Source organism: Mauremys mutica, chromosome 9, assembly GCF_020497125.1.
Source record: "Mauremys mutica isolate MM-2020 ecotype Southern chromosome 9, ASM2049712v1, whole genome shotgun sequence".
Taxonomy (NCBI): Eukaryota; Metazoa; Chordata; order Testudines; family Geoemydidae; genus Mauremys; species Mauremys mutica.
Window position 1 is genome coordinate 62,709,359 of NC_059080.1, and position 64,933 is coordinate 62,774,291.

The 64,933-nt window shown below is 44.0% G+C and overlaps 1 protein-coding gene and 1 long non-coding RNA gene across 2 annotated transcripts; one reads left to right on the forward strand and one right to left on the reverse strand.

Moving 5' to 3' along the window:
• Positions 1 to 12,690: 12,690 nt before the first annotated feature.
• LOC123377979 lies at positions 12,691 to 54,642 on the reverse strand. The gene is made up of 3 exons (XR_006582410.1): positions 54,529 to 54,642; positions 37,649 to 37,786; positions 12,691 to 12,871 (listed from the first exon to the last, which is right to left on the reverse strand). It is a non-coding gene; the product is annotated as an uncharacterized LOC123377979 (long non-coding RNA).
• LOC123377978 (transcription cofactor HES-6-like) lies at positions 35,855 to 37,944 on the forward strand. The gene is made up of 4 exons (XM_045031394.1): positions 35,855 to 35,917; positions 36,476 to 36,571; positions 36,692 to 36,770; positions 37,499 to 37,944. Exons 1-4 carry the CDS (start codon positions 35,855 to 35,857, stop codon positions 37,942 to 37,944), a joined length of 684 nt encoding a protein of 227 aa, XP_044887329.1.
• Positions 54,643 to 64,933: the final 10,291 nt, after the last annotated feature.

A 64,933-nucleotide genomic window follows, 5' to 3' on the forward strand; every position in this document is an offset into this window, starting at 1 on the left:
GGGGCAGCTGACCTCAGTCAGGCTGCTGACCAGACTGAACCCATGTCAGTGTGTTGCGGTCAGGATCCCCACTGACCGGCAGCGGTGAGGACCGCTGCCTAGGGCCCCGGGCCGGGACACAGTGGAGTGGGTGGGCCTGTGTCCCCCCCTGCCACCCCACTCACGGGTGGCAGTCGTCCCCCTCTACCTACTGGCTCAGCCTGCCGCAAAAGGCCTGAGCCCCTGTACTGTTTGTTACTGGCTCAGCCTGCCACAAGAGGCCTGAGCCCCTGTACTGTTTGCTACTGGCTCAGCCTGCCACAAAAGGCCTGAGCCCCTGTACTGTTGTTACTGGCTCAGCCTGCTACCCAAGGCCTGAGCCCCTGTACTGTTTGTTACTGGCTCAGCCTGCCACAAGAGGCCTGAGCCCCTGTACTGTTTGCTACTGGCTCAGCCTGCCACAGAAGGCCTGAGCCCCTGTACTGTTTGTTACTGGCTCAGCCTGCTACAAGAGGCCTGAGCCCCTGTACTGCTTGCTACTGGCTCAGCCTGCCACAAGAGGCCTGAGCCCCTGTACTGCTTGCTACTGGCTCAGCCTGCCACCAGAGGCCTGAGCCCCTGTACTGCTTGCTACTGGCTCAGCCTGCCACCAGAGGCCTGAGCCCCTGTACTGCTTGCTACTGGCTCAGCCTGCCACCAGAGGCCTGAGCCCCTGTACTGCTTGCTACTGGCTCAGCCTGCCACCAGAGGCCTGAGCCCCTGTACTGTTTGCTACTGGCTCAGCCTGCCACAAAAGGCCTGAGCCCCTGTACTGTTGTTACTGGCTCAGCCTGCCGCCCAAGGCCTGAGCCCCTGTACTGTTGTTACTGGCTCAGCCTGCTACCCAAGGCCTGAGCCCCTGTACTGTTTGTTACTGGCTCAGCCTGCCACAAAAGGCCTGAGCCCCTGTACTGTTGTTACTGGCTCAGCCTGCTGCCCAAGGCCTGAGCCCCTGTACTGTTTGTTACTGGCTCAGCCTGCTACCAAAGGCCTGAGACCTATTTAGACTGTTTGTCGCCCAGCCCCTGCACCAGGGGCCTGGGCCTGTCCTAGCCTTAAAGAGACAGGACAGAACCCCTGTGAGACAAGCGGGCCGGTGTGGCTCCCCTCCTCCCCTCAGAGGGTTGAGCCCCGGACCCACCTGTTACAGGCACTTATCTGTGAGGTGAGATTCCTCGAGGCACTTAGGAGAGGATCTCTTGTCGGCATCGGCTTGAGGCCGGCCGAGCATTATAAAACCCTGTGGACCGGGCATCGGACCCGGCACCGGGTGAGGGGAAGGGGATAAACCCCAAACCCCTGTGAAATAAATACACTATACTATACTACAAACAAATAAAGTTAACTACAACTATAAAAATCTGAACTATATACGATACTTAACGAGAGAAACTACGAGTAGCTAGGGAAGTGGAGGTCAGCTAAGCAGTGCTCCACTGTTCCAACGACCGACACGGGCGGTAAGAAGGAACTGAGGAGTGGGTGGGTCGGCTGGTGTATATATCCTGCGCCATGGTGGTGCCACTCCAGGGGGCGCCCAGCCGACCCACTGAGTTGCTAGGGTAAAAGTCTTCCGACGAACGTGCACGCGGCGCGCACACACCTACATGGAATGGATATGAGCAATCACTTGAAGAAGAACCAAAAGTTCTGAGACAAATCTATCCATTCATTGAATGGGTTCAGCGGAGCTACACTGTCTGACACCAGCTGAGGGTCTGATGAGCCATTGTGTTCTACTACATTCTACTCATGTTATATTTTCAGTTCTGTTTGCTATCACTTGTGTTGTAACTGTACCTCCACCTGTCTACCACCAACTCTATTATTTCACCGTCTGAGTTGTATCTTTTGAACCCTTAAATAGTTATTAATGCTCTGATCCCTTCATGCATTATTTATATACAATCTTTTCCTTTGACCATCTACCTCCATTCCTCATTCTCTTCATTGATTCCCAAAGTTAAATTTCCCTGGGTTTTATTGGTATGTGTTGAGAGAAATAGTAAAAGTATTCTTAACAATGGAAATTAACAACAAGGAGAACATTAATGTGGGTCAAGGAGCGGGAAAATAAAGATGAAGTAACTATTTCAACCTCCCTTAGGCTTTCTCAACAGCAGCAAGGGTGTTTCCTAGTAGTTAAGCTGATTAAGACAAGATATTTCTGACACTGGTTTTTGATGTTGAAAGATCTCATACAATATGTGTGAGGTGTTTGACAAAGCAGTCTTTTCCACGTGTTTCATCCTACTTGAGAATCAACCTGATTGAGGAGTCATGCATTCTGCCTCTGATTCAGGAAAACAGTTCAGATCATCCCTATTTAGGACTGCACTTTAGCACGTGCTTAATATTTTAATCCCATTTACTTTAAAGTTAAGCACATGCTTAAATACTCTCCTGGCTAGAGATGCTTTAATAAAGGTAATAATTGGAGTTATACCAATCTCCTAGAACTGGAAGGGACCTTGAAAGCTCATCTAGTCCAGCCCCCTGCCTTCACTAGCAGGACCAATTTTTGCCCCAGATCCCTAAGTGGCCTCCTCAAGGATTGAACTCCTGAGTTCCATTTCAAATGGAAGGGTCAGATCCTATCAGGTGCTGGGTGCCACCTGTGAAGTTGTTCCCTCTCACTTCAGTAGGTGCTGAGTATACTGGGCACCTCTCAGGACTGGGTCATCAGTGGTGAGTAGAGTATGACTGGTCATAGTGGTCATATCTGAAGAAGTGAGGTTTTTTACCCACGAAAGCTTATGCCCAAATAAATCTGTCTTTAAGGTGCCACCAGACTCCTTGTTGTTTTTGTGGATACAGACTAACACGGCTACCCCCTGATACTTGACATAGTGGAAATGAAGCTGGAGCATAGAGCAGAAAAGCATGTAATTCACTTTGGTTTTTCAGCTTCCGTACACAAAAGAATCCAACAAATGAGGCAAAGAGAAGCAGTACAGTGACATTGTGGGCCAGCATGGCTTCACTTTAGAGAGAGTCTGCAAAGCTTTTCCAGCCCCATATGTCACAGAACTAAAGCCGTGGCTCCATGCTAGCAGTCTGTATGCCCTACTTGTGAGATGGAAGTAATTGCTTTCAAAGCACAAGTGGTAAGGGTGTATATGTTTGATTTAAACTTGCTAGCTTATAATTATGCTAAAACGTTCAAGTTTAAGCAGATAATACACATAGTACTAAGAAGTAAATATTAGAGATAGGCACAAGGCAGGATAATTTACTTTTAGACCCTTATAATGGGAAATAAAGACACTGCTGCTTTATCAATGACCATTTAAAAAAATGAGAAGTATTGCATTACCTATGTCATTACAGTCATTGTGCATCATAGGTTTGGGTAGCCGAGTAGCCTGAGCACACTTTTTCCCCAAGCCCCTAGCATTAGAAATCAAATTCAACATACAAGAAACATCAAAGTACAGTGGAAACTCACTAATTCATACTGATGGCCAAGAGATCCATTGTGAATTACTTAATGTTTGCAAATTAGTAATTGAATAAAAATTATTTAAAAAACCCACAAGATACTGCACTGTAAAATGTATTTTGTTCAGTATTTTGGGCAATTGTTATTTAGTTGTAATTGTATTACAACTTTAATTGTAATTGAAGTGTATATACAGTAAATTGTATACTACTGAAGTGATAAATGTACAGGGGTTCATGTTATTAAAATAATTCAATCTTAGTAATGAGACATTGTTACAGCATCTGTCTTTAAATCTTTGCTGAGAGGTGGGGAAACATTACCAATTTTTTCTGCATTGGCTAGCCCTTTTACCTGGCGTAAAAAAGCCAGAACGGGGTGAGGATCTCACTCTAAAAGCTAGAGGGAGTCTAAAGATTTGCCTACATTAAGGAAATTCACAGCAGGGCATCTATATCAGTTCAAATGCCTAATGTAAACATGCTGCCCTAATGTAAATTTGGGTTTATACCAGTGTAACTTAATTCTGTATACTACCAATTTAAGCTACACTGGTTTACGCCCCATTTTTCACCTATGCAGCCTCTCTAAATTGGAGATTCGCACTAGCATAATTAACTTGATTTAACAATACCACTGCAAATGTTCTTAATGTAGAAAAGTCCTAAGTCGAGATGAAACAGACCCTTTCTTTGTGTTCCCTCTGAGTTTGATTTTTCATAACCTTGCATTTTGTTCAGTCACTTATGCTTGTGCATAGCTAGTATGAGTGGAGCAGTCTGATTTGGTAGCGTTTCACAGCACCACAGCCTTCATTTTACACAGGTGAAAATTTATCTTTTGTTTCATCCTGCTCTTGCGAATTGTTTAATTTAGTTATAATATGGGGTATAAATGAGGACTAAGGAGCCACAATTCTTTGATTCACCTCAGAATCATTCTGTGATTAAACACAGTGTTTTGACTCCATCCTGAACATCTACAAATTACGGGCCTGATTCAGACGTCCTTACTGAAGCAGAACTCCTGTTGCAATGATTATGGATGGATGGATTTTGTTCCCTGTCTACTAGGTGCTACACGCACATAAAGCCTAATTACTCTGATTTTATGCAGGTGACAGGAATGTCACCTCTTGGAACCTCTTAGCTTGATGCCATCTCCCCTTAGCACAATGCAAAATCAAATCCTAAATGAATTTATCATATGGCTCATTGGCTCACTACCCGGATTGGCGGGTAGTGATCGATCTATCAGGGATGGATTTATCGCATCTAGTGTAGATGCGATAAAATCAATCCCCGATCACTCTGCCGTCGACTCCGGAACTCCACCGTGGTGAGAAGCAGAAGCAGAGTCGATGGGGGAGTGGTAGCGGTCGACTCGACACCGTCCTCACAGCCAGGTAAATCAACCTAAGATACGCTGACTTCACCTACGCTATTCGCATGGCTGAAGTTGCATATCTTAGGTCGACCCCCCCTGCAGGCTGGGACTTTGAGACCCCTGCTTTGGAGGGTTCTATTACATTCTGTACCTCATGGGAACACCCTACACCCCCATGTTCATCCTTATCAGATAATTGTGTGGTATCCAATGCAAAGTTTGTCATGTTGGGGTGTCTTCAGAAGGCTCATGATGCACTGAGCATTGTTGTTATAGTGATGTTATAGTAATTGTTGTTACATTAATGCTATAGTAATGTTATAGGTTATAATTTCATGTATATAGTTATGATGCTAAAAATGTATCTTCATGGCTTAAAATAAGCCCAGGCAAAAACTCTCCAAGAGCAGAGGGGCAGTTCACACCTCATCAGGGCATGTATGGGACAAACCCAGCCCAGCCTCACAGGAACAAAAGACACTGGCCTAGGCAGAAACAAAAGGATCTGTTGGACCTTCAAGGAGTCACCCCTCTTCCCTTGGTCAGTTTGGGACTGCGATGAGCTAATGCTCACCTGACTCTGAAGTGGGGGGCAAAGCCAAGAGGGAAGACAGAACATGATAAAAGGGAGAGATGTTTGCCATGCTCTTCCTCTTTCTTCCCCCTACATCTACAGACACTACACCAAGCGACTGAAGTGCTGATCAAAGGGGAGAGCCTGGCTGAAGAGCAACCAGCCAGCCTGTGGTGAGAAGCATCTAAGGCTTTGGCTACACTTGCATTTCAAAGCGCTGCCGCGGCAGCGCTTTGAAGCGCTAAGTGTAGTCAAAGCGCCAGCGCTGGGAGAAAACTCTCCCAGCGCTGTCCGTACTCCACCTCCCTGTGGGGAATAACGGACAGCGCTGGGAGCGCGGCTCCCAGCGCTGGGGCTTTGACTACACTGGCGCTTTGTAGCGCCGCAATTTGCAGCGCTGCAGAGGGTGTGTTTTCACACCCTGCTGCAGCGCTGCAAATTTGTAAGTGTAGCCAAGCCCTAAGGGTTTGGCTACACTTGCAAGTGTGCAGCGCTGGGAGTTAAAGCTGTCTTCGTACAGCTGTGTAGGGAAAGCGCTGGAGTGTGGCCACACTGACAGCTACCAGCGCTGCAGTGTGGCCACATTTGCAGCATTTGCAGCGGTGTTGGGAGTGGTGCATTATGGGCAGCTATCCCACAGAGCACCTCGTCCCTTTTTAGCGCCGTGGGTTGTGGGAAGGGGGCGGAGAGTGCAGGTCATTCTGCTTCCTGTCCCAACGCCCCGTGATGCATCGCTTCACATCCCAGCAATCCCCTTTTCCGTCCACGTTTGGCGCCATCTTGACTCTCTCAACGGTTTCTGCGCAGCGCGATTTCTGTGGGAAATGGAGTGCGAACTGCTGAGGAGTATGCTGACGAGTCTCGCCAGCACATCAGGTTTGGCAGTTGATGTTGTGTATTTGGTTGTCATGGTTTTTGTTGCTATGGCAACTGAGTTAGATTATTATGGGTTAGCTCAGCCAGCTTCAGCCGGCTGAGTGAACTCTCTGTCTCTGTAAATAAAATGGTGGTTTTGTTAGCTGTCAGCTCTCTGGCCTCAACTGATTTCTTCCTAAACCGGCTCCCCCCCAAGGATATAACAAGTGGCGACGAGGGTGAGATTCCGGTGCTGCTCCAGTAACAGAAGGAAATAGAAGTCAAGGTAAAGAACAAACAAACAAAAAAGCTGCTTGTTTGCACTGACTGTGAAAGGGAAACTGAAATCATGGCTACTCTGACCAGGCCACTGGAACCTTTTGATGAGAATATAGAGCAGTGGCATGTGTATACTGAGCGTTTTGAGCTTTTTTTTATTGCAAATGACATTACAGAAGCGAAGAAGGTGCCAATATTCTTAAGTGTTGTAGGGGCTAAAACCTACTCCCTGCTACGCAGCTTACTACACCCTGTTAAGCCAGCAACTAAATCTTACAGTGACATTGTGGAAATCCTGGGGTCCCATTTTTCCCCAAAACCACTGGTAATTGCTGAAAGATATAGGTTCCACAAAAGAGACCAAAAGGAAGATGAAACAGTTGTACAATATGTAGCCATTTTAAAAAAGCTAGCAGAACACTGTGAATTTAAAGAAATGTTAAATGATGCCCTGCGTGACAGGTTAGTGTGTGGCCTCTACAGTGAAGCTATACGGAAGCGCCTACTGATAGAGGCTCAGCTTACCTTACAGAAGGCTGTTGATATTGTTGTCTCCATGGAACTGGCTACAAGGGAGGCGCAATACATCGGTGCATCCCCTAGGGTGCAAAAAGTGTCACAAGAACCGACCCACAAAACTGTGCAGAGTCAAGAATGTTACCGCTGTGGTAAGCCGGGTCACCAGGCATCAGAATGCTGGTGTAAGGACCTGGTGTGTCGACACTGTGGCAAAAAGGGACATATTGAGTGTGCCTGTAAACAAAAGAAAAAGAGGCCTGTGGTCTGGCCGACAAAAAGAGGAACCCTGCATACCCTAGAGCAGACCCAGGATGATCAAGGTGACACCTCATCGCAAGAGGAAGTGCTACTGCATGTTTTGTCTTTGGCAATGGGCTCACATGAATACTGGGTAACCCCGTTATTGGATGGCAAACCTATACGCATGGAACTGGACACCGGTGCAGCCGTCTCGCTGGTCTCCGAGACTGTGTATAAAGAAAAGCTACAGCATCTTCCGCTTAAGGCAACAAAAACTGTTCTGAAGACGTATACGGGAGAAGCTGTGCCCATGTTGGGCACTATTGATGTTAAGGTGGAGCTCAATGGACAGGGCTGCTAAATTGCCACTGTTTGTGGTGAGAGGTAACTACCCAGCCCTAATGGGTAGGTCTTGGCTTGGGAAGATTCAACTGAACTGGGCAGAAGTGCACCGGATGACTAAAGAAGAAACCAGTCTAACCCCTATACTAAGGAAACATGCTGCTGTTTTTGGAGATGATTTGGGAAGTATGAAGGGAATCACTGTGACATTGAACATTAAACCTGACAGTCCACCAAAATATCTGAAAGCCCGAACTGTGCCATATGCCATCAGGCCAAAAGTTGAAGCAGACCTGGAGCGCCTGGCCACCAATGGAGTCCTAATACCAGTTACCCATAGCTCATGGGCCACTCCTATCGTTCCAATCGTGAAGAAAGATGGCTCTCTCCGGATTTGCGGTGATTTTAAAGTCACTGTCAACCCAGTGTCGTGTGCAGAGCAATACCCGCTTCCCCGCATCGATGACCTCTTTGCAGGCCTGGCTGGGGGACAAAAGTTCAGTAAGATTGATCTGAGTCAAGCATATTTACAGATGCACGTCGATGAAAAGTCCCAAGAGCTGTTGACTATTGCGACTCATAAGGGGCTTTATCGATACTGTCGCCTACCCTTCGGAATAACATCTGCTCCCGCCCTGTTCCAGAGGGCTATGGACCAGATCTTGTGTGGCTTGTCAGGAGTTCAGTGCTATCTGGATGATATCCTGGTCACTGGAAGAAATGAAGAGGATCACTTAAAGAATTTAGAGGCTACCCTACAAAGACTGGAAGAGTATGGCCTACGAGTTCGCAAAGACAAGTGTGAATTCTTCAAGCCCTCTGTTGAATATTTGGGACACATCATTGATTCTGCAGGTCTTCATAAGGCCCCTGCAAAAGTTAAAGCTATTGTGGAGGCCTCCCCACCTCGAAATGTAAGCCAGCTGCGCTCGTGTCTAGGACTCCTGAACTATTATGGAAAGTTCATCTCACAGTTAGCCACACTGCTAAAACCACTTCATGAGCTCCTTGGGCAGAAAAAGGCCTGGAAGTGGACTGAAGCCTGTGATGTTGCATTTAACAAAGCTAAGGATGCATTGCTAAATTCTGAAGTTCTAACGCACTTTGATCCATCCTTACCACTGCAATTGGCCTGCGACGCCTCCCCTTATGGAGTGGGAGCAGTCGTGTCACATATTATGCCTTCAGGAGAAGAGAGACCTATTGCTTTTGCTTCACGCACTCTAAGCAAAGCAGAAACTAACTACGCCCAAATCGAACATGAGGCATTAGGAATTGTTTTTGGAATTCGGAAGTTTCATCAGTACCTGTTTGGGCGAAAGTTTACTCTTCTCACAGACCATCGACCTCTGACATCAATTTTTGGACCCTACACAGGCATTCCCCCATTAGCTGCTAGTCGTATGCAACGTTGGGCATTGTTACTTTCAGCACACACATATGAAATCAAATATCGGAAATCCACTCTGCACGGCAATGCAGATGGCCTCTCAAGGTTGCCTTTGCCGGTCAAACACCAAGATAGTGCCCAAAAGGAAATCTTCTACTTTGAACAAGTAGAGAATACACCCATCACTGCTACTCAGATAAAGAAGGCAACTCGCGTTGACCCAGTATTGTCCCAAGTTATGGACCTGGTGATGCATGGAAAATCTCGACAAACCTCTCCGGTCTCATCCGACCTTGTTCCCTACATGTCCAAGCGGATGGAGTTATCGGTCCAATCTGGTTGTTTGTTGTGGGGGAGATGTGTCATTATTCCACCACCACTGAGATCACAGCTGTTAGAACAGCTACATTCCGGTCACTGTGGAATAGTGCGCATGAAGGAAATTGCACGAAGCTATTTTTGGTGGCCTGGATTGGACAGCGCTATTGAAGAGAAGGCAAAAGCTTGTATGTCATGTCAGGGTGTGAGGAATGCACCCCAGTGGGCACCCCTACACCCATGGGACTGGCCTGAAAACCCGTGGCAACGTATTCACGTTGACTTTGCTGGCCTCCTTGAAGGAAGCATGTTCTTGGTGGCAGTAGATGCCCATTCTAAATGGCCAGAAGTCTCTATAATGCAGTCCACTTCTGCAGAGAGTACTATCCAAAAACTACGAGGACTCTTTAGTCGTTTTGGTCTGCCAGAACAACTTGTGAGCGACAATGGACCGCAGTTCGTTTCTCAGGAGTTTCAAAATTTTATGAAGGCAAATGGGATACACCACATCACGTCAGCACCATATCATCCGTCCACCAACGGATTAGCTGAAAGATTTGTGCAGACAATGAAAAACGCTTTGAAATCAGCAAGGGGATAACACTCCATTCAAAAGCGTCTGGATACCTTTTTACTTTCCTACAGAAACACACCTCATGCTACGACCCAGGCATCTCCGGCCTTTCTAATGATGGGACGACAGCTGCGCACTTGCTTTGATCTGCTGAAACCTTCTGAACCCCGACAAATTGTGCAACATCAGCAGCAATATCAAGTCATCAGACGGGCACCCAGAGCAAAAGACCCAACCTTTAGCCCGGGACAGCCAGTTTTGGCTCGGAATTATACTTCCAGAGCTAAATGGGTCCCGGCCACAATCATCACTCAAACAGGACCTGTTTCCTACACAGTCCGGACTGCAGAGAATCTTACCTGGCGGCGACATGTAGATCAGCTGTTGCCAGGTCATGCCAGTCCTCAGGACCCATCTGCAGTTGAGGGGTCTGACTTCACCTCTTCTGGTGAGGCACCGAATCACGAGTCACCTGTTCCTGACTGTTCTCCTCCATTACTGCCGGCGGCTGAGATACCCCTTTGCCCAGCACGAGCTGATACCACCTCCTCACCTGTTCGTGCTGCGGACCCTGAGCCCCTAGTGCTTTTGGGTGCAATAACACCAGAAGTTCGCCGTAATCCACCTAGAGACAGAAGGCCTCCTCATCGGCTGGATCTTTAGCTAGGGCGAACCCACGGTTATGGGGCAAAATAATCCCCAAGGTTTAGCCGGGAATGGAGGCAGTCTACCCTCCTTCTCTAGTCTAGTGTGTGTTTTATTTAGGGGATGTTCTTATTAGGGGGGGAGGAATATGTTGTGTATTTGGTTGTCATGGTTTTTGTTGCTATGGCAACTGAGTTAGATTATTATGGGTTAGCTCAGCCAGCTTCAGCCGGCTGAGTGAACTCTCTGTCTCTGTAAATAAAATGGTGGTTTTGTTAGCTGTCAGCTCTCTGGCCTCAACTGATTTCTTCCTAAACCGGCTCCCCCCCCAAGGATATAACAGTTGAGCTATTCCTTAAGATCCAAAGTGATGAGGAGTCCGACGATGATAGCGAGTCGCCTGACGCGTATGACACTAAATTGCTTCTGGCATTCACGGAAATGCTCAGCACCGTGGAACACCGCTTTTGGGCTCGGGAAACAAGCACTGAGTGGTGGGATCACATCGTCATGGAAGTCTGGGATGACGAGCAGTGGCTGCAGAACTTTCAGATGAGAAAAGGCACTTTCATGGGACTGTGTGAGGAGCTCGACCCCACCCTGCGGTGCAAGGACATGAGATTGAGAGCTGCCCTGCCAGTGGAGAAGCGGATGGCTATTGAAATCTGGAAGCTAGCAACTCCAGACAGCTACTGATCGGTCGGGAACCTGTTTGGAGTGGGAAAGTCGACCATTGGAATCGTGTTGATGCAAGTTTGCAGGGCCATTAATCACATCCTGCTAAGAAGAACCGTGACTCTGGGGAAAGTGTAGGACACTGTGGATGGTTTTGCACAAATGGGTTTCCCTAACTGTGGAGGGGCGATAGATGGGACGCATATTCCTATTCTGGCACCACCCCACCTAGCATCCGAGTACGTTAATCAGAAGGGATATTTCTCTATGGTTCTCCAGGCGCTTGTGGATCACTGTGGGCATTTCATTGACATTAACACAGGCTGGCCTGGAAAGGTGCATGATGCACACATCTTTCGGAACACTGGCCTGTTCAGGAAGCTGCAGGCAAGGACTTTTTTCCCAGACCGGAAGATCACAGTAGGGGACGTCGAAATGCCCATTGTGATCCTTGGAGACCCCGCTTACCCATTAATGCCTTGGCTCATGAAACCGTATACAGGGAAGCTTGACAGGAGCAAGGACCAGTTCAACTACAGGCTGAGCCGGTGCTGAATGACTGTGGATTGTGCTTTTGGCCATTTAAAGGGGCACTGGTTCTCTCTGTATGGGAAGCTAGACTTGGGGGAAAGCAGCATCCCCGTGGTTATATCCGCGTGCTGTACCCTCCATAATATTTGTGAAGGGAAGGGTGAAAGATTCAGTCAGGCATGGACCTCTGAGGTTCAATGCCTGGAGGCTGAATTTGCACAGCCAGAGAGCAGGGCTACTAGAGAGGCCCAGCACAGGGCTGCAAGAATTAGGGATGCCTTGAGGGAGGAATTTGAGGCTGAAAACCAACAGTAATGTTTGGTGCCTTGCACGGGAGTGAAGTGCAGTGGTTACAATGTTAGTAGGAATCTGTGTTTCCTAAGCTGATTTGCAGTGCCTGTTTCTTTCCTGGGCTAAGGTATCTTTGACTTTCTGCAATAATAAAGACTGTTTTCAAAGCCAAAAATTCATTTATTGAAAAGAAAATAACTTTATTGACAGACACACAACATTTTGGCAACCTAAAAGGGCAGAGGAGTGGGGTGGGGAACTGTACAGTCACAGGTTTGAATATGTCCTGTCTGGAGTGCTGTGCAATGACTGCTGCACTTCAGGATGCCTATACTGCATGGTGATGGGGGTTGAGTGCAGAGGGTAAGGGTCGTAGTTCTCAGGGCTGGTTGGTGAACGTACAGGTGTTGGAGGCAGCTGGTGGTGGTAAGAACCTGGATGCTGGGGAAGGGGGTTTTGAGCTGACATTGGGGCACAAGGGAAAGAGCTTTGGGACGTGGGTGGGGGGCCTGGCGTGGTAGTGCTCTGCCTGCATGGCTACGAGCACCTGGATAGAGTCCGCTTGGCGCGCCAAGATGCTTATCAGCTGCTTTGTGCTTTTCTTCCTGGCTGCTGCGTTTTTCTGGCGGATCCTGCTTTCCCTTTCCCTCCAGTCCTGCACTTTTTGATTCTCTGTGACAGAGTGATCCATAACTGCTTGCAGCAGGTCTTCTTTGCTTTTTCGCAGCTTCTTCAGGAGGTTTTGGAGTCTCTGAGTTGTTGATAACCTGGGAAGCCGAGATCTCAAGGTTGCTTGTGGAAAGGCAAAAAAGGCAACACTTAACAGAGGCAGCACTGTTTATATCAGACAGTTATTCCCACACAGTGAAGGAGTTTATAGTCTTCTCAATAGCATAATTTTCCAATACCAAAGAGAGCGCACATAACCCACAGGAGCCCCGAAATGGTGAGTAAGGGGGACTGATTACTTCAGGGCTGTACTGGGGTTTCTGTGCATTGGGGAAAGCAAACAGCTGCAGGGGGCACCTACACTGAACACTCTCCCAACATATTCCACAGGAGTTGATCCTGGAAGATATCTCGCTGCTGCGGGTCACCTGGGAAGAGCGGGAGGGTCTTCTACAGCAATGCGGATTCCGCCCTGGCCCCTATGCAGCTTGCCTGTGTCTTGCAATGGTCCCCCCACCCCTCGCGGCACAGTGGGGCGGACGCGTTAGCCTGACTGGGACAAGGACCACAGTGGCTTTCCCAATAAACTTGCGCAAGCGCATTGCCCACGCTCTGGCTGAAGAGATTACCGAGGCCGATTACCGCGACGTGATAGACCACATCAATGCGCTATTCTGCATCTAGGCATGCATGCATGCAGCCCTAACCCTCACTCCTCTCCTGAAAAATTTCCATCCTGAAAATAAAAGCCGCTTACTGGGAACCCGCTCCTCTGTTTGTCCTCCACCAAGTACCGGCTGCTGCAACTGGCTACCTTCCTCCTGGCTTGAGAAGAGCTCCTGGCTGCATGCCTCCAGGGACTCCAGGGTGTCTCCCCCCACCCCAGTACCCTCACTCTCGGTTTCCTCCTCCCTCTCCCCGCTCTGAAGTGTCCATCGTGGTCCTCGGATTGGTGGTGGGATCACCCCAAGTATCGCGTCCAGCTCTTTGTAAAAACGGCAGGTCATGGGAGCAGCGCCGGAGCAGCGGTTTCCCTTGTGGGCTTTGCAATAGGCACTCCGCAGCTCCTTCACTTTAACCCTGCACTGCGGCACGTCCCGGTCATGGCCCCTTTCCAGCATGGCCCTTGATATCTGCACATAGGTATCGTAATTCCTATGGCTGGAGCACAGCTGGGACTGCACAGCTTCCTCCCCACAAACACTGATGAGGTCCAGCAACTCGCCATTGCTCCATGCTGGGGCTCGTTTGGCGTGTGGAGGCATGGTCACCTGGAAAGATTCACTGATTGCACTCCACACCTGGCTGAGCAAACAGGAAGGGGATTTTTAAAATTCCCGGGGCATTTAAAGGGCGGGTCACCTGAGGCCAGGGCAGTAGAGTTCGAACTGATGAGCAGAATGGCTGAGCAGGCATTCTGGGATACCTCCGAATACCTCTGGAGGCCAATAACAGCACTTTTGGTGGCCACACTGGCGGAGCAGCGCTGCATCACCAGCGCTGCAGTCGTTGTACTCCACCTCGGCCTGGGAAATAACCAACGCTGTAGCCAGGGAGATACAGTGCTGTATGTGCCTTGCAAGTGTGGACGGTGAGTGAGTTGCAGCGCTGTAAAGCCACCACCAGCGCTGCAACTCTCCAGTGTAGCCAAGGCCTAAGTTTGTAAGAGCATTGAAAGGATTAAGATCAACTTAGAATGCATTTTGCTTTTATTTCATTTGATCAAATTTGACTTGTTATGCTTTGACTTATAATCACTAAAAATTTTTCTTTGTAGTTAATAAATCTGTTTGTTTATGCTACCTGAAGCAGTGCATTTGGTTTGAAGCATGTCAGAGACTTCCCTTGGGATACAAGCCGGGTACATATCAATTTATTTGTTAAATTGATGAACTCATATAAGCTTGCAGTGTCCAGCGGACATAACTGGACACTTCAAGACGGAGGTTCGTAGGGTTGTGTCTGGAACCAGAGATATTGGCTAGTGTCATTCACTTGCACAATCCAAGGAGCAGCTTACATGCCAGAGGCTGTGCATGAACAGCATGAACAGTGGGGGTTCTCACAGCAGAGCAGGGTAAGGCTGGCTCCCAGAGTCAAGGATTGGGGTGACCTAGCAGATCACCGGTCCAGATAACACCAGAGGGGAACATCACAGGTTCAGACATGTGTTGGGAGCTCTCTCAGCTCTTAATAGAAAGGGCATCCTCCAATTATCCATAGAATCCAGGCAGACAGTATCAGAATTTCTTATGTTAAAAATAAGCAGGGGGAAAATCTTTTAAATTAAGGGTTTTAAATAACTTCTTTATAATGAAGCTTTAATAAAAATAAATAAAAAAACTAGCTCAATCTTTTTCCAGATGGTCTTTGAAAAGTTCGTGCAAACTGTCCATTAGCCTGAGACCATCTCATCACCACTTTATGCCACCCTAAGAAGTTATGTATAATTCTCTCAGGTCAGCTTCATGATGCCTTGAAGGTTTGGGACTTCATTAAACTCTGTTCTGTAAGTATCAGTAGATAATTTAGCAATGTTAATTCTCCCTCTTCCCCCCATGCAATGTGATGACAGGTCTTGTAGATACATTTGGGAGAAGTGAGAAAATTTTAAAAAAACAAACAAACTGGAAGCATATTGGGAGACACGAAGAGAGAGAAGTAGCTAGAAGCCAGACATTATTTGTATAACACAACAAAAGCAGATGGGTATGAAATTCCAGTATGTCAAGCTTTGTAGTTTTGCCCGTCTTCCATCCATAAAATATGGACATAAACTACTTTGAAGAGCAGACTGTGAACCTATTGTTGAGATTCTTTTATGTACAATCCATTCTGTATCTGGATTTCAAAGGTTACCTTGTTTCTTTCCAGGAAAGACATTGGGCTAACTTCATTCCTGGTGTAATTCCACTGAAGTTAATTGTGAGAAAATGAGCTTAAGTGCTTCTATTTCTTTAGTTTTTCTGGGGCCCCACCATTCTAAGCTCTATAGAAGAGAAACAAGAAGAGTCTAATTCGTGCTATTTCTAAACATATTGCACTGGTGGCCCCCTTCTACACACAGCTGATGAATCCTCTGTAGAGAGGCTGAGGACAGGGCCTTCATCTGTATGCAGAAAAGTAAAGCACAGAATTCATGATGACCAGTGCACAGCATATTTCATGCAGACAACATATTCTATTTCTGGGATCAGACACTGCACCAACACACACAAATGTTTAAAAAAGGAAAACAGTACTGGCATGTGCCCAAGCCAGGATACATTTGTCTCATACAACATATAATTTGTAGAGTGTCTTACTCACACAATTTAAAAGGCATCATTCATCCTCCAAAACTATTTTCCCAAGACATTGAGAAACCAAGAATGAATTGGAAGTTTAGCATGTGCCCAAGGCCTTAGGAATGTTGATTACATTCTCCTGGTTGCACTGATGAAGGTAGAGTCATAGGACAGGTGCATAGGACTCACTGGGAAAGGGAAGCTAAATGTATAAAACCATAAGTATTAGTTGCAGGATGTGTGAGGCACATTACTAGATGGCACCTGGCAATAGTGCACACATGGGACACGTGAGAAGGTTTAGAGCTGCCAAGTTAGGATAAGTAAATGCTGTGAGACCTTGTGAAGAAACATCCAAGAAATGCTTTAAATACTCTCCCTAAACCTCCAATATACCATATTCTCTTATTGTGTGTGCTTAGCACACAAGGGTCTCTTCAGCTCACTCAACCACTTCACTTGGCCTTTCCCTCTACCCCCTGACTGGGAAAACACACCATGACTCCATTTTAAAAGCATTTACTTTAACTCAGTCACCAGACCCCATGTTGCAACCATTATCTTTCTGGGTGAGGAGGACTGGATGGGAATTCCTCTAGGGCCTGTGAGCTTTGCCATACAACTGGCTAGACAGGTCACTGTTGAGCAATGTCAGCAAAGACAGATGTTCCTCAACCCAAAGGGCTGAGGGTAGTAGGTGTGTGATTCTCTCTCGCTCGCTCGCTCTCTCACACACACACAACAAAGTACTTCAGGATTTTTAAAAGCTGAAAATTACACTATAAATGTATAGGTATTACAATTATTTTTAACTGGAGTCCATTCCTGAAACTGGTGTAACCAACTGATGCTAAGTGGCTTTGGATCCAGAGAATAGAAGAAATTGAAGTATCTGCAGCTACCTTCCATCAAACAGTGCAATATAGGTGTGCTGAGCTATTAGTCTGTCTAGCCTCATCTCCAGGGAATTGCATTTCCAGGAGTATCATAGTAGGAGACTTTCTGATGCTTTTCTTTCTTAATGTTGAAAGTACTGCTCCTAGGAATGGCATGAGGTTCCTTTTCTTCAGTAGTCAGAGCCCCCAGTTATGAATTGTGATACTCTGACTTGGTTTAGTTGCATCTTATTCCACAAATGCCTCACTAATTTCAATGAGACTATTCATGGAGTACAGTACTGTTCAGTGCAAGTGAAGCTATCACAATCTGGCCCCAGGTTAGGGTACACATTTTAAAATTGCACTTTGTTCTACTGGAGTATGAACAGCCGTCCCAAAACATACACTGGGTCACATCCTCAGAGGCCATAAACCAGCACCGCTACAATTATGCTGATTACGCCAGCTGAAAATCTGACCCACGGTTGCTAACCAGAACTGCTCTGCTTTTGGACACACACTGCCAAGTGCCTGTGTGTGGAGGGATCTTTATAGCTTATTGAACATTATTGGTTATCGCTTGTGAACATACAATAGCTTCAGAAATACATCAAACACCACTCTGCAGAGCTTCTGGGAGTTAGCCACATAGACACAACCCATGAGTGTTTGTGAATTCCCCCATACCCAGTTTGGAGCACTATTCATGAGCCCCTCAACCCTATCTCTGTTCCCAACACTGTCACAACTGTGCTTCTCGCTGAAGATGCAGCAATATGCAACTCCAAGTCACCTTCTCTTCTAATTTGTGACAAGTTTTAGTGCCTTGCTTGGTGCAGTTGGTACCTTTACCTTTTCTTTTTCATAGACAATGTTAGACTAGGGTGTGACAGAGATGGCATTTTCCTGGACAAACCTTTTTGAATTAAGTTACACCTTATTGACTGTATGTATCATTGTGGGCCATGGATTGTATGTAATTCCATGGGGGAGAGGGATCACATCCTTCCAGGAACTAAGAGCAGTGTCGGGGGGGTGGGGTGGAAGGGAAGGAGTGTAGGCAAACTCAGTCAGGTTGTAACACCACCAGAGAGCTACCCACCCCCTGGAGACAGGCCCACATATACTGAGTCAAACTGGATTCTCCAAGAACTAACAGTCAAAGAAAGGATGCTGTTTAAACAGTCCAAGTTAAATCTGACTCAGGGCCTTCTTTCTGATCCAGCAAACAGAAAGGTCCTTCTGTCTAAGGGAAGGGGCGGAAGGACATGGCCCAGTCTGTGTTCTGGTTCTGAGCAAAAGGAGTTATGAAAAACCCTTGGATAGGCCTTGAAGGACTGTTCACTGGCTGGAGCCCCAGTTGGAGTCAAGGGGACCATCTCTAGTAAGCTTGTTAGAATATGTGTAGGGTGGGTTTTTTTTTATTGTTTTTAAGGTTTTCTCTGTAACGCTTTTACTGTAAGAATAAATGTGCTTGCTTAGAAAGAGCTGTGTGGTAGCTTAACTGTGACAATTACACCGTTATCCATCTCTGAGGATGTAGGGAGGAAGCTGTGCAGCCTGGAAATACCACAGTCAGGAGGGAAAGAATGTTGGCGTCACCACCCAAGCGCGATGACAGCTGAGGAACCAGGAGCGTAGAGCTGGTATACTTGGTGGACCATGGAGTGGGAACTACAGGTGCAGTGGCCCTGACCTGTGACAAAGGGAAGCCACATTTTTAAACTTGGATGCTAATAAGACACACAGTTCTGCATTTTGGTGCTCTGATCAGCACATGGGCACCTGATAGGATATTTGGATACATAAGTGACCATTTGAACATCCAACTGCAGATATGGGTGTCCTAAATTAGGCTCACACATTTGAAAACTAGGATCTCGGTACCTGTCTCCTACATTGACATACCTACAGATGTGGAATACTAGCTAAAAATACCATACGTGCATCTCTCTGTTTTGGAAAAAATCCTGCTTAAAAATAAAGTTACAAAATGCCAGTTTGCAAGTAACAAATACAGTGGCATAGGTAGCAAATGACTCACTCTCTGTGTAAACCATTGGACTGCCCGGTTTCTTGTGTAATACTACACATTTTAGAAGTGGAACACGCTCTACAGCTCTTTTTAAGATATAGATCTTCTACTGTAGGCATCAATTATGTTAATTGTAACAGATGCAGCTCTCTCCTGCCCTCTCCCTTCCTCAGTCTTTCCATTTACATAGTTCCTTAAAAAAAACACTCAAAGGATTTAAATAAAACAAATGAAAATTGTGGTCCTAGCATGATGTTTGCAACCCATCACTCTGCTAGTATGTTCTCTCTCTTTCTCCTACCCTTTGTTTGTCTTGTCTATAAGTTACCAGGGGTAGGGCAAGACTGTCTCTTATTCTATGTTTTTACGGTGGCTAGCACAATGAGGCCCCATTCTCAAGCTGGCTGCAGGTACCACCATTATAAACATTATTAATAATAATATTTTTGTTAATAACAGACTCCAAATCTAATTATTTTCACCAAGTATACTTAGACCATCCCTGACAAGTGATTATCTAACCTGTTCTTAAACACCCCCAGAGACAGGGATTCCACAACCTCCGTTAGAAGCATATTCCATGGCTAATAGCTAGGAAGTTTTTCCTAATATCTAACTTAAATCTCCCTTGCTGTCATAGGCAGCGACTCTGTGGGTGCTCTGGGGCTGGAGCACACACAGGAAAAAATTAGTGGGTGCTCAGCACCCACCAGCAGCCAAGCTCCCGGCCCCGCTCCATCCCACCCCACCTCTTCCTCCGCTTCCTCCCCTGAGCACACTGCGTCCCCACTCCTCCACCTCCCTTCCAGCGCTTGCCACTGCCAAACAGCTGTAACAAGCTCTGGGGTGAAGGGAGGGAGGAGCGGCAACGTGGCACGCTCAGGGGAGGAGGCAGGGCTGGGGCAGGAATTTGGGGAAGGAGTCTGAATAGGGGCAGGAAGGGGGTAGAGACTTTGGGGAAGGGGTTGGAATGGGGGCAGGAGGGGGCAGGGTAGGGATGAAGTTGGGGCAGGGCTGGGGGCAGAAAGGGGTCGGCACCTAAGCTTGCTGTAGATTAAGCCAATTACTTCCTGTCCTACCTTTACTGGACATGAGGAACAACTGATCACCATCCTCTTTATAACAGCCCTTAACACATTTGAAAGCTTATCAGGTCCCTCCTCAGTCTTCTTTTTTCAAGACTAAACAGGCCCAGTTTTTTTTTAACCTTTCCTCATAGATCAGGTTTGCTAAACCTTTCATAATTTTTGTTGCTCTCCTATGAACCTTCCAATTTGTCCACATCTTTCTTAAAGTGTGGCACCCAGAAATGGACACAGTACTCCAGCTGAGGCTTCATCAGTGCTGTGTAGAGCAGGGCAATTACCTCCTGCGTCTTGTATAACACACTCCTCTTGACATACCCCAGAATGATATTAGCCTTTTTACCAACTGCTTCCCATTGTTGACTCACATTCAATTTATGATCTACCATAACCCTCAGATCTTCTTCAGAAGTACTACTGTCTGGCCAGTTATTCCTCATTTTGTATTTGTCCATTTGATTTGTTTATTCTTATGTGTAGTGCTTTGTACTTGTATTTATTGAATTTCATCTTGTTGGTTTCAGACCAATTTTCCAATTTGTCTAGATTGTTTTGAATTCCAGTCCTGTTCTCCTAAGTGCTTGCAACTCCTCCCGGTTTGGTGTCATCCACCAACTTTATAAGCATACTCTCCTTGCCATTATCTAAGTCATTAATGAAAATATTGACTATTACTGGACCGAGGACAGACCGATGCAAGACAACACTAGATACATCCTCCTTGCCCCTCCCCACCCAGTAGGGCTGTATCAAAAGCCTTACTAAAATAAAGATTTATCACATCTACTACTTACCCCCATCCACTAGGTCAGTAACCCTGTCAAAGAAGGAAATTATGTTGGTTTGGCACGCTTTGTTCTTGACAAATTCATGCTCGCTATTCCTTATACCCCTATTAAACTCTACGTGCTTACAAATTGATTAATAATTTGTTCCAGTATATTTCCAGGTATGAAAGTTAGGCTGACTGGTCTATAATTCCTTGGATCCTCTTTATTAACCTTTTTAAAAAATAGGTACTATGTTTGCCCTTCTCCAGTCCACTGTGACCAGACCCCTCCTCCAGAGTTCTCAAAGATAATCACTAGCAGTTCAGAGATCGTTTCAACTAGTTTCTAGGTACCTAGGGTGCCTTTCATTGGGACCTGCCACCTGAAGACATCTAACGTATTCTGTCTAATTATTCTTTAACTTGTTCTTTCCCTATTTTGGCTTGTGTTTCTTTCCCTTGTTGTTAATATTAATTATGTTAAGTATGTGGTCACAATTTACCTTTTTAGGGAAAACTGAAGCAGAATACGCATTGAACACCTCAGCCTTCTTCATGTCAACTTTTATTAACTCCCTTCCCTGCTAAGTAGAGGACCTACACTTTTCATCATCTTTCTGTTGCTCCTAACATAGTTATAGAACCTCTTCTTATAGCCTTTTATGCCCCTTGCTAGGTGTTAGTCATTTCATGCCTTAGCCTTCCTGATTTTGTCCCTACATGTTTGTGCTATTCTTTTGTACTCATCCCTAGCAATTTGTCCATTTTTCTATTTTTGTAGGATTTCTTTTTGATTTTCAAATAATTAAAGAGCTCCTGATGGAGCCATATTGACCTCTTACTACTCTTCCTACCTTTCTTTCTGTGACGTTTTGGGGAACACTGTGACCAGAAAGAGGTTCCGTCACTGCCTGCCTTGTAACCGTGGGTGCTTTAATGCTACGCTGCTATGGGTCACCCTGGCATCCACTCACTTAGCTACTCCTTGCAGGGTGACCCCAATATCCCTTCTGTCTCCCCAATCCAATGCCAAAATTCTCAACTACCAGACACGCAGACTTTTTCCTCTGGTTCGCCATCCCCACAGGAGTAAAACCTGCTCCCCATTATCAGTTCACTTGGGGTCACACACTCCATCCAGTTTGCACAAAAAAGACCTGCTAAGGGTAAAAGTAAGAAGTTGATTTAATAGAAAAAAATCACAGATTCAGAGGTGAAATAATAAGAAAAAACAAGTTACACAGAAAATAAATATAAAGATGCAACCTCTGGCTCTACACTTCTATATTAGCTAAATTCCCTTTTCTAATACAACTATTGGCTTTGAATAGTTTCCCAGTGTGCCACCTGTCATAGAAGAGATCCAGTGCTGTACAGACAGCACCCCGCTTAGACGCTGACTCTCCATTTCCGGATTGCTTTCACTTCAACCTGTGCCCTTTTAACAGGCTTTGCAGTATTTTTTTCCTCTCTCTCCGAGTTGGTCTACACTGAAGAGTTACACTGGCATAGCTAGGTTTCTCAGGCCTGGTCTACACTGGGGGGTGGGGGCAAGCTAAGTCGGTCTAAGTTACGCAACTTCAGGTACGAAAATAGCATAGCTGAAGTTGACGTACTTAGAGCTACTTACCATGGTGTCTTCGCTGCGGTAGGTCAACTGTTGACACTCTCCTGTCGACTCTGGCTACGCTTCTCGCTCCGGTGGAGTACCGGAGTTGACGGGAGAGCGCTCGGCGGTCAATTTATTGCATCTTTACTAGACACAATAAATCGACCCCTGCTGGATCGATTGCTCTGGAGGTAAGTGTAGACATGCCCTCAGGGGTGTGAAAAATCCACATGCTTGAGAGACATAGTTAAATCAACCTATAGACAGTGGTAGGTCAACAGAAGAATTCTTCTGTCAATCTAGCTACCACCTCTTGGAAAGCTGGAGTACCTACGCAAATGGGAGACGCCCTCCTGTTACTGCAGTAAGTGTCTACACTGAAGAGCTCCAGTGGTGCAGCTGTAGCAGCGCCCCTGTAGCGTTTTGCATGGCCATCTTGCCACCACAAAATTACATCTACCTAACTTATGCCAGCACACAGCCAGTGCAGTTATTAAATTGCTTGTGTGTGTGCACATTTGGCTCCTTGTGCTGGCAGTGTGCATGCTCACAAGGAGCTGTTGTGTTGATTGTATTGTCAGTGGGTGGCACTGTGGGACAGCTCCTGAAATCCAGTAACAGTCGACGTAAGCAATGCAGTGTCTACACTGACACTTCATCAACCTAATTACATCAACCCTGGGTCTACACTGCCCAGGGAAGTGGTGTTACTAAATCGGTGTAAAGAGGTAGTTACATCGGCGAGAGCCAAATTTAAGTGAAGACACTTCCGCAGGTAGGTCAACACAGGGCAGCTTACATCGCCCTAACCATGCAGTATAGACAAGGCTTTACACTATGATAATTCATGATTACAAAGCGTGGGGAAATGTCCTTCTCCCTTAGCTTTCCAATTACTGGGGTTTTCTTTTCAATTTCAATGTCTTTCCATAAACTTTATTTAATGGTCCACCATTGTCTTTCCCTGGACATAGTTAAGCTGACCTAACCTACAGCGTAGACAGTGATAGGTCAACAGAAGGATTCTTCTGTCAACCTAGCTACCACCTCTTGGGGAGGAGGAGTACCTACACCAATGGGAGATGCTAGGTGCTTGGAGTTAGTTTCATGTGAACAACTGTCTTGCGAGGTGCCCCTCCCTGCCTGATTGTTTCCCTACGCTGCTGGTAGGTGACGCTGTAGTTGCACCCTAGTTACAATTACAATGTTCTACACATATACACAAGCATAAGTTGGTAACCAGAACCAGAACCTCTATACATATCTCCTAATGACCATTGAGTTCAAAACGTTACATGCTTTCATAAAAGATCTTACTTGACATATACACAATCAGTGGATTCAACTGCTTATTTGGGGTTCAGATGACTTATTCTCCCTTGGAGATGTCTGCACCCTGATTGCCACACCTTCGTATCAGGACAGTTTGCTGTTGCACTTTTAATATTGTCTCTCTGAGAAAGTGCCAGCGCTCCTGGAACCCTAGCTATAATAGTCATAACTTGCAATTCTACATCTGTTGTCTTGTTTTCTTTAATGATAATGTGAATGATAACAGCCTAGTATGGAGAACATAGTCCATCATGTGTGCAAGGGATACAGTTTACAAATGAGGCAGCCGGGTGTCATTTTACAAGGCAATTTCCTCCACTAGAGGAAATCAGCAGAGACGATCATAGCATTCTTCTACAGATATGTAGTATCAATGTAAGCCCACAAGAGGGCACGCTCCACATATGTCAAGTATTGGGAGTAAGATTTCCCTACAGAGTAACTCTGGAATGAGTTACTCACATAGGTTTGTGCAGCCTAGAAGAGAAGCAAATCACATGGAGTGGCCCAAATGCATCAGAACAAAGGCTGGATGAAATACAAATACAAAAAAAAACCAGAAGAGTTTTCGTTGGTCCTTTTTTCTTAGTCTGTTTGTGGCTGAATTTCCTGTTCATGGAAATGAGGGACAGCATGGTGCCCTTTCCCATCCGGTGCTTCCAATCCTCAGGCTCTGTCCCTTTCCTGAGGCTCTATCGCATAGAAACTGGCAGCCATGTTGAATTCTAGCCCACTGCCTCCTATTTTCAGAATCTGGACAAATGGTGAATAGGATAAGGCCACCCAGCTCATTTGAATTTGAGATGTACAGGCCTGATCGAACACCCACTGAAGTCAGAGAATCTGTGGAGCTTGGGAGCTTCACACACTGCTATGTCTGTGAGGGTACAGAAGAGGGCCAAACCCCACTCAGCAGAGGAGGCTGGAGGAAACTCCATGAGAAAAAACCTTGCAGGGTCCCCCCGCCCACAGGTATAATCATAGAAGGGTATGATTTGACCCATACATTTTCCCTACAGCCTTAGATACACATGTACTATCTTTCTTGTTCACCCTAATTTCACAGTGATAAATAATCCAGTTCATCTTTATTGACCAGACTATTTATATACATTCACTTCTTTGAGGGGTCAACAAGCATGTGGACAAGAGTGATCCAGTGGACAGCGTGTACTTGGATTTTCAGAAAGCCTTTGACAAGGTCTCACACCAAAGGCTCTTAAGCAAAGTAAGCTGCCATGGGATAAGAGGGAAGGTCCTCTCACAGATCAGTAACTGACTGAAAAATAGGGGGGAAAGGTAGGTATTAATGGCCCGTTTTCACAATGGGGAGAGGTGAATAGCAGGGTCCCCCAAAGATCTGTCCTAGGACCAATGCTGCTCAACATATTCAAAAATGATCTGAAAAAGAGGGTGAACAGTATAGTGACAAAACGTGCAGATGATACAAAGTTATTCAAGATAGTTATGTCCAAAGCAGACTGCAAGGAGTTACTGAGGGATTTTGCAAAACTGGGTGACTGGGCAACAAAATGGCAGATGAAATTCAGCATTGATAAGTGCAAAGTAATGCACGTTGGAAAAAATAACTTCAACTATGTATATACAATGATTGGGTCTAGCTTAGCTGTTACCACTCAAGAAAGTGATTTTGGAGTCACCATGGATAGTTCTGTGAAATTTCTGCTCAGTGCACAGCAGTGGTAAAAAAATTATCATAAGAGAAGAAACTAAAAAGATTAGAGCTATTCATCTTAGAAAAGAGATGGCTAAGGGAGGATATAAAAGAGGTCTATATAATCATGAAAGGTGTGGTAAAAGTGAATAAAGAAGTGTTATTTGCCCTTTTCCACAGTACAAAAACCAGTGCTCACTCAATGAAATTAGTAGCAGCAGATTCAATACAAACAAAAGGAAGTACTTTTTGACACAACACACAACTAATCTGTGGAACTCCTTGCCACAGGATGTTATGAAGGTCAAAACTATAACTGGATTCAAAAAGATAAGTTAATGGAGGATTGGGCCATCAATGGCTATTAGACAAGATGATCAGGGATGCAACCTTATGCTCGGGGCTACTCTAAACCTCTTACTACCAGAAGCTGGGAGTAGAAGACAGGTTTGGACCCTTCCATAATTGTCCTGTTCTATACACTCCCCCTGAAACTTTGGTACAGGCCAGACAGGATACTGGGCTAGCTGGACAATAGTCTGACCCAGTATGGCAGCTCTTATGTTCTTTCTAAGAGAAACATTTTAAATAATTTTGTCAGCACTCACGTATTATACTCACAACACATAACAGGTCGGAGTTTGGTCGAAGAGAGATACATCTCTGAACCGTATTTCAGGTCTTGTCTACACAGGGAGGTTAGTGTGTGAATGTAATTAGGGTGTGAATGTAACTACTCCGCCCTAACTCCCTGTTTGGACACTTACTGTGCACTGAGAATGCCCTCAGCCAGTTTAGCTAAATATACTTCCAAAGTGCATTAAACTAATTCATACAAAAGCACTTTCAGTGCACAGTAGGCGTGTCCACACAGGGAGTTAGTGCAGAGTAGCTAGTGCATACCAGCTACTGCGGGCTTTTTCCACAAGCCTCTAGTGGGTATTGTGAATCACAAGTACAGTAGATTCATAAACAAACCTATGGGACAGACCCTCGTGTGCACTGAAGCAGCTCTCTGAACTGGGGTGGAGGGCAAAGGAGGCTTTATGCCATCTTCTGCTCCCAGACTCAATTAAGTGAAACTCAGAGCAGCCTCAAAGCTGTCTTGGAATGGTCTGGAGCGTATGCCCTCCCCCACCCAGACACAACCTCTATGCTGATGGGCAAACAGAAAGGGGTGGATTATTTTTGGGTGGGAATGGGGAGGTTTCAGCTTCATCTATCACAGCTCTAATCTGTTGCAGAACCCGAGGTGAGCAAAGAGTGAATCTGGGTGTTGACATATCTCCCCTCTCAGTGCACTTGGCAAAATGAAACACGCGCACACAAACACACACACTCCAAAACTGCGGGAAAAGGACAAATGAGGGCAAGGGCAGCATCACTTTCCCAATGCCCGCAGGCAGATAATGGCATGTTCTGACAGGGAGTTTGCACATAGGCAGTGGCACAAGGACACATTCTGATGAAGACAACGAGGAGTCCAGGGGCACTTTAAATACTAACAGATTTATTTGGGCATAAGCTTTCGTGGGTAAAAAACTTCTTCAGAAGTGGGGTTTTTACCCATAAAAGCTTATGCCCAAATAAATCTGTTAATCTTTAAGGTGCCACTGGACTCCTTGTTGTTTTTTTAGATACAGACTAACATGGCTACCCTTCAGATTCTGATGAAGGGCACGCTTTGACAAAACACTGGCTTTACATCACTTTGGGCTTCCTCTACATAGGGGGATTTCTCAGCTGCCTACTTAAGGCAGCTGAAACGGGCCCTGTGTTCTGAGCGTGTGATCCACAAAGCTGGGGTAAAATACCAAGTATTTTTTTCAGGGAATTTTCTTCCCATTTTCATCTAAGTTTCCCACTTTTTTTTTTCATATTTTCAACAACAAAAAATCCAAACCCAAAACATTCTCAGTTATTTGGCAAAAGAGTAATAATTGCGGAGGAACAAGCAGTCTCCTCTTGGAACAAGCAGTCTCCTCTTGGTTCCTGAGCTGTGCCCAGCACCAGTGCAAGAATAAATCCTTCAGGTAAGGCCTCGTCTTCACTAGGCTTTTACCACGTGTTGGTTAGCACATGTTAGCTACCACAAGGTCAAAGCATGCCCTTTTTTCCTCCAGTGGGGAGATATTCTGAGAAGTAGTAGGAGGAAGAACTCTTCAAACTTCCAGTTGCTCAAACCACACTTTCTCTCCTCTCTAAAGGCTCATAGCTTAGGAAAGATCCTCTTATTACTTCTCTTCTCACATGATTTTGCTTTGAGGGGGCCTAGTGTTCTTGTTTGTCCTGATGTTATCATACCCCTATAGCTCAGAGCCTCCTGCTCTGCCTGCTTGATCACCCTTTAAATCTGCTTAGTGCTGCACAGAAGCCCTTTCACTTTGTGCAAACACATCCTCGGAGGATCCACTGAGAAGTACTGTGCTAGGGCTCTGTTAAGAATTTTGATTTACGGGTGTGTTTACTACCCTGACAGATTCCATTCCTTGAAACAGAATAAGCCTTGTGCAAAGACAGCCTGCCACCTGCCTCAGTCCCCATCAGCTTCCCAGGGTTTAACCCTTCACTGCTTTGTAGCAAGGCATGGCAGTTCAAGCTAGCTTATGGATGCACATTGGAACAGTGAGATACCTGCTAAAACAGACTAGTTTTGAATCTCTCGTCTCCTCCCAAAAGGGTTAAATAAAATGTAACACATCATGACACCAGTCCCAGTTGAGTCTGTTAGTATGTTTGGGAAACTAATTAGTTAAGCATGATGATACTAAGATTGTAAGATCTATTCCTATGGAAGAAGTCTGTACTAAATGAAACTTCTCAGTAATCATGCCTGCTCTAATTAATACAACATAATTTATCAATGTTATCTATGCAAATCTCTCTTTGAATACGGTAGGCGCTACACTGAGATGGGCACAAGTGTAACTTCAAATACAGAAAGAGAAAAGGAGTGCACAGAGAAAGTAATTGAGTCTAACTCAAAGCCCTTAATAGCTGGATATGTTTGAGAATTTCATTCATGCTCAGAAATAAGAGGGAACTGGATCAATCACTTTTGAAATAGATGTACATTGGTATGTTTTAATAATACTTAGCACTTAAACACGATCCCTTATATCTCTCCTGTTAATTATCCTCATTTTACAGATGGGAATACAGAGACTGAAAACATTGGCCTTAATTTCACAAACTTGTCTAAAATTAGTCTCCTAAATTCATATTTAGATACCGAAATAAGCAGCCTGATTTTTCAGACAAGAAGTGGTAGATGACTAGCACCAGTGGAAATAAGGCCTCTTTGCTTAGGTAACTTGCTTCGGAACCTGAGATTGAAAATGTTGGCCTATCTGATTTGTCCAAGGCCATAGTGAGAGTCTTGTGTCAGAGCCAGAATTAGAGCTCACACCTTCCTGTTTCCAACTGGAGTGCTCAGATCACTGGATCATGTCCCTCTAGGGTTGTCAAATGCAAAGAAACTCCATTCCTTTCACTTTATAAATGCTATAAGGAGATCACTGGGTCTCATACTGTTTGACAACTGTTTCCCTCCACCTCGCCCGCTGCTAAGAGTCACCGGCAGATCTTTGGGGGAAATTACCAGCCTGCGCCCAGTCCATCTTCAGACTTCCATTGAAATTACTTTGCTCAGGTATCAACAAGTCTGGTGCCAGGAGTGTCCCATACACCACAGAACTGATTCAGGCTGAAACACCCTGAGACTCTGCAAACAAATTCTGGGGAACATAGGAGGAGTGGCTGAAGGTGTGGTGACATGGATCAGACATGTACAGAATTGTATAGTGTCTGTGATTACTTTGACAAGCAAAATGTCATGTCTGTATGAGACATCAGATGTGGAATAGTGTCTCTATTGAGTAGCAGAAATACAGTACTCTGTGACTACACACCCCCATGCTGCAGTTTTGCACAGTGCTTTCCTTAAAATAAACATCGTCACTGGGGTGCACTATGCTCCAGAGATTGCTGCAAAGGGCTGTGAATGAGTAGGGTTCAAATCCACACTAAACCAACCACCATATCGCCTTGGGTAAGTCATACAACCCAGCTAAGTAGAGAAAAGCTTACCTAAACAGCTGATATGACATTCAAATAGAACTATTCTGGAGAAATAAAAGTTCTTCGTCACCAATATCTTCACCTCAAACACCACACTATGAAAAGCAAGCCCTCCGCAGTGACCTCTTTTGAACGAGCTGTTGTACTAACAGGAAACTAAGACTATTGCTCAAGTATAACCACCAGGCTTCACCATCTGGACACTGACATCATTGATTATGGCACATCTAGCGACCTAAGGAAGCAACAAGAATGCTTGGATTTCCTCATGGCTTGGACTCCTCCAGCAAACCCTGCAATCTGATAGGTGGGTGGCCCAGGCAGCCTATTGGACACAATGATCACAAGGTATTTAATTTACACTTACAGCCTCTCACAAATCAGTGCATCATAAAGGGAAACACACTCTTTCCTGAGACCTGTCCCTGCTCATGTCTGTGTATCTACAGTTTTAATCACAATCTAAACTCACTCTGTGAAATGTCTTCTAGAAGACAACTTCTTGCTCAGCACCAAGTTCTCAATAGCTGGTGATAACTGAGAACATGGACCAGCAGAGAGTCATATAGGGCAGCTGAATGATACCTGAAATGGAAGAGAAAGAAAGGACACCTTACTGAGCCATGGTTCTCTCATTTGGCTACACATTACAACATCTCACATCATGCAAGGGAGCTGTCGCTGGAATTCATTTCTCAGTTAGTACCTGATCCATAGACCATAGAAGTCAGTGGGAGTCTTTCCGCGGATTTCAATGAGCTTTGGATCAGGCCCTTGTTTTACCCCAGGAAGGTAGAAAGGGTTAAAAACCTTCCCCTTGTGCCATTATAGGCTTGCTGTCCATTTCTCTGCTGCTTATTAGATTGTTCATGGCTATTAGGTTTGTTTGAATAAGCTCTTTTGTTCTATAGAGTTTTCCCACGTCCCTTCATTCACTAGGCAGTCGCGTGTCCTAAGTCAAAGAGGGGCTGTGACCATGAATTCTTAAAGAAACTTTTTTCAGAGCAAGACATCTGCCTTGGAGGGAACCTGCCAACATCTGCCACACTTTTTCCATTTTCAAGACCCTTTCTTTCTGTCTTAAAAAGTGCGGGAACAGATGTTAAAAGTTGTTTTCTTGCGAAAGAGTGTGAAATGTAGACAAATAGCAAAAAAAAGAGCAGTCAAAGCTGAGCTGCCCCTTGCTTTTTGGGAAAGTGAGGTGGAAAGGCAGGCTTTGCCTAATCTGGAGAATCTACCTTTTCAGTCAGATCTGGCAGCGTGCAATGTAAAAGTAAAAAAGCAAATTGCAAAATACTTTCTTTAATACTATAGCATTTGCATTTACCCGCATATTTCCCAGACAATCCCAAGCACAGATGTCCCTGAATGAAGGGTTACTTCTTAGCCATCACAGCTCTTTGATTCTAAAATAAAGGCTTGAGCTCTGAATGAGAAATGCCAAAGAACTGTTTACAGCTAAAACTGCCCTCATGGACATTTTGGATGCTGTCCTACAAACCAATTTTGAAATGCTCCTACCAAAAACATAAGTCATTTGCAAATGCTGTGGTATATGAGATGAAAATATTAGATCTCACTCTTCAGAGCACACTGCACAAAACAATGGGCCAAACTCACTCCAACAGAAAAACATAAACATCATAGGAGTTACAAGAGGAACAGATATGGCCCCAAATGGTCAGATAACATTCTGGGTGACCTTTTCCATGGGCCTCATTTACTGCATCTGCTGTATGTGTGGGCTAATCCATTTCCATGTTCAAAACCCACCATTTGGATCTAAAAGCAGCCTGGTAAAACTCACATGGACTTCAACAGGAGCAGAGTCAGGCCAGTGCTAAGTGTTGTTGAAAATCCCACATTAGTCTCTGACCCAAGCTTGGGTACAAGCGCGTGATTAAGCATGTTTTACCTTTGGATAGCACCTGATTATATGTGTTGCCTATAATAGTATAACTGTCCTTTTACAAGCATCTCTTTCCTGCTTGCAAGGGAGCAGTATATCAGTTTTCCAGACTTTGCCTTCCTGGCTGGTACCACTGTTGGAAAGATTTTCAAATTGAAGGAAGAGATAGATTGAAATATAGCTAGTGACGATAGCAATATACAGAAACATGTAGGTAAATAGCTATATTTGAATGTGAAAATATTCATATTTTCATGCCCTGTTGTGGCTACAGCTGCAAAAATTATGGCACCATTAAAAGTTAAGAGATGATATTTTCCTGGGACAGTCCCAGTTTTTCATATGATGTCCCATATCCAAGGAAGTTTCTTTAGGATGCCTGAAATGTCCCCACCCCCCGTTTGTTCCAGACTTATTGCTATAACGAATAGTAAGCATTTCTTGCATCTGTTTCACTCCCATCACGTAAAATGTGTGCGTTTCGCATCAGCCATTATTTGAAGTCAAAATTTGGCATAATATGCCAGGCAATAACATTATACAAGGAGTCTGATCAGTCCATAACCCACCTAGTCAACACAACTCCATACTCTGACCCCTCAGGAATAGGAGGAAAAATACAGGGAGCTGGTGGGGCACAGGAGACTGTGGGGAGGTTGTAAGGGGCACATAAACCTGTGCAGGACAGGCAGTGGGATGAGATAGTGCTACGAGGGAGGGGGATGGAGCTGGATACAATAGCAACTCTCCAGGGGACAGGAGAGGGTGAGGGAATCCCCTCCAAGCAGCCAGCAGGGTGGCCTGCATTTCTGTGTGTGCATTTGAGATCTAGCTCAGAGCCTGAAATGATTCAGGAGGGGGGACACTTCCCTCTAAAGGCTCCAATATCAAAAGGCAGGTGAAAAACAAGGAGACTGATCATTGTTAGGCCAATCTCGGGATTTTGTGGCGTCTGACCCCAGAGGTTTGAATGCCAGGGGTTAACAGTATTGGGTATGATCACCCATGCCATGGAGAAGAGGGCAGCAAGGGGCAGGGGTGAGAAGGGAGAAGAGGCAGAGTTCAGCCTCTCTTGGATCTGTTTTGTCACTGTCCGTAAGTACTCTGTAACCGTGCTGTGACAGGATGAGGTTTTGATTTTGAAAATAAATTGCTTCCTTGGGAGATTTGGTCCTGGGGATGTAATTAAAGGCCACAGAAACTAGTAGATTCAGAGTGACAGCATTGAAAGCACAGGTGCAATCACAGTGGGTGTGGGATATTGGAGGGGAACAGGGGACAGACCTGTCCTACAGTTTTTCACCCTCCTGTTAATGTGTCACATGAGGCAACTTCAGGACTCATGCATCCTCCTTCCTGATCCTCCTCACTGAGCCTGGATCCCTACAGGAAATCTCTGGGAAGATCCTCTTCTAGTTTCCCCCTTGTTGTGCCACAGGGCCCCTCCTCAAACCTGACAGGTCACAGGAGATGCATGGGAGGCCAGGGCTGTTTGTACCAGAGCCCTGTACTTCTGCACTAGCTCTGGCATGAAAGTGACGGGGGAAGGATGAGGGAATTGATGATGCACTGTCAGCAACTGGAAGTGTGTTTATGATTAGAAAGGCACTCAAATTGCAAGAGCCAGAAACAGATCTGGATTGGGGACACCTCCGAGTTCTGGGGGTTTGGATCCAGCACAGGAGGACAACACTGGAAAGGGGTGGAGCAAGGAATGAGTCTGATGGTCAGACAGGGAAAAGACTTTAAGGGACCACATGGCCAAAGATCAATGGAGCTCATTTAAATCACCAAATAAATGGAGCTCATCCAGGAAAAGATGACCAAAGCCCCACTGGATTGCACAGAACCCCTCCAAAGGCAGTCAGGTTGAGGACAGGGGAGAGGCAGCAGCCCTCTCTCATCCTCCCAGTCTGGTTATATCTTTAATAAAAATTTCAGGAAAGTCTAGTCCCTTCTGCTCTCCTTGAGGGAATCAGGTAAGGCAGTACAGGGTGAGGTCAGTGTTAACTCCCACTCCCTGCAACGGTGAGGGGGTTGGAATAGGAACTGAGCAGCCTGATGTCCTTCAACTTCATTTACACGAGTTCCCCACCTCCCCCCGCCCTGAGCAGTTCTGCAATGCCTCCCCAACCAGCACAGGAGTGGGGATGGGGAAAAGAGAGAGGGAGGGAGGGAGGGTAGATCCCTTCTCTTCCCCAGACACTGGGCAAGCCTTTCCTAGGAGAAATACACTCTGTTGCAGAAAGGTACATGACCTTCTGGGGCTTAATCATATTACAAAACTGTAACTGATGGTCAAGAATGAACCTTATAGCTGCTATCCAAGTAGCTCCTCCACCAGACTCCAGTGCTGACAGCCCTTGGGGTTTTATTGCAAGTTTCATGACACATGTTGTTGTTCTTAAAGCCCCAGCCCCTGGGGTTATATGGTTATGTCAGAATCTCAGCTTTTTTTTTTAAAGGTAAGTTTCTAGTTCTCCTGACCATGGAGAAAAGCTTGGAAATGTGAGCCCTGAAAACTCTCAAACCAGGGACCCATCCTCATAGTTTGGAGGACCTGGCTCATGATTTTGAATACTTGGGGATGGCAGTACTGAGGACCTAACAGGAGTATTTCATCAAGGGGCAGTGTAACACCCTTTTCTTTTCTGTTGATAGGGATTACCTGGTATAATCCACCTTTCACTGCTATCCTCGCAGAGTTAGGTGGTCATCCTTATTTGGTATTAAAAATGCATCCTGGTGCCCATCTCAACACACACCCTCTCTTGTATATCAGAGAAAAATGCATAACAATGTCCCGTTTTCCCACAGAGTGATGTCACCACAGTCCTTTATTAAGCAGGGCACTCCTTTCATCAAGAAATAATCTGACAGCCTCGCTGAGTTTTGATAAACTGAGAGCCTCCACGGGTAGTACAACACTTTTGTAGATACAGCTCCAATGCATGCACATGCACAAAGCAGAGCTGTAAATAGAGTATCTAGATACACTGTATAGTGTGTATATGTACATATATAAAATCATACACACATGTATTGCTTATAAGAGAGAGAAGACGCGTGTATTTTGTTCTCACGGGTCTGTGACACCCTCCTCCCCCTTTGGGGGAGCCTGGCACTTAGTGACATCATTGCGTAGTTGTGCGGTTGGGGAAGTATGGGAAGACCTTACAGTGGAAGGAGGAGAAGCTTTTAGTTCTTCTGAAGCTACCCAAGACTTTCCTGTCTGCTAAAATAAAGTGATACATTCAACACCTATTTAAAAGAGATAATCTATCAGACTCGACAGGATACTAGCAAATCCTGCTTATTAGCAAAACAATCAGAAAAGAAGAGCTTGTTCATGAAACCCCCAAGATTTTCCTTTAAAAAAAAAAGTATAAAGGTAAAATATAAACATATAGTGAGGAGATATGTCTAAGTGTTCCCTAAACAGCCACATGCTTTTGCATTAGTATTTCAGAGGATGAAAAAAAAAAACATTTTCAATAGTGTAGTCAGAAAAGATACCCTTATGGAAAAGTCCTGTGGAATTTAATAGGCATGAAACCCAAACAGTTCTGTAGAAAAGGTCTATAGATAGTTGAAATATTAAATTCTATAGGATGATTAAAAAAATAGAAAGGGTTATTTTCTGTTCTATAAACTTTTTAGAATACTTTTATACAGCTGGATTAGACTTCTCTTGAATGTCATTGGTTTCACCCATATTAAATAATGCAGGACTATTCCATGAGGGATTTTCATATATGTAAATGCATAGTTTCCATAACAGTCTATTGTCAGTGGACTTTAAGGTAATGATGCCTTGTTATGATATTTGTGAGAGACATAAAATAACCACTCGCATTATTATTATTTCTAACAGTGGAGACTGTTTTGTGTTTCAAAGCCTTCGTTTGGATTTAAAGTAGGAGAGGTTCATCTCTCAAGTAAAAAGTGGAATCAGTTCAATATGATAATAAAATTTATCTAAAAAGCCCAGAAACTTAGAAGAAATTCTCCCAGGTGTAACTCAACCAGTTACAGCCTATTGTTGCTCCCTGGGAATCTGTGTAAATTGAGCAAGGAGCCATGTGATCTGCTCAGTACTCCCATTTTGAGTCTCTTCTTCTTAACAAAAGCTTTGTGCAAAGCAAAGCTTTGTAGGCAGGACATCTGTCGCTGTTTGGGGGGGCAAGTTGGCCATTGAAAAGAAGCAGTGACCTGTCAGCCTTGATTGATGGCCACAAGCCTCTGGTCTCGACCCCTCATGTGGGAAAAGAGGTCCAGCCAAGGAATGCCCTCATTCACATGTTAATTCTGGGCTATAAATACAGGCAGCCTTACAGAGGAGAGCAAGAGAAGCAAAGAACCCTTCTGAAAAAGGAACAGCCGGTTACCCAAGTGCTTTCTTTCCCCCTTGCTTCCCAGCATTTAGGGGCAGACAAGCTGGATTATAATGACTGCCACGGCTATGGCCAGCAATGTGCAGAAACTTTCCAACACCAAAGAGGAAAGGAAGGTAGGTCATTTTATTTACAGATTTACACCGACCCTGACATGTGTGGGGAATGGATACTGCACATAAGTGTGTGGACTATTATTTAGACAACACTCACTGTAGATGGTGCTTCACAATTGCAAAAATGATAGACCAAAAATAATTCCTTTCATTATAAATGAGTTTACAGGGCGTTTTTAACACTCTGAGCTGCATTTTCCTCTCACTTTACACCAGTGTATCTCTGCTGACTTCTGTTAAATTACTTCTAATGTACACCAGTTTAAGGAGAACAGACTCAAGCTTAATATGTGTAAGAAAGCGCTACACTGGCAGAGTGGTAATGAGATTATAGAGCATACAATGTTTCCTACTTTGTACCACATCACCCTTGGATCCTCTGATGCCACATACAGAATGTGGCTCTTAAGGATTAAAACTGAGGGGCCCAAGCTGTCCCTGACGCTGTCCACAATGGGAGTTCTGCCAGTGAGTGCAGTGGGAGCAGATTGTATTGTGATAAAACCTTGACATTCCGCCTCGTAAATCCTATTTTCTTTTTTAATATCTTCCTTTCAGTTAAGAAAGCCTCTAATTGAGCGAAAGCGAAGGGAAAGGATTAACAACTGCTTGGAGCAACTGAAGGAAGCAGTCGTTGGTGCATTTTGTTTGGACGTAAGTGTTGAGTTTTTCTTGTGTCCGCCCCCACCCCTTTTATTTTCTAAAAAAAACAAGCCCAGCATCATACAAAATATTTCTTCTTTACTGAACTACTTACCTTTTTTTAAAAAATAGCAATCTAAACTTGAAAAAGCAGATATCCTTGAAATGACAGTAAAGCATCTCCAGAATATCCAAAACAACAAGATCATGGGTGAGTTCTTGTTTTTGCATTTTTCTTTCATTCACTGCATCTTTCAGATGTGGAATTTATTTCTAATCTTGGGGGGTGGGGTGGGAGAGAGCTGCATTTTTAATCAAATAATGTTTTTTGCAAAAACTTCTTTAAAACCTGATGTCACCTACGTCTATTACCGGCATATCTTCTAGTTTCTACTCTTTGCCACTAGAGGGGGATCTAAAGCCAATGTCTTTCAGTAGACGGGTTAAGCATTCCCCAACAATGTTCTCTTTCGTTTTAGCCTTGTGCCACAATTTATAACAGCAATGAAATCAGAATTGAGGTATCCTCCTTTATTAAATGATGTTGTGACAAACTTTTTATTGCTTGATGTTATTTTTTCAACCATAATGATCCTTATGGAAAAGCCCTAAAGAATTGATTAGGGATTTAATCAATAGGGCTTTATAGCAATTCAATTTAAAACCTATAGAATTCAAGAGAGATTCTTTCTGTAGAATTTTTAAACCATCCTATAGAATCCAGACTAGAATGCTAACCCTGTTATGGAATCACACAGGATGTTTTCAAGCCCTAGCTGTTATATAGTGACCAAGGCTATCATTCTAAGTTAAGTTCTATAGGACTTTTCCAGAAGAGGCAATATATTATGAACTTTGTGAATGCTTGTTCAGTCAAACATAATGTACTGCTAGCCCTGTGCACTTAAATGACTTGAATTATCTCCTGTTCTAATACAGCAGATTCCAAAGTGGGTCTCGAAGCTCAGCAGAGGTACAGCACTGGATATATTCAGTGTATGCATGAGGTTCACAACCTTCTCCTGACCTGTGAATGGATGGACAAGACTCTTGGGGCACGATTATTAAATCATCTCCTGAAATCCTTACCCAGATCCAGCGAGGAGACCTGCAAAGCAGCCTTAAGGTCCTCGCCTCCTGCTCACCAGTCCCACACAGTGCAGAAATCCCCTATCTGCAATAAGGGGAATACCTCAGGGTCAAGTCCAGCTCAGGACCAGTTCTATCCTGTGGAGGAAAAACAAGCTTTGAACAATTCATTTCAACCACAACCATTATCTCTCTTTAGTCAGCCTGATGTGCCACCTTCCAGCCAGATCTTGCGGGCAAATTTTTCTCATAATAACCCTAGTATGGGATCATTAGATATGTGGAGACCATGGTAAAATGTATTTTATATTTCCCCTTCTAATCTTAGACACTTCTATATGTATCTTATAGATATGCCTCTTTAAAACACCTGTGGAGCAAATCTGTTCCTGTAGGTGTACTAAAGACCAGGGTACTTCAAGCCGAAGTAAACCTATATGTAGCCTGCATTCTAGAAGGCTGCTATTATTTTGTATTTATTTAATACATATAAATTATTGTATAGAACCTCTCTTGGGCTTTTAGTGTACATTAATTATATAACTTTCTTATTTTCTTATGTTATTAAAAGAATTAACATCTAATTAATAAAAACAGAACTGAGGAAATACTGTTTTTTGCATTTTGGTTTTTGCCGACATTTCTTTCAGATCTCACTTAAGCTACTGAGATCATGTCCTTGAAGTAAAGAGGACAGGGTACACTCATTACTCCCGTGCAGTGGAAGTAACAGAAAGGAGAATTCAGCTCTAGCCTTCTGGAAATGCTACATTCATTCTAAAAACTTGGTTTTGAAATTTTTAATATTAATATACATTTAATCAGTGTTCTCTGTATTACCTGTTAAAACTAAGCTATAACATGCCCACTTAGTGTTTTATAAAGAGCCAAGTAGACAATGGCTTCTGTTTAACAACAAAAATATGTTGTCTGGTGCTTTGTGTCTACATATTTTTTTTAAAAAGTATAAATAAGTATTTGAAAGTTCAACACTGAAGTTTCCCTGTCTACTTTTCTTCTCTCCATTGGGCATGCACAATGATCTGTTCTTATAAGGTTGTTCCTAGGTGCTTGGCTGTTAGTTATTGTTGTTCTTTTTGTTTTAAAGAAAAAGCAGCTAGCTGCACGCCCACGCAAATCTGAAGAATTAAATGACTCTTGTTAACATATGAGATTATAAAAAGATCAGATGTTGGGCCCATCAACCTTGATAACTTCTTTAGGTTATACTAGTGAGCAAATTCCAGACAGGATATAAATACTAGAAGGTAAGATTCCTTGCAAATCCTACCAATAAGTCTGGGAGGAATCTGCTAAACTTGTAGACAACATTTGGTCACAGTTTTTCAAGTCAAAGGCAGTTAAAACTTCTTTACAGTTAAAAGAGCAAGGGATCTCTTAAACAAACACTCTGCATACTAACTAATGACAGCCCCTCCCCAACAGGGGACTAATTATGCAGACTGATCTGTTTGATGATGTGTCGAAAGAGTGAAAGTCATCACCTTGGGTTTTAGCATCTCTGTGAAGCTCTCCCCTTTTATCCAGCCCTCTTGAAAAGCCATTAGAAATGGTAGCACAGGGATGGCAGGAGTAACAACTGGCTTACATGAAAAGAGGGCCCATTATAGAATGCAGGCACAATGCTGAAACTGTGGTTTCTGAAGCAACTCCTTTAGAAACACTGAATTGTACAAATCTACCAGTGGCCTAAATTTATGACTTGTCATTGCTTCTCCATTCTGGAACAAGCCTTCCAGACAAAAGAGAACCTCACCAATGGCTAGGAATATAGATAACATGGCCCAGTCCACCTCCCACTGAAGTCAATGGAAAGACTCCGACTGAGTAGAATGGGAATTAGAGCAGGTCCATTCACCCAGCAGAGACAATATCAATCTAAAATTCACATAGGCAATAAAAATCCCTCAATACCAGCCCAAGTTATTAGAAGTGAGAGAATATTAAGCATCTGTACAGCTTATTATTTATATTTGTACATTTCAGAACATTTGGACTAAGGCCCCAGTCCTGCATCGAGATCCACTACTGCAGTCCCTTGGTGCCAAGTCCCAGGGTCTCCATGTGGTGTAGGCGTCCCTGCTAGCAGATGGGATACAGGATCGGGGTCAAAGCTGGTCAGTTTCCCTTTTGTTTCTAGTCAGTTTCACTTTCTGATATCACAGGGGGATATTTAACTAAAATATTATTTAAACTATTCTAATGTCATGAAAATATTGATAATAGGTTTAGATACTATCAAAAAAATCACACTTCTATCTGAAAACTGTATATCTACTACTGTTCTGAGTAACACCTAAGGTTATTGTAACTGAAAAAGATTAGCAACAGGAGAGAGAAACATTATTTTTTTTTAAAATAGGAAGTAGGAGTGGAAAACTTGGCAGACTGAAACCCAGTGAGAACTAGAGCTAGAAGAATCTCTTGCAGGATACTCATTTGGAATAAAAAGGATGTTCCTTAAAGGAAGACAAATGATTTGCAATAGTTTGTCCACATAAAGGTGTATATTATTTGTGTATAGCAAAATGATTCTATATTTATTTTAAATAATTTAATTTTATCAAGCTTAATATATTACAACAAGAGTATTAATCACCTACTTTGTACATATCTAGCCCTTTCAGCTGAGGATCCCAAAGTGTATTGCATACTCTTATCTCCATTTTACACATGGGGAACTAAGGCTCAGAGAGGTTAAGTGACTTGTTCAAAATCACACAGTGGGTGCCTATGCTAGAAAAATTAGTGCTCATATTACAGCAGCAGCCAGCAACAGTGCAGCTCCAGTATCAATGTTTCCATCTACCTCATATTTCGATGGAGATGCCCTAATTTTGACACATATATCCCACATCCTGTAAAACACTGATTAAGCTTGTCAGATAAAGTACAGTCAGAAGCTGATTTAGGTTAATAAAGAATCCCCTGAGTGCATTGCAGAGTTCTGATGGCATGTCATGGATTTATGCTGCTTGCTGTGCCCCAACATGGTGCTATTTCATTACAGCAAGAGTGAGGTTACATTGCAATGTTGTGTTTTGAGATGAGACTGAGCCACAGTTTGGATCCAGATTTTCCTAAAGTTTGGGAGTTTTCAGAGCCAAGGTTTTAGTTTGGCTCATTTTAGGCCTAAATTCAGGACAGCACTAAGACATGTGCTTAACTTTAGGCATGAGCTTATGTCCCATTGATGTAAATGAGATCTAAGCATGTGCTGAAGTGCTGTCCTGAATAGGAGGGCTTTTGTGAACTGCACCTTAAAGATAGGCACCAGCTGCTAAGTTTGGGTCTGGATTCAGACTTTCCTATGCAGCTGTTCCTGTGGGTGTTTGGAGCTGGGGTTTGGTCCAGACCCATCTAGCTGTAAGGCAATGTCACCACATATTTATGCAATGCTTTGGGTGCAGCAGGACAAATCCAAACAGGTAGCAATCCTATGCGTAGGACTGTGACAGGTTGATCCACTCTTCACAGGGATGGCACATCCTCCTGGCCACATTATCTGGATCTGTGGACCCTTCAGCTAAGTCATTATTGTGGTTTCCCCTTCTGAGGGAGAGAGTCTCATCTCCCAGACAGTCTTCCTATTCACTGCCCCATCGGTGCCACTTCCCCAGTGGCTGGTTGGGGAACCCGGGCCCACCCTGTTCTCCGGATTCTGGCTCACAGACCCTCTAATCAGCAGCCAAGGCCTGTTCCACCCTTGCTGCATGTCCCTGAGCCCTTTCCTAGCCTTCTGGCTCTGCCAGCTTCACCGCTCCTTCCTCCCAAGGAGTGCCTGCAGCCTCTCCAGCAGCCCCCTCTTTTGTCAGCTTCCTGGCTTATATAGCCCCCGCCTGTTCCTGCACAGGTGAGCTTTTTCTAATTAAGACTTCTTTCACAGGCTTAATTCCCCCCAGCTTGCTGCCTAATAGGTTAATCAGCCCCTCTGGTCTGCCTTAACCCTTTCCCATCAAAATGATCCATGGGACCAGTCCAGCTTGCACTGAAGTCAATGGAATTGCCTTCAAAGGGAACAAGATCAGATCCTTTAACAATTACCCAGGAGGTACATGTATAGCACTGAATCCTGTCTAGTCCCAAAACATACACATACTCAACCCTCTAGGAGGCCTGACGATCCCTATATTTTCTTTCACTTCATACTCTCAAGGCTTCACATGGGAACAGCCATCTTTCTGGCCAGGAATGGCCAGATGGTATGGCCAGTACAACCAGTCCAAGCTCCACTTTAATGGGCTGGAACAGGTGAGGCTGAAAGACACAACAAGATTCTATCTCCTGCTGGGCTCTGCTTTGGCCAAAAACATAAAATGAACAAACTAGTTAAATTTTCATCCTCCATATTTTGCACCCAGAATTTTGCATATGCAAATTCTCGCAAAGAATAGAACATAGACACACACCAACCTGACATCTAAATCCATCACAAGAGATTGGACTTGTAAAACAATAACTACTGATGCACAAATGAAGGGGCTGATTTTGAACTTTTAACCATCGTGCCTAATTTGGGGGAAAGAGGCTAACATTTAAAAAATATTTTTTGTTCACTGTATAGCTGCACACACACACATATCTCCCATTATATGTTCATAGTCATTTCATTTTTAGTCTTTTGGCTTAATAGAAACAACGCTGATTTGGGACATAAACCAAAGTCTGTTCCTGCATTCTGAGCTATCCCATAACCACTGATAATATACGAGCATAAGCTAGTCCTGCATCTGTACACTCTCCACATTTCACTTACGTTGTCAGTCTACCCATGGTGAGAGCCAGGCTTAACCTTAAACCATCTCCTAGTGAAACACGACATTTTGTCTGTGAAATTTGGTCATGGACGTATCAGAACATGACTATTCATCATGATGTAATGTCTCCAGTGGTTTGTGTGAGGCCTGGAGTTGGGTATAATGAATCCCAGTGTATATCCTGTAGTGTGAAAAAAATGTCTGGGACAATTAGAATGGCTTAGCCAGATGTGTCATGACAAACATGACCCAACAAAATGCCCTGCACTGGAATTCCACCATGACCAGGTGGCCATGCTTTATAGCCCACAGCAACAGAGCCACAGAAATTTGAGTGTCTGAAAATGTTGTGGGAACTTGGGGTGACCTTACAAGATTGGGGAACTTTCCTGGTCTATACTTGATGAACTGCCCAAATACCTGTAAGAGACGTTTGAGGGCAGTGCCTATTGTGCCTGTTCCTCTCTCCTCTTGGTAGTCTGTGGAATGGAACCCTCCACACCGGGAATCAGAGCGCCATGATTCTGGGGACTCGACATGCTAGCGAGCAGCTGTTACCAATATCATGCTCCCCTCACTGCCAAGTGGATGCCCGTACAGGAGCTATTCCTAGCAACGACTCCCATGTGATGTGGGGAGCAAGTGACAGCCCAGTTCTTAATGGAGAGATGTTGTGCGGGGGACGGGCAGTACCAAGGAAGAGCAACCCTACTGCACAGTTAGCATTGCCTTTCCCAGTGGATTCCTGAGAGCCATGCATTTTGGAGGCCATACCCTCCACTTCCTTGAGTCCCCTCATCCCTGAGATGAGCATTAGTCAGAAAGAACTCTGAGGGGACCCACCTCAGAGATCTGCACTTGGTATTTTAATAGAAGCATAATTTTACTTTTCCTATGGTTTGTCATGACAGCACTCTGTTTTACCATCCCCATTCCACATGTGTGCGTTATAAAATTCTTTACAGTGGGGGAACTCCAGGAACTCAGCTTGTTACCTCTTCACAAATGCTATAAAATGGCATTTTAGTGACTTAGTAGCAGCCTAATAAAGTGCTAACCTTTTCCCTTTTATTATTCATTTATACAGACTTTCACAGCAGTCTCACAAGCGCTCCATACCCTATACATATTTAAAAGTATAGAATTTAGTAGATTACATTAAATAAAGCTTTAAACAAGCCTTCTCAGACCCTGGGAAAGCCAAAGCACTTTGCAGCATTTAAAGGAATCAAACCTGGGTTCTGGTGAACAAAAGCAGGAAGAAAGTTCCAGAACCATGGACCCCTCACAGAAATCATGGTGCCATCTGCCCCCTAAATTTTATTAGGGGGTCTTACAGTGGCGGATTAACAAATTTGCCACCCCTAGGCCCCCCGCCGCCAGCTCACCTCCGCTCCCCCGCGGCAAACCTGGGAGGGAGGAGGGAGAAGGGGAGTTGCGGCGCACTCGGGAGATGGCAGCGGTGGAGTGGAGGTGAGCTGGGGTGGGGAGTGGTTCCCGGCCTCCTCGGGTCACTCCCTGCTCCCACGGGCCCCAGCTCACCTCTGCTCTGCCTCCTCCAATCACGCCGCTTCTCCTTCCCTCCCAGCGCTTTCGCGCGGCAAGCCTGGGAGGAAGGAGGGAAGCGCGGCGCGCCTGGGGGAGAAGGCAGGCTGGGGATTTGGGGAAGGGGCAGAGTTGGGCAGGGGGCGTGAGCAAATTCGCCACCCCTGCAAATTTGATGCCATAGGCCTAAGTCTTGTTGGCCTAGGCGATAATACGCCGCTGGGGTCTTAGCTCATGTACCTCAAATGGCTGCGAGTGTCACAGTATCCACAAAGATAGGGACAGTCTCTCAGGCAGGTGGAACTCAAATCATTTAGGGCTCCAGGGCTGCTCATGGGAATGAAGTGTGGCCTGCTGAAAGCAACTGCACCTGGGTTCCCTAGCAAGCTGCTATAGGGGAAGGTGGTTTTCACCTGAAAGATGGCAAAACTGAAGTAAGCCCCACAGAAGCCAAGAAATACAAGACAAAAAGCACTGAAGGTCATAGAATCATAGAATCTCAGGGTTGGAAGGGACCTCAGGAGGTCATCTAGTCCAACCCCCTGCTCAAAGCAGGACCAAACCCAACTAAATCATCCCAGCCAGGGCTTTGTCAAGCCTGACCTTAAAAACCTCTAAGGAAGGAGATTCCACTACCTCCCTAGGTAACCCATTCCAGTTCTTCACCACCCTACTAGTGAAAAAGTTTTTCCTAATATCCAGCCTAAACCTCCCCCTCTGCAACTTGAGACCATTACTCCTTGTTCTGTCATCTTCTACCACTGAGAACAGTCTAGATCCATCCTCTTTGGAACCCCCTTTCAGGTAGTTGAAAGCAGCTATCAAATCCCCCTCATTCTTCTCTTCTGCAGACTAAACAATCCCAGTTCCCTCAGCCTCTCCTCATAAGTCATGTGCTCCAGCCCCCTAATCATTTTTGTTGCCCTCCGCTGGACTCTCTCCAATTTATCCATATCCTTCTTGTAGTGTGGGGCCCAAAACTGGACACAGTACTCCAAATGAGGCCTCACCAGTGCTGAGTAGAGGGGAATGATCACATCCCTTGATCTGCTGGAAATGCCCCTACTTATACAACCCAAAATGCCATTAGCCTTCTTGGCAACAAGGGCACACTGTTGACTCATATTCAGCTTTTCGTCCACCGTAACCCCTAGGTCCTTTTCTGCAGAACAGCTGCCCAGCCATTCGGTCCCTAGTCTGTAGCAGTGCATGGGATTCTTCCGTCCTAAGTGCAGGACTCTGCACTTGTCCTTGTTGAACCTCATCATATTTCTTTTGGCCCAATCCTCTAATTTGTCTAGGTCCCTCTGTATCCTATCCCTACCCTCCAGCGTATCAACCACTCCTCCCAGTTTAGTGTCATCTGCAAACTTGCTAAGGGTGCAGTCCACACCATCCTCCAGATCGTTAATGAAGATATTGAATAAAACCGGCCCCAGCACCGACCCTTGGGGCACTCCACTTGATACCGGCTGCCAACTAGACATGGAACCATTGATCACTACCCGTTGAGCCCGACCATCTAGCCAGTTTTCTATCCACCTTACCGTCCATTCATCCAGCCCATACTTCTTTAACTTGCTGGCAAGAATACTGTGGGAGACTGTATCAAAAGCTTTGCTAAAGTCCAGAAATAGTACATCCACTGCTTTCCCCTCATCCACAGAGCCGGTTATCTCGTCATAGAAGGCAATTAGGTTAGTCAGGCATGACTTGCCCTTGGTGAATCCATGCTGACTGTTCCTGATCACTTTCCCCTCCTTTAAGTGGTTCAGGATTGATTCCTTGAGGACCTGGTCCATGATTTTTCCAGGGACTGAGGTGAGACTGACTGGCCTGTAGTTCCCTGGATCTTCCTTCTTCCCTTTTTTAAAGATGGGCACTACATTAGCTTTTTTCCAGTCATCCGGGACCTCCCCCGATCGCCATGATTTTTCAAAGATAATGGCCAATGGCTCTGCAATCTCATCGGCCAACTCCTTTAGCACCCTCGGATGCAGCGCATCTGGCCCCATGGACTTGTGCTCGTCCAGCTTTCCTAAATAGCCCCGAACTACTTCTTTCTCCACAGAGAGCTGGTCACCTCCTCCCCATACCGTGCTGCAGAGTGCAGCTGTCTGGGAGCTGACCTTGTCTGTGAAGACAGAGGCAAAAAAAGCATTGAGTACACTAGCTTTCTCCACATCCTCTGTCACTAGGTTCCCTCCCTCATTCAGCAAGGGGCACACACTTTCCTTGACTTTCTTCCTGTTGCTAACATACCTAAAGAAACCCTTCTTGTTACTCCTAACATCTCCGGCTAGCTGCAACTCCAAGTGTGATTTGGTCTTCCTGATTTCACACCTGCATGCCTGAACAATACTTTTATACTCCTCCCTGGTTATTTGTCCAATCTTCCACTTCTTGTAAGCTGTTCTTTTGTGTTTAAGATGAGCAAGGATTTCACTGTTAAGCCAAGCTGGTCGCCTGCCATATTTACTTTTCTTCCTACACATCGGGATGGTTTGTTCCTGCAACCTCAATAAGGTTTCTTTGAAATACAGCCAGCTTTCCTCGACTCCTTTCCCCGTCATGTTAGTCCACTAAAGCTCATCCCCTTTTCTTCCCAGGAATTTGGTTGGCTAGAATACAAAGCCATGGCCTCAAAAATGCCTCTGAGGCAGTAACCCTTCCTAGAATGACTATACTCACAACTGGCACTGGGCAAAAAATTTTGGACAACTCATCTATTCATCAAAAAATGCAGTTTCAGGTTAACAAACTTTGTGAATTTGGGTTGAATTTGGCAAATAGTTCCAGCCAAAAAATAATATATATTTTTTAAGTTAAAACATTTATGTTGACATTTTTAAAATAAAATGTTTCAGCTTTTCACATTGAAACACTTTGTTTCAAAATTTAGCTAGATTTCTTTTAAACCAACAAAAAGATTACAACACACCAAAAAAACAACAAAAACTGGTTTTGGATCAACCTGAAACTTTTTTTTATTATTTTTAATTTTTCTGTTCTGCCATGGAATAAAAAAAAACAACCCAAACCAATTTTGCTCAGCTCTACTCACAACTGCATGCAGAAATCAGTTCTTTGGCTTAGCCTTCCCTCAACAGACACATAACACAGCCAGTTACACACACACCCTAAACTAATCAAGCTATTTCTTGCACTGGAAAAGAAGGAGAGAAACTTGTTTCTATTTTTAAATACTTGGGAGGTGCTCAGATATTTCAGGGATGGGAGATATATAAGCACCTAAAACAGACAGGCAGAATATACCCCTTCCAAAATGCCATGAGGGAAAGTGGAAAAACACTTTTTAATTTAACAATCAGTTCAGCTCTGTGCAAGTGAGCATAAAACACTATGGTTACATTTATGAGATCCCCATAACAATCCAAATAATTGCCTTCGATCCTTGAACTTCAGCAACATGGATTTATTTGGGGCAGAGAATTGCAAATGCCAGGAAATTGTTCCTCAGTATATTTAACTCACATCTTTCCTATAGGTGCTTAGTTTAAACAACGCTATCCCCTAATCATTGTACTCCACGATAGGTACTTATACAGTTCAAAGACTCCCAACCATAGAATTCAGTTTTATTTTCTATAGGGTCTTTCATGAACAATACATCCACTATCATTTGGCCTTACTATACATAAGACATTACAGAATTAAATCACATGGCAGCAGATGGAGACAGAATTAAAGGGGCATAGATAATAGTGGAACAGAAAACGTGAAATCATACATGAGGTGGAGAATTGATGAGGCAGAAAGAGGAAAACGGATCTAGACTGAAGGCATAGCAGAGAGGGCTCTTACAGCACCAATGGTAAATATTCATGGAGCCACTTAGAGGAAGCCATTGCTAGAGGAGAAAAGGGGGAGTAGAGATGATTCAGAGTAGGCTAAAGCCTGTCAATGAAGATTTTTTAAGACCTAACTAACCCCTTTCTTTAGTCCTATCTATATTAATAATACTTTGCACTTGTCTAGTTTCATCTGTAGATTTCAAAGATGAATAAAACCATCATCCTCATCTCACAGACAGGGAAATTGAGGCACAGAGCAAGGTAATGATTCACCCAAAGTCTTCTGGAAAGTCAGGGATAGAATTAGGACCAGAACTAGGTCTCGTGTCTCTCAGTGCTCCTAACTACTAGACCACACTACTTCCCCACAGACACATCAGCTCTGCAAACGATGTAAATGTTATGTGCCACCAACTCTTGAGAAGATGGAGGGACACGAGATACACCATGAAAATCCGGGCTTTTGGGTGAGACACGATGTGAGAACCAAGACAGCAACAGGCTCGGAATCTAAACAGCACAGGAACTACCTCAGCTAAATAAAAATTGAAACCCGATCAACAGTTTAACAGAGAGTGTTTGATCACAAACCAGAAAAAGCTCTCAGGGTATGGAGTGTAGGTCCTTCAGCCCACAGCCAGCAGACCAGAAAGGATGGAAGTTTCAGGGGAGCTGTTGCTGCTTCTCCACTGTGAAAGTTCAGTGCCATGATGGACCTGTCATGCAATCCCTATGGGCCTGGCTTCTCTGAATAGTTCCACACTCCATGAGAAGGGGGGCGGCCCCACAAGCATGAATATGCAGAGGTCACTCGGAAGAACCATCTTCACTTCACAGCACCTTTGATAGATGTGTGCTCTTGTGCCATGTGTTGAAAGACTGGCTTAGCCCAGACATTTTTTTCACCTCCCAGAGCTGCACTGCATTTGATTTATGGTAAATTCCCAGCACACCTCCCATTGCCAATTTGTCCAGGGGCTCATGAGGTGCAACCCATATCAGAGCACCATGTTTTGTTGCACACAAGTGCTCTCTTCCCCATTTCCTTCTCCCTCCCCCCTCCCCGCCGAACTTGCTGCTGCTTCAGCCCAGGATATTAATCACTTAACTCTTAATATAGCCTTTTCCAGCAAGCACCCACAGTATACAGGTCTCTGCCGTAAAGTGGTGACTTTCTGTTGCCTTTTCACTATTGCCATCTTGGGTTATAGCGATTAAAAATGTTGCTCAATTCTGTGAAGCTTGCGAAGGTGACTAGAAAGCAGGAAGACGGCCTCCTGGGAATTAAACCCAAACAGGAGGCTGGGGTGGGAGGAAGATTTGCTCTCATTTGATATTGGGTTGGTTTTTTGTTTGCTGTTCCACCCTTGACAGCTGCAGCAAGGCTGTTAGAACTTTGAATCCTGCCTCCCTGGGGCTTAAGCTACTATCTTATGGGAAATTAGTGTATCAAAACTAATGTCACCCAGCAAGTGAGACAGACACACAAAACTGCTTTCACCATGTTGTGTGATCTCAGAGCTGAAAAATGACCCTCATTCACAAACAAGCCCTATACAGAAAAGGGAGCTCTTTGGATAGACAAGACTTATTTAGTTGCTGGCGGAGGCTTGGGATGGGCTGGGGCAAGCCCCCCCTTGTGCTAGATGTATGGTATAAAGTGTGACCAAGATCCATGTCTCAGTGTCTCTGATGACTGTATAATCTCTACCACATATTCCTCACTGTTGGGCTCTGCTCACTGACAAAGGGCTCAGGGTCAGAGAGACACACTGGCTTCAGTGGAAAATACAGGCACTCAGCCCCTCTCAGGATCAAGCATAGACCTTCTGCTTCACAGCCATGGAGCTTTAACCTCAATCCCTCCGGGAGAAATTAACACGTCTCGCACCTTCCATCCAGCACAGAGTCTGGAACTGCGCCCAGCTCCTGGCAGGCATAATAGGGGGGTCTCACTCAGCCAGTTCCCCAGAATTCCTAACGTGGGACAGACATTTCTCCAGACAGCTGATAGGTCCATTTAGCCCATAGTACCAGAGGGTATCTAGAAGCAAGTCTCAAATACAGTGCCACATGCACACACCTCGTAGTAGGGTTGCTATTTGAAAAATATACATTTCTGTCACAGTAGCACCCAGAGCTGGGTGCAACACTGCACAAGATGCTCTACAAACAACGAGGAAGGGACTCTTTCTACTCTGAAGAGCTTACAATTTGCAAGCTTTTTGGAAAATAGAGTGCATGGGCTGGCTGAATCCTGCTCTCTGTGCTGCTATGTAAGGCGGGGAGAGGGCCTAGGGAACCTGTGACTGAATACAGGATAGTCTAGAAAGCCAACTACTTTCTAGTCAGAAGAGGGACGGGTGCTAAGAATCTGGAGAAGCGCTACATCTAGTCCCTAAAAACTGGATTATAACGTGGGCTGCTTGTTTTCTGGGTATTACAAACTTGCTGTTGTTGCTCTCTCTTGTTGTAATCAATGCATCTCAAGAATAAAGCCCATCAGTGAGCAAAGGACTGCTTGTCTGGTGCAACTGCTTCTTCTCCAAAGCACCAGTCCATACTGCTGCATGAGTCAGCCAACCATGTGCTGCCGCTTTCCTACAGGGTCACATCTAGCCCTCCATCTGGTTCTCAGTAAATACTAGCCAAGCTTGCACTTTGCTCCTGCTCAGAGGTGCTGCAAAGTACATTACATATGTGTTCCTGCTGGCCACGATGCAGGAAACCTGCCCTGGTCAGGAGGGCAGCTTTTGCAGAGGACACTCGGGGCTCTGGTTGTGCAGTCAGAAGCCCATACCATGACAGCCGAGTGCAAGCCAGGACATAGGGGGACCCTGTGTGGGGACGGCAAGCAGCACGGGCTGTGTCATTCAGTTTGGGAGTCTGAGAGCTCCAGCGTCTCAGTCTGCATGCAGAAAGATTTTGCTGGAACGAATGTGAAGCACAATCATGTAAAAGCACTGAAGCAACAACATGTCTGCTCCCCCTAGATGGGCAGGGAAAGATTTTACCCATAATGCCAGAAGAGGAGTGAGCAGGAGCATGCAGGCTCCCATAAACATCCACGTTTTAGGTGCCGTTTAGCTGTTGCTACTACCCAACAGAGGGGGTAGACTAACCTTGTCCACGAGGAGTTACATTAGGAATGGACAAGTCTGTCAGCCACGGGAAGCTTCGAAAGAGAAAGCAGAAGAAAAGTTGAATGGCCAGAAAAGATATGAAGCCTTTTGATGGATGGGGGAATGGCTTCAGGCAGCAAAGTTGGGTAGGCAAAGCCCAGTCACCAGCTAGCATAGATAAGCATAGCTCCATTGACTTCAGCAGTGCTACGCCAGTTTCTACCGGCTGAGATTCTGGCCTGCATTTTTTAAAACAATCTGAATGTTTTGTAATACAGGCTGAAAAGCCTACCATACCAATGCCCATGCAGCAACTGGGGTCACTGCAGAGACCATATGATTGCTGATGGAAGTTAAATAATTCCATAGAACTTACCTGTGAACAAAAAGAGGAGTTCATTCGTACACTTCCTCTGCATCTATTGCCCATGCAGCTTTCCAAAGCTTGGTGGTGCAGCATAAAACTTTAATTGCTTTAAATTAGTTTTCTCTGTATTGCACAGTCCTTGCTGAATCAGCAGGTTATAAGCAGAGCCAGTTCTGGCTACCTTCCCCACCACAAAGGCTCAGAACATTTACAAATGAATCAAGCCCTTAGAAGTTAGCATCCATGTCTCTGTACCTAGCTTTGCTCAAAGCAAGTTAACTGCCTTATAGCTGATCCTCCACCCACACTCCCTACTCTGCTGCTGTTCCATTAACATTCCTTGAAATGTACATGAGATGCCCAAGGCTGATGCCTATACTCTTAAATTCGACAAATATCTCAGGCAATATTCAGTAGCTTCAAGGGACATTGCAAGAGCAGATGATCAGGTGAGGGAGGAGATTAATATATCCATTCTCATTTGCTTTTTTGAAAGCTTTGCTGTACTTTTAATATAAACAGTAATGATGCAAAAACATACGAAAAGAGATAGCTAGACACATGGCAATAAAACGCAAACAGCCACATTGTAAGAGAAACAAATAGAGCATATAAGAAAATACATGAATCAATCACACATCACCCTTTAAAGGCCCAATCCTGCATTCTTTGCACACATCAAATTTGACTGAGATAAACAATTCTAGCAACCCAGCACTTCTGGGAACCCTAGAATAATAAGCCAGCGTACACATGTGCAATAGGGAAAATATTGTTTAGTTAGGAGAGATTTTGTTTCAAGCTTATGGATATTATTAGAATCACCTGTGGAAAAATAAAACTATTTTTAAGATTCTGAAACTTGTTTCCTGGGAGTTCCCCTCTCCTCCTTCCCCCAGCAGTGGCTCATGCTACTTAGACTGGGAGGGCTTGAATTTTCAGAAAATAGTAAAATGGATTATCATGGAAAATCCACCACTTTTTTCTCCTCCAATGCTATTTGAACCATCAATTCTTATTTATGTTTCTCCCCAGCTCTAAAATTAGACCAAATTTTGCATCTGGCACCTCCCGGTGGTAAAGTATGGTATGGTATGTACATACTGTAAAGGAGACCTTGCATTCCTTTGAGCAGAGATAGCAAAGAAGCAATCCTTTCTATGAGCATGTCTGAACATGACCCAAACCAAAATAGAATCAGCAGGCAACTGGCAGCTTCACACCAGATGAATCTCAGAAAGTTTGAATGTGAATCAAGCTGGCAAGAACCACCACCAAAATGCTTGTTTGTCCTCAGTCAATAGAGACTGCACAGCTCTCCAGGTCACAGCTAAGGTGCAATGTCATAGCAGTGTCTGGGAGGCAGCATTTGTTCCCAGCCCTTCTGGGCACACTCTAAGGGACAGATTTTCACAAGTGTGTAGCATTCACAATCAGGGCCAGATTTTCAGAAAGGTGCAGCATTCAGGCTGTATTTTGGGTGTTGGGCAATTTTGGAAATCTGTCTACAGTTGTGGGTGCTGGGCACTTGAAAGTCTGGCTCTGATCTCTTTTGAGTCAAAATCTGAATGCCTGACCCATTAGGAATCATACCCCTCGGCGCTCACATAGAAAAAGTGTGTGTGTGTGTGTGTGTGTGTGTGTGTGTGTGCGCGCCCACGAGACTACACACACAGAGGTCTGTGTCACTTCCCACCCCCACTTCCTGACATAATAGAAAGTCCTTCACAAGGTACTGAATCTGCACAAGGTGGGGTGGTGGGGAAAGGAAATATGTAGCTAGAGATGGATAGGACCCAGATTTTCTATTTCACGGGAAATTATGATTTTGAAAATATTTCCAAAGGAAAAGAATTTTTGTAATTTCCTGCACTTTTTAAAAATTTTCAAACACAATTTAAAAATAATATTTTTGCACCAATTGAAACGCCTCTTTTCAATAAAGCTGAAACATTTCATTCCGATTTCAACCTTTTTCAACTCTGAAAAATTGTTTCTTCCCTAAAAACAAGTAATGTTGTTTTGAAGGGTCATTTTGAAAAGAAAAATCAAACCATTCCATTCTGAAAATGCTGAACCATCATCTGAATGCTTTGTTTATTTTTCCCCCTAAATGAAATTGTCACAATTGACATGTTTTTCCTCAACTGTTCAATTTAGACAAAAAATGGCATTTTCTGTCAAAAACATGTTTTGACAAAAATGTCTCTGACCACCTTCTTGGGCATCATTTATTCCCCAAAGGTAATACAGCCCCAAGACCTTCTGACCGGAGATCTTCTGCAGCTGGGCACCCCCATAGGCTTCTCTGGAGGCAGTCATCACTTAATGCTGATGGACTAAGCTCAGCCCTCATGTAAGCAGGCACAATTCTGCCTGAGTTTTGCCCAATGACTTGCTTCCTTTCAGACCTTGTCTATGCTTTCAGTTTTGTTGGGATAGTTATACAGCAAAACCCTTCTACTGCTGATGCAACTGAAACAGGCAGACAAAATGCTTCTGCAAGTACAGCTGATTCCAGTTTGGCAAGACCATTCCTTCTTGCAGAATTCCTTACTAATATATTTACAAGAGAAGGGAACTAAGGCCTTAACATGGCCACTTCTTAATCTCACCGCTACATTGTTTTAGGAACCTACAGATCAGCTCTATCACAGAGCATGTTATTGCACCAGTATGGCTGGATCTCCAGCCCTCTGCAGAGCTCTTCTGCTAATAGGCTGGGTTGGCAGGAGTAAGAACTGAAAAAACTGCTAAGATCCACTGACCCACAGCTGCAAGTGTGGATTGTAATTCAACTAGGATATTAAAGACCCTCTGTGTGTCACTCTGCTCAGCAAGAACCAGGGTCAGAGATGGAGAGACTTCGCAGGGAACGCTAGTAACAGCTGGGCAATTCATGTTCTATACACAAGCCTTCTTCCAGGTATTGCTGACTGCAAAAAGAGCTGGGCTTAAATTTTGTAGGAGTCCCTCTATATTTTGTAGGAGTCCCAATAGCTTGATCCCCCACCCAGAGACCTTGGAAACTATGTACCAGCCTGAGCACCTTTGATGGCAAACCTGCCCCACTCGCAAGCACTGAGTCCAGGGGGTTAAAATAGAGATCGTGTTACTGGGGGAAATGAGGGACAATAGCATGGACTGGGAAAGCTAGCAGTTAATAAGATTCCCACCCCTTTACAGTCACAACCTCAGCCCTCCGCAGGCTGATACGTTCTAGCCACTTCCCTCTCCCCAGCTCCTCACTCACAGTTTGTAGTCCTGGGTGGGTGGAGGCCCAAGGATTCTGGCAGGTAGGTCGGTGCTGACTGGGATGCGCTGGGGGCCTCTACCTCCTGACCCAGCTGCAGTGATTTCAGGTTTGATTGCTGGCTGGGGAGGCCCATGCCCAAGGTTCTTAGGAGGGCTGCTGCTCTCTTTGGCTTTAGCCCTCGCCATCTCAGCTCTGGGGCTGTCCATAAATTACATAATACATTTGCTGGCAATTTTCAAGTCGCACCACCTCTTGTAACAATGAAACAAACATGCAAAACTGAGGAGTCACCCATTCCCTCATGCATTAAATAATTTATGGACAGCCCCTCTGCACTACCCATCCCCTCAAAGCCCACTCAGCTTTGCACACACCCACACACACACACCACCATTTTGTAGCTGTCTCAGCTCTTTAGAGAGGGGTCAGTGGTACCTAAGACCCTAACAGAGTCCTTACCCTGGGATAGGTTCCTAGCAGTAGGTAGGAGTGTTCCCCCCACCCCCGTCTTACCTAATTGTGCCTGATTATGATCTTGGTCAGGGTGACTCCAGCACATTTGGTGTCAATCTCTTGTCCCTTCACTTCCCAACAGGGACAACAGCACTTGATTGCCCCCACACTCAAAAACTGAACTGTATGTTAACCAAGATGCCCCAAGCTGTCACATAACTGAAATACACATGAGGCCTGGCCCATTCAGCCATTTTCCTACACTAAGCAACAGAGGCCCTATATGGCCCTATCAGCCGCACACCAATTATTTTTGTGCCCAAGCCCCAAATATCAACTTTGCAACCCCCCAGCCTTAAATTAATCCTGTGTTCCATCCCCAAACCAATTAATGTTCTGCTTCCCCAGCCTCATATCACTCCCACTCCACATCTTGTCCCCAGAGCATCTCTGGTCCTCTGGCAATCATGGAGGTTCTTCATTTCCTCTTGCCCAGGTCTGGGGGGAAGGGCCATTTCCAGGGGCCTTTCATCCACCCCCATCTTCCAGGTGTGGCTGGAAGACTGATCTAGTGGCTCCTCCCCTCTCCCCCAAGCCTTGGGGATGGGGGGCAAGGAAAGAGGGAGGGAAGAGACAAACCACTTTTTCCACCGGGAGGAAGAAGAGAACAAAATCCTCTCAGCTTCTGAGCTCTTTCCACCCTCTCCTCTCCCTCTATAAAAATATGGTATGGGCTGCACCTGCTACTGAAGCCATAAACTCCTCTTGGCTCCTGAGGGGAGGGGAGAGGAGGGGAGGGGAGGGGAGCTCTTACTGCCACCTCTCTGCAGCTCTGGGGATCTGTGGGTGAGGAGGAGGTGGGTTGGCAAGGACTGGGTAGGCCAGGACTAGGGCAACATGCTTTGTCCCAGCTCTTCCATCCCCCAGGAGTTCAAGGAGGGGACATAATATGTCCAGGACCTGTATTTAGATCCCCTGGTCTCCCTTCTACAGGGAAGGTCCCTGAGGTAGATAACGACTGCAGGAATCCTGTCAGTGCAGCCCTATGGAAAGGGAAGAGACTGCAGCATGCAGACGGGGGACCTCTGTACAGATGGCCCTGGAGATCTATGGAGTTTACCTGCTGGCACCTGTTCTGCAGGGCTATAAAAGCACAGCTAATGGAACAACTGGGGAGAAGTTTTCACAAACAGCCCATTCCTTTTCCTCTTGAAGCTTTGCCTTCAGTTTTTACCCACACCTGACTCAGCCAGCACTGTGTCAGGTCTGGGTAAAATGGTACTGGATAAATGAGACTTTACCTGAGTGAGGAAGGACTAAGGAATGAGTAAGTAACTAAAGGCTTGGCCCTTCCTAAACCAGAGATGAGCCCAACCTGTGGAGTTTGGATTTATATAGGAATTTAGCACACACTCACTCACAGTTCAGGAGGTTCTGATGTGGGTTTTTGGTTCAGTCCATGATAGACAAGGCCAGATCCCCAAAGGCTCAGTGTCCACAAGTGAGGCCAATTTCCAGTGCTCAGAACACAGCAGATCCCACTATGACACTTATGGCCAATTTTTTCAGAAGAGTGCAGCAGTCAAGGTGTCCCCAGCCTGCTGAGCTTCTTTAAAAATCTGGCCAATACTGACCATTAGCAAAATTGAGTTCCAGAGCTGGTTTGAATTTTTAACACTCCCCACCCTCAAAATTCAGGGGATTTGGGATTTCGATCTGGTAATCAGTGCAGATTCATTCTTCACAAAACCCTACTCTCTTTCAAATGGATTTATTAACTGCTCTTAAATAAATGGAGCTTTGCACTGAGATGTCAGAGACAAAGAGCCTCTTAGTGAGAACAGCAGCATAGCGAGTTATGGCAGGTGAGAGCACAGGATTGTTTCCATTTACGGTCACCACCTTTCACAGACACACTTGTTTATTGATATGTTTCAGTGGCTGATCAATCAATGTATGTGTTAGGATCAGTGAGAACAGAAGATCAAAATATTACCATGAACTAGGTAAGGTTCCTACGATTTGTGCTCAATTTACAGATTGACCTGATCGAAACAACTCCAAATAGCCCAGGTGGAGAGTTTCAAAGCAACCTACAGGATTTATAGATTGATAGATTCCAAGGCCAGAAGGGACCATTATGATCACATAGTGATTGATCTCCTGTACAACACCAGCCATAGAACTTCCCCAAAGACATCTTAAAGTTAATGGAAGATGTGTCCAAAGTTCCTAGATTGCTTTAAAATCTTAACCTAGGATGTTTAAAGTCTGGATGCAGATCCTAATTTTCTTCAGATTGGGCTCATCTGTAGTACTGAGAGTAACTTGCAGTAAAACATCACTGTATGGCAATTACATTTATATGACCATAATATCTGCAAAAATACACTGTGGCCTGACCTAAATCACTAACTATATTTGACATATGAGATACAGGATGCTAGTTAACACCTGCTTTATATTTATATTATGTCACACTGCAACAGCTGCAGTATGCTTCACGCATCTGAGATGGCTTGGAAGATAAATATAGCAAGTATAATAAAACATATGATGTCTGGGCTGCTAGGACAAACATTTGATACATCCGCTATGCTTCAAGAGGAAAATGCCATGTGCAGAAGAAGTTGACATGCTTGGATTTTAATAAGTAGTAGCAGCCTGCCTACATGAGCTTCATTGTGAGGATACAAAAACATTTCCTCTTATACATGCTTTCTTCCAAAGGGCTGCATCTAACTTTTTCTTAAAGACTAGTACATTTTATTTGCTAGAGCAAAACAAAGTCCTGAAATCACACCAAGATTATCTCCTGGACACACTAACAAGCAAACTCCAGCCAAGTTTATTTTAATGAAATGATTGCAACATCAACAAAACAGCTGAGTTAAGCCAAATTGTAGCCTGAAGAAAAATTTTATAGACAACTTGGGTGGGTGGTGTTTCTATATGGATTGTGAGTTATGACTAATTGTCAGAGTACACAGAGCTTGTGTACAGGTACCTTTTTGTATTTCAAAATCTAAAGAAGGGGGGGGACTCACAGACATGGAGAATAGAACTGTAGTTTTACTGTTTCATTTAGTGTTCTCAAGAAAAGCAGTGTGATCTAGTGGATAGTGCACTTGATTGGGACCCAGGAGACCTAGATTCTATTCCTAGATCTACCACTCATCTGCTCTATGACCTTGGACATAACACTTCACTTCTCTGCACCTCTTTTCTCTCTCCCACCTTTCATCTGTCTTATTGATTGTAAACTCTTTGGACCAAGGACTGTCTCTCACTATGTGTTTGTTCGGTGCCCAGCACATTGTGGCAGTCTTTAATAGAAATAATAATTAATTATTCAATACATGTTATAGATGGAAAATACCTACAATCTCATTCATTCTGCTTCCCTGCCAGGGCAGAATAGAGAAGACTATCTGAAATAATCTTAGATTTGAAAAAAAAACGCATAATTTTTCATTCCTGTGTTTTTAATTTATTGTCTGACTGGTAATTTTCTCTCTCTCTCCTTCATAATTTTGAATTCAGTGTAAAGGTAAAAATCACCAAAGTAATTCCTGTGCTTAGAAATCATCATCATGAGAGTTATTTTCAAGGGCACTTGTATATATTTCAAGACAATTAAGAGCAACTGTGAACAGAGGTAAGGATCCAATCCTATTCCTCTGTGGTCAGATTCTGCCACTCACCCTTAATCACACTTGAGTCCATATGTAATCCCACTGAATTCAGTAGGACTGATCATGTGGTAAAATATTATTCATTGTAAGCAAGGGTTTCATAATCTGGGCCATTGGCACTAATGGCAAATCTCCCATTGATTTCAATGGGAAAAGAAACAGACCCTTCCAATGGAACAGGCTCTTACTCTTAAGTGAGTGGTGATGGGTGAAGTATATACTTTTTATTGACAGATGGTGGTACAGGAGAAAGGAAGATGAAAAATTAAAAAGGAGAATGTGAGAACTGAACAAAGACATCCAAAAAACAGCTGCTAGATCTACAGCCTCAATGTAGGAATGGCTGAGCCTCAACGAGAGTATGGTCAAGTGCCAAATGCTCCCATGTCAAAGCTTAATAATATTGGCTGTTGGCTTTTCTTATAGTGGTATTGCTTGTATGATGAATTACAGGCAGCAAATGTAATGATAGAAAGTATATGACTACCTCGATAATGAGAAAATGCAGGTATAGTGGGCATATGAACAAACTTCCTAAAATCTAATTCTAAAATAGCTGTAGTTTTAGTGCTCGTCTACATGGGGACACTAAGGAAAATTAATCCAAATTAACTAAAGGTATGACTTTAAAGTAGATTAATTAAATTTGCATTAAACTTGAGTGTATCCTCTCATTCAGAAGTAAAATGGCCTTAATTCAGTTTAGCTTAAATCACTTTGGAAGTGAATTATATAAATCTGTACAAATATAGATAAATCAACTACAGTATTTCTAGCTATTTGATAGAAGATGGATTTTTATCCCTGAGTATAGGTGACTACCATTGGGCAAAAAAAACTTTTTTCCACCAAAAATTTGGATTTAGATTAATCAAAACATTATGAGAATTTTTGTTAAAATTGCCAAATTGTTTCAGTAAGAACAAAGAACAAAATTCTGAGTCAAGATACTTCATTTTGACATTTTCTAAATTAAACATTTCAACTTTTCAATTGAAAGTTATTTTTTGTTGTAAATGTAAAAAAAAAGCCTTGAAAATTAAACAAAATTTTGGGTAAACAAAACATTTCATTTGATCTCCAAACTAATTTGTTGCAACTTATTCATTTCTCTCTCTCTCACACACACATACACATGCACAGAAATGTTTTCATTTCAGGTCAACCCAAAACACACACACACACACACACATTTCTGCCACCAAACCAAACAAATGGGTTATTTGCACAACTCTACCAGTGACCATATAAACTATGAAAACAAAACTCAAGTTATTTGTACTAATTCCCAATATTAAAATAACATGTTTATAAAGGAAGCCTGGATTTTATTTATCTTTTAGTCTCTCAAAAATGCATAGTGAATGTACTACTCATGTATGTTGGAATGAAATCCCTAGGAACAGAATTCCTTTTTATCTACAGAACAGGCACAACCCAGATCTGGAAGGGTTAGAGGGTTAGAAGAGTTAGAGGGTAAAATCAGCCTCAATGCCTATTCAATACTTGTCTGTCTGCTGAGACTTCAGACAAGGGCACCGTCTGGGGTTACAGTGGTCTTGTGACATGGAACCTTGTCTTTTGGTCTAAGAGTGCCAACTCGTTCGGTAGGCCGTGTAATCCAATGGATGGGGTCAGGAGAACTGTGTTTTATTCCAACCTGTGCCACTGGTCTTCTGCCTCAGTTGCCCTATCTGTAAAATGATCTCCAGACAACAAGCTAAGCATTTACCCAGGCTACTGAAGAACATTCAATAACAACTTTCACTCACTGCTATTCTCAACCTGTTTTAGAACTGGACCTGGTTCTCTGCTCACACCAGTGACGCTCCGTTAACTTCAGTGAAGTTACTCCCAATTTTAGGAGAATCAGTCTCAGAATTCAGCTTGTCCCTCATGAATTAAACTTCACAATATTTGGTATAGATTCAGTGAAGAAGACCTCTAGGGGCAGATTCTGCTCTGATTTACACCAGAATAAATCCAGAAAAACCCCATTTGAATTAACGACATAATTCTAGATTTACACTGGTATCAATGAGATAAAAATCTGGTCCCTTTTGGATAATATACAATTTTCACTGAATGTTTTTATCATTTACTGTCTTGTCTAGTGTGTTTGTTTGTACTTCAGATTTCTACATCTTTTCTTCTGATTACAGTGCCTCAATTTCTTTTAGAGCCACTAAACTGCAGTTGCCTAACTTCCCTCTGCGTTAGCTGTTACATATGAACCTGAAGCCCATTAGAGTTCTAATGAGCTACCTTTTTATTTATATATTGCACTGCTACTATTTGTAGCACTACGCTGTTAAAATACATTGTGACAGGGTATACTTGTCATTCATATACTATGGAGAACCATCATTTCTCTAAAAGTATATTAATACACAGATGAGTGTACAATGATAAAGTCTTCTGGTTTAATACTTGGGTATGACATTTCTATATCAGACAGTGGAGCATGGGCCAAAGTTTAGTGATTTTTTCAGATCATAAAAGAAGGGTTTGGCTAATGTAAACTTTCATATCAGAGAACTGGATCAAGATACTACCACATTTTTAATGCAATCTCAGAAATAAATGGGACTGCTGTAAAAGCTAACAGCTGGAAAGGCAACTCCACAAATAAACAAAGGGAGCTAACAAAAACTGAGTCTCTTAGCAAGGATTCACACTCAGAAAATTATTTGATGATCAGCACTGAACTTCAGTAAGATAGCACAATAGTACCAACATAGTCTGTATTATATAGTTTTAAAGGATAGGATCTGAATTCAGGGGAGATCTGAATTCAGTCCCTCATTTCTCCTCAGTGTGGCAGGAGCTTGGAATACCGTGCATCAATCATCACCAAACCCTTTAAGATAATCACTGGGGACTTTGCTGCGCCACAGAGGTATCCATGAATAGAGGTATCTATTCAGCTTGGAAAAGAGACGACAAAGCGGTGGTATGATAACGGTCTATAAAATCATGAATGGTGTGGAGAAAGTGAATAAGGAAGTGTTATTTACCCCTTCACATAACACAAGAGTCAGGGGTCATCCAATGAAATTAATAGGCATCAAGTTTAAAATAAACAAAAGGAAGTATTTCTTCATGCAACACACAGTCAACCTGTAGAACTCATTGCCAGGGGATGTTGTGAAGGACAAAACTATAATGGATTCAAAAAAGAATTAGATAAGTTCATGGAAGATAGGCCTATCAATGGCTATTGGCCAAGATGGTCAGAGATGCGACCCCATGCTCTGGGTGTCCCTAAAACTCTGACTGCCAGATGCTGAGACCGGGCGACAGGGGATGGATTACTTGATAATTGCCCTGTTTTGTTCATTCCCTTTGAAGTATCTGGCATCAGCCACTGTTGGAAGACAGGACATTGAGCTAGATGCACCATAGGTCTGACCCAATATGGCCATTTTTATGTTCTTATGTCCAATCCCCTCCTTGGCTGGAGACACTGTTTCTGAGGTGGACAGCGGGAAATGTACAAAAGGAGATAGAGAAACCTCCCAGAAAAGCTAGGAGTGAGTGTCATCAGCTTAGCAATGATAAATCAGTCCATACCAGCAAATTATTGAAGCAAGATGGAGTATATGGGCACTAAAATGCAAGGCTCCTGTAACAGAGTCCTGCAGCAGACAGAAAAGTGTTTAGAGGAATGGAATGTGTAACTAGCAAATTAGCAGCTATGATTTGAATCAAGCTAGAGCAACTCCAGACAGCCACACCATCTGCTCTAAATATTGCAAAAAGACACCATGGTCTATGGTGTCAAAACCAGCAGACAGATTAAGGAGCATTAATATAGAACATATGCCTGAGCCCGCCTGCAGCAAGAGATCATTGCAAATCTTCAAAAGGGCTCCTTCTTGAAGCCAGACTGGAATTCATCAATTACATCATATGTGTGGAGGTGTGACTGAAGTTGTAATGCAATGACCCTTTCCAGAAATGTGGAAAGAACTGATGGGATGGAGATCAGACAAAGGCTGACAAATCAACTAACAAAAGAGGAAGAACTGCTTCAAGACTGGAGCAGAGGCATCCAACTTTAGTGCTGCAATAACATCATCAAATAGCAAACACTAATAAGGGCCATGTGTTCATAACTATCACATTGCCATGGATCCAGAGAACAGTCCCTCCAGTATGCATGACATGCTAGTATGTCTGAATGCTAAAGAAAGTTTTCCTATTTGGTATGATCAGCTGATGGCGCTGAATATACAGCAGGATGTGGCCGTGAGAGATGCAGAGCACCTGAGATCTAACATTCCAGATATAACGTGGGATATTTTTCAAGTCTCTGCATTCAGAACGTAAGCCGATTGCTTTTCTGAGACCCAGAGGCATTCTCCCCACCTCCATATAGCAACTAAATATATGCATTATATTCCTTCCCCTCGCCTCCTGAATTAACATATGTTGGCTACTTTCAAGGGCAGGTTGTCAGACTCAAGGAGACGCAGTGGAAAATCCTTTGTTCCCATCTCCTCTGTAGCTGACAACCACCACCACACATTAGAGCTGTGATAATATCAAATGATGGTATGCAACAGTCGTAAGTCAGCTAATATTCTTCATCACCTCACATTACATATGGAGTAGTTTTTGACTCAAAGTGCAATATGTCCATTTGAAAAATTGTGAGCAGGCCTCAGAGATGAGTCTATGCAAACTAGAATTATGCAAACTAGAAATCATAATATACCTCATTCCCAACTCCCCCTCCCCAACATGTTACATGCACCCCAATAGACATGGTACAGATACATTCCTCTCTCTGGACTTTCTTAGGTTGGCTTGCACAGAGACTCTCATCCATTTACCAACATCTAATTTACACATCACTTCTGAGCTTGGACCTCTGAATCCTCATCTAATAGGCAAAGCTGGTGTGACTTACATGCCAAAAGGTCAAAAGCAAGAAGCATAACAAGAAAAGCAACCAGCAGGAAGGTGGGGTAAATTAAAATAGGCCATTCCCTAATCTATTTTACACCTTCTAGTTCTTCAGCATGCTTAGCCTCCAGCTTATCACCAGCTTAGCCCCCCTTACATTCAATCACTGTGTGAGCGTATGTAGATCTAAATGATTTGATAAACATCAGTCATATTGTAAAGCCCATCTTTTTCTCAGGCACTGAGAGTGGGGGCAGTTATTAGTGTGAAAGTTGTTCTTTAATATTTAGGTAATATTAATTGGCACTCTATACTGGCATCAGTGGTATTTTAAATTAGCAGCTTAGTGCTCTGGCTGGGCATATTTTTCTACTGTTAAAAGTGAAATAAGGAAATGTGTAAGTGTAAGGAAATCTAAGGGAGTCTTACCAAATGAGTGTAAGAGAATCTAACGCAGCCACTTAAATGCTGAATCTGCCACAGTTTGCAGAGGACAAGCCTCTTCTCTATCAATTTGAATACTATAAATTCAATGCAGAACTTTATAGATCTACCCAGGAGAAAACAACAGAATTTTTCCTATTGTTTGTGAGGTGATTAAAAACACATGCAGTATTGAACAGTGATATTTCATTTGCATTGTGCCATTAGGCATGGATATTATTTTGTACAATTTGCATGCATTATCTTCAAGGTTGGCTTGTTTAGTAGATCTCATTAAGATTTAAAATCAAGCCAAATCTGAAGACTAAATATACTATATGTAAGGGTTTATTTCAAAAATACAGTTTGTTTATAAACACTGTCAAGTTATTCAATTTATAATATATTTCAAAGACCATATTTTAAGTCACAAGCAGAAAAAGAAGAGTTACAGTAATTTAGCTCACAATATTATACCAAACCTTAATTATGACCTCAACAATTATAACATCTGTGCACTAAGTATGTGATCTGGCATGTGTTGGTAGGCCAAGCATGAGGTCATAGGGTTTAGCATGACAGTGTGAGCTAAATTACGGTGCTGTTTGTACTGTTTCTTTATCTGTTAGAGATGGAAGGGGACTTCCTCATAGAAGTTCAGAGTCTGTCAGTGACAAATATTAATCATAGTTACAAGTTACCCGTTAACTTTATTATTTATTTGTATTGCAGTAGTGCCAGGTGATCCCAATCATGAAGCAGGACCCCATTGTGGTTGGCACTTACAAACATAACAAAAAAGTCCCTGACAGAGACTTTTTTGTATTTTTTTGCTCTTACAGGTTTGTGTGACTGGGTTGTGCCTTAACTGGGTATTAAAGTTTTCATTTGGGAGAAATAATTGTTATTACAGACACAGA

Coding starts and splice junctions, on each gene's coding strand:
- LOC123377978 (XM_045031394.1), top strand. CDS start 35,855: ATGACTGCCACGGCTATGGCCAGCAATGTGCAGAAACTTTCCAACACC. Junction 35,918..36,475: donor ACACCAAAGAGGAAAGGAAG/GTAGGTCATTTT, acceptor TCTTCCTTTCAG/TTAAGAAAGCCTCTAATTGA. Junction 36,771..37,498: donor CCAAAACAACAAGATCATGG/GTGAGTTCTTGT, acceptor GTTCTAATACAG/CAGATTCCAAAGTGGGTCTC.